General features: G+C 35.4%; 3 protein-coding genes across 3 annotated transcripts; all 3 read right to left on the bottom strand.

Annotated features, from left to right (window-relative positions):
- Positions 1-10409: 10409 nt before the first annotated feature.
- Positions 10410-17759, bottom strand: LOC129271055 (FYN-binding protein 1-like). The gene is made up of 7 exons (XM_054908405.2): positions 17676-17759; positions 15481-15692; positions 15006-15055; positions 14221-14428; positions 12704-12869; positions 11617-11691; positions 10410-10527 (listed from the first exon to the last, which is right to left on the bottom strand). Exons 1-7 carry the CDS (start codon positions 17746-17748, stop codon positions 10463-10465), a joined length of 849 nt encoding a protein of 282 aa, XP_054764380.2. The 5' UTR covers positions 17749-17759; the 3' UTR covers positions 10410-10462.
- Positions 17760-38910: 21151 nt separating this feature from the next.
- On the bottom strand, positions 38911-54852 carry LOC129271592 (uncharacterized). The gene is made up of 6 exons (XM_064107065.1): positions 54413-54852; positions 50303-50349; positions 48464-49331; positions 47144-47369; positions 46528-46549; positions 38911-39168 (listed from the first exon to the last, which is right to left on the bottom strand). The coding sequence occupies exons 2-6, from the start codon at positions 50303-50305 to the stop codon at positions 38911-38913; spliced, it is 1377 nt and encodes a 458-aa protein (XP_063963135.1). The 5' UTR covers positions 50306-50349; positions 54413-54852.
- An 8014-nt stretch (positions 54853-62866) lies between these two features.
- LOC129271053 (adenosine receptor A2b-like) lies at positions 62867-67279 on the bottom strand. Its single transcript, XM_054908401.2, has one exon. It carries the CDS (start codon positions 65724-65726, stop codon positions 64740-64742), a length of 987 nt encoding a protein of 328 aa, XP_054764376.2. The 5' UTR covers positions 65727-67279; the 3' UTR covers positions 62867-64739.
- Positions 67280-72089: the final 4810 nt, after the last annotated feature.

The following is a 72089-nucleotide window of genomic DNA, read 5'->3' as shown; positions in this document are numbered from 1 at the left end:
ATGATGGGCTGAAAGAGATGTACAGTTTAAATGCTTAAAGTATGCAAATATCATTGCAATTGACTGCAGCAAATAAAGCTGGACAAATAAATATGTTAAGAATTTTAAATAGGGGTTTGAATTTTGAAAATGGGCAATTATACATATTAGATACAAGAGTGTGCCCCTTGGATAATACATTTTTTCAACTGAATAGTCTTTGTTTGTTACTATTGTACATTTGCAACTAACTTTTTATCAGAAACTGAAAGTGTTATTCATCCACACATTAAAAGGGTGCATTTCATGAAGAAAAAAATAAGTGGAGGCTATAGGTGATTTGCCCTAAAATATGTAATAAAATGAAAGGTATGAAACCCCTGGGATTCATACATGAATCTTAGGGGGGGGGGGGGGGTTATAAGAAAAGGAATCAACTGTAGGATTTTCAATTCAAGAGATAGGAAAGAGAAATGTAACAATAATTTCAGAAAAAAAGAAAACTTGGACTTTAATCTAAATAGAATCAAGTGAAAATGATAAAGCTAGCAATATTGTGGAGAAAATTCCACTACTTGCACGTCACAGAAAAGGCACCTGTCTGCATGGTTCTATGATATTTGCTCTAATGACAATTGCTCCGCAATAAATGCCACACACTAAAATAGAATGACCAACTTCAACCCAGCATACAGTGCGTCCCAAAAAAAACTATACACTTTTGAAATGGCTGCCAAATAAAAAGTATATCACTTTGGGGGGTAAGACTTACATACATGGAAGCCTATAAAGTCAACTTTAAAATGACACCAAAAAGTTGGAAAACTTTTCATGCTTGAGCGAGCACTGACCACTAAAACAAAGGGTATGGAAATTAGGGTGGGCAGGAATTAGCCTTCCAATTTCATTCAGTTTTTGAGATGCGAGTCCCTTGGAACTTGCAAAGTTGAGGATGTTTTGATAAATCAATGATCAAGCATTATCAATTTAGGTTTTTAGAGCAAATTTTAAGAATTATTAAATTGAAATTTAATGTATGAGTGAACATGAAATACAATTTTTCACTTTTTAAGTGGATCTCAGCAATGTGTTCATGGAAGTCAGAATAGGGATAGGACTTAGGTGGGGGAAGTAGGTTGACGGGATATGGGTCAACAGAACATTTAACCCCCCCCCCCTCTCTCTCTACCCCTTTCACCCCTCCTGAGAGACTAGCCTTTGCTAGGGTGAGCAGGAATTAGCCTTAATTCCATTTTTTTTTGAGGTGAGTCCTTTGGAACTTGCAAAGTTAAGGGTGTTATGCTAAATTACTGATAAATGGAGATCCGTTTTGGTTTCTTCAGCAAATTTCACGAGTTACTAAATTGAAATGTAATGCATGAGTAAACAGGAATTGTAATTTTAGTGTAGCATTTTTCGTTTATTATGTGGATCTTAGCAAGTGTGCTTGTGAGAGTCAGAGTAATGTGATGGTACCTGTTACATGCAAGGGGATGAGATAGGGTAAGACTGGGTTAAAGGGGCATTCTTCTTTGTGTTCTCTTACAAATTACATGTCATGTACTCACCCCGCCCTCCACCCCTTTCTTTCTCTTGGTTGGTATTTAAAACTTAAAATGCCAAGTGACTGATGGTTGATGGGTCTTTCTTTTCCATTGAATGATTTATTAAGAACTTGACTAATTATGATAATTTATGAAATCATTTATTGAAAAAGCTGAATGTTTGATTGATAATGTATTGAAAAAGGTGAATATTTGATTGATGACATTGATTGAGTTTATTTACTAACAGATTGTTGATTGAATGATTGATAGATAAAAGTTGATGATCTAATTTTCAGAATTTATTATCAAATTGACAGTCCGCTTTGCACTTAATGCGTACATGTAATAGCAATCAGTCTCAATCTCAACAGGAGGGGGGAGGGACGGACCTGTTGGAGGGAGGCTAAACGTTCTGTTGACCCTTTTCCCATCAGCTTACTTCACACACTGAAGTCATTTCTTACCCCTATTCTCCTTACTCCAATTAACACACTGCTGAGACCCACATTGTAAGTTAAAATGCTTCACTAGAGACTGCAATTCATGCTCACTCATGCATGGAATTTCAATTTGATAAGTCATGAAATTTGCTCTAACAATTTAAATTGATAATGAATGACCATCAATTCATCAGAACACCCTCAAGTTTGCAAGTTCCAAGGGACTCGCCTCTCAAAAACTGAAAGAAACCGAAAGGCTAATTCCTGCCCACCCTAATTTTCATACCCTTTGTTTAAGCGGGTAGTGCTTACTCAAGCATGAATAGTTTTCCAACATTTTGGTGTCATTTGAAAGATGACTTTATCGGCTTTCCATATGTATAAGTCTTTCCCCCCAAAGTGATATACTTTTTATTTGGCAGCCATTTCAAAAGTGTATAGTTTTTTTTGGGACGCACTGTAGATTGAACACTCTACCCTACCCAAAACCTATCCTGGCATAAAACCTTATTGAAACCCCAAGCCAAAATAAAGCCCGGAGCAGGACCAAATGTTTTGTCACTGTCTGCACAACCACATCCCATTTTTATAGAGGGAATATACATACTTCTGGGCTGGGGCATCAGAAAATGTGGGCCCATTGTATGATTTGTATAAAATGAGGAAATCCCCCTAATGATAGGCAACATTTTCCCAAAGTTATAAGACAAACAAAATAACAGTAGTACTTGGATATGAAAAAAAAAAATATTGTTTTCATATTTTGAATACCTGTCAGATTCTATTAATAACTATATATGATTCTGTTATTTTCTCTCAGTCAGTATTTGTAATCAATACACTACCAGGGCATTTTTCCCCCATTCAATGCAATGTGATACTGAAGGTAAGATGCTCTTAAAGTTGAATGCTGCCCTCACAGGCCCAAAAGACTGATACTTTCATTTTCTACAAGTTTCGTAATTTAGGTTCTGAAGGCTGATCATGATGAGTGACCTTTTATTTTCCAACATTCATGGGAAGAAACACACCTTACAGAAAAGCTAACTTTATATTTCATCGCTTAATTTACTATTTATATTTTTCATTACTGTATTCTTTAATATTCTTTCGATTTTTACATTGTAATTTGAGTACTCTGCAAAGTGGATTTGGTGCATTATGAAACCATAATACAATCGAAATCTATCAAAGGCACACACATTCAAATAACACTTTTCATGTTTGGTGAGGAAAAGATTTATTTTTCTCTGTGTTATCCAACTGTGATGACTGGTTAAACTGGGGGAGGGGCACATATCTCCCCCTTTCCTCTACTCTTACTAAAATTACAAGTTTGCCAATTAAGCTCATTTAATACTTCCCTTTATGATGTAGCCTATATACAAATATCTATCCTTCTATTGATTTATAAATACAAGGATTAATAATTGAGCTCTTGTAATCCCCTTGTCAAAGTAGTGGCACCCCCCCCCCCCCCAATTTACACATATCTCCCCCTTTCCTCTACTCTTACTAAAATTACAAGTTTGCCAATTAAGCTCATTTAATACTTCCCTTTATGATGTAGCCTATATACAAATATCTATCCTTCTATTGATTTACAAATACAAGGATTAATAATTGAGCTCTTGTAATCCCCTTGTCAAAGTAGTGGCAACCCCCCCCCCCCCCCAATTTACAGACCAGCTTCCCTACCTTCCTTCTTCATTAGTAAAAGGAAGAGATTAATTAATTTTGAGATTAAAAATAGATGTCCGGTTTACTTTGATGGGTGACGAGTGTTTTCCTAATCGATAAGTGACTAATAGTAGGGGAAAACAGTGATCGGGGGGGGGGGGGGGTGTCGTAACATAATAAGGAATGCCTATGTTACTGTAAGCAAGGTTCTATAATTGAGCCTGAAGTAGTATTAACAGATATCATGGAATAAGTGAAAATTTATAAAGCAATAGCTTTGTTCCTTTTTCATACAATATTTGAGATTGTTTGCCCTTCTTAGACAATCTGAGCTATAGACCATTTGTTCTAGTAGTTTTTCTCGAAAAGCAACAGAGTATTAAATTGCAGATGTATTAATTGCACATGGTAAGTGTTCTTATCTGGACACAAAGAAAGCATAAATACTTGTAAAAGAGCAACCAAAGGACCAAAGACTTTTAAGGTCCTCTCTGAGGGACCTGGTAGTGAAGATAAATAATGCCTTACCAAAGGACACTAGCGCCCTAATAACATAATAGGAATCGAACCCAGGTCACAGCATTTCAAAAGCATTGCTCTACCGATTGAGCTGTAGTGCCTCCTGTGTATATTTATTGCTGATCAGGGCCCCATCTTACAAATAGTTACGATTGATCCGATCGACCTTAACTATGGACGGCCAGCAACGTCAACATCTAAAATACAAAAATTGTTCAAAACTTTTTCTAAATATGATGCATATTCGTACATTCATCGTTCTCTGGAAGATTCAGTGTGATTCTCTTTGTTTACACAGGAGATTGTGCAAACTTTCCTGTAGAAAAAAAAAAATGGTATGGATGGACTTCCATACAGTTCAGTTTGATTGGATCAATTGTAACTCTTTGTAAGAAGGGGCTCTGATTAAAGACTATAGTGACTGTATCTTATACCCCTTTCATAAACCCAATAAAACCTATCCTCCAATTAGCCGCCTAAGAGTAATGCGGATAATTCAATAAAAATTGCGTTCACAAACTCCGAAAATTATCCGCATTAGTTTTACGAGCGCCCGTCCTGAAAAAGGCGGATAATCATCATGACAACTGGACACGCCCCCTCCGATGCGGTTGTGTTGGAAAAGGGTGACCTTGTGACCGCACCATGGCAATTATCCGCATTATTTGGAAATACGTTCATAAACTCAAAATCTTGTCCCTATGCCGCTATTATGCGGATAATAGCAGCATCAGAATAATGCGGATAACTCTTGTCCTCCTCTGATTTTACGACCAAATTATGCTGCTATTAGCCGCATAATTGGGTTTTATTGGGTTTATGAAAGGGGTATCAGAATACAGGTCAAGACATGGTAAAGGTGATTTATCTCCAACAGATGATCTCATGTACAAGTTGATGATTGGCACATGGTGAACGAGGGAGCATTTCATGAAACAGATAACAAGCCATTTTCTCTGGCAAGCGTTATAAGCTACTAAAATCCTGCACCTGACTGGATCATGAACTGACCCAATCAGTTTTCTAAAATGCTTATGAATATTCATAAGAGGGATATGACAAATTCCTTTAATAAACAGATAAATATAGCTATGATAATTGCTTTTCTCTCTTTTCCAAAACTGGTTTTTCTCTTTAAACCTGATATAATAATTAGCGTGGGATAACAAAGCAATTTAGAAAGCTCCAAAGTCCTTGATGCTATGAGTTTCCCTGTGTAAACAACCACAGAGATTGAATGGCAAGTACATATATGTTGGTAAAGTTCAATTATCATGACCTGTATAGAATTGCCTTTTTTGTTATAAACTTCCTCTTTTGTAAGTGATAAAATGGGTAATTCACACATTCATTCAAATTTAGAGGAAAAAATGAAATAATTCCAGAATCTATGAGAGCATCCCCCCCCCCAATAAAAAAGCAGAACAAGAACTAATTCCAATACACAGCATATACCTCTCACCTTTTGATTAGTAGCTTTTGAAATTTGCCAATTGTCAAATCCTTTGTACCATGCATTTTACACAAATCATCCAAAGCAGATCCAGCAAAATAGAACTTACACATCATTTTTATGCTTGTCACCCGTCCACATATTATAATACAGAATTCACAACTGATATAGAGTTTCAATTGATATATACATATAGGAAGAAAGAAGGAAATAATTTTTAAATAGATGAAAAAAATGATGATGAAAATCCATATTTTATCATTTAAAATAGAAATCTGAAAAAAAAATACTTCAAAAATTAACTTCGCCCGGTAGCCACTAGAACCCCAAGCAGCATCTAGGAGCAGCTCCCAACTTTTTACGTCTTTTTGGTCTGACACGGCCCGGGGCTTGAACTCCTGACCTCCCGGGGGTGAGACGGACGCTCAACCAAAATGAGCCAACACACATTTCACCAGTAAAACGAAAATACTGAATGCCACTGTGAATGACATGGAGGGAACTTGAACAAAAATGTCTTATACAATAATTAACTATTGTTTGTCAATATCAAAGGGCTGATCATATTTAACGAGGGTCTTTCACATGTCACTGGAATTTCTCCTCCTACTTGCAATTAAAAGTCTTTGGGTGCATAAATTCTGAACCTTGAGATCATCAACCTCTAATCTTCTAGTCATGGTAGTCATGGGGGAATAGGCCTTCGCTCATTCAGGGCCGACCCTGTGGAATTCCCTTCAACAAAGTTTGAAAACCCAGATGTCAGTGACCACCATCACGAACATCTAAGGACATACCTGTATAAGAGTGCTTTTTGACATACATCCATTTATTCATTCATTGTTGAACTTTTGAACCGATTATGAGTTTTGTCTTCAATTCATTCTGAAGTGCTTTGCTTTGAGCATTCAATTAATAAGGAAAGTCCACTATAAAAGCTTATGTATCATTTTTATTGTTATTTTCTGAGTGGTCTCTTTTAAATTGATTGATTTCATGTCTGACCTAACAAATTTTTGTCATTACTTTATCAAAAGAGGGGAGGGGGCTGAGCCTATTAAAAAACAAAACATCATCAACTAAATCACTTTGAGTAAAATGAGAAGATTAATTTATTCTGGATTTCAATCAATCTCCATGAATTTGGAACTTGACTGTGCTAAAATCTGTACTGAGACGTACGAAACACATAATATGCTAAAACAAAAATGAGAAAGAACAGATGAGGTGCACTCCACGTCATTATGAAATGAATCTAGAAAAAGGAAGTCCTAAAAATAACCCAAGGTGTAATAAACTCTCACAAATGGTATTACATGCTCCGTTGACTGTCATAAGCTAGTAAACAGATGAATCACTGAGCCCAGTGAGGACGGAACTCCCAGTCGCCTTCATTATGTGAATTGATATGACTTGAACGATAGCCAACCGAAAGTTCAAAAGTTTTCCAACTTGCCACCACCCCCCCCCCCCTCTTTCAGGAGCTTGAATCTCAGAACATATCTATGTATATCCTTGATCATCCCCCCCCCCTCCCTCCCTGCTTTTCCTCACTTTCTTCCTCATTTTCAATTTTCTCACACTCACATGCTTTCTCTCCAGAATAAAATATGTCTGTGTGCATTAAATACCTTGTAAAGAGATGCCAGTCACTTTTAATAACAGGGCTTGAAAAGGAACTAGAACAAGTTAAAACCACATATGTATTGTGCAACATGAAGCATGAAATAGCCTGAAATGGGAAGCTGACATCGCCTGAAATGAGCCAAAAATACCTGAAGACTGGCACCTCTACTTGTATATACTCTCTTAAGTGGAAAGGTGTGAAAGCCTTCTGCCTATGGTGAAAGCTATTTAACATGACAAAAAGTATGTTTCATTTGAGTTCATGAATGTTTGCATTGCTTTTATTATGAATTCATAAACACAGTAGCCATGATTTTTTTTCAAAAGGGTGATAAAACCCCAAAATAAATGAGCTTTAACATGGACCCTTTCCTATGAGACTATCTTGAGTAATTGCAAGCACAGACTCTAATTTGACACTTGACACATATTATAGTGTGGATACTAGATCCAAACTCTCTGTCTGTATCGAATTGGTAGAAGCAGCCACAGTAGAACCTGGGAGTGTTTCACAAAGATTTAATTATGACTTAGTCGCACTTAAATGCCTAAATGGCTGCGATATAAAAGGCATGACCGCATTGGTCAGATTATACGAAGAGGACACGCACTATTGCGCATTAATCAATAAGAATGTGTGTTGTATATCATGTACTCGTCGGCATTTAAGTACGACTCTAAGTCATACTTAAATCTTTGTGAAACAACCCCCAGGGGCCCGTAACACAAGGCATAGCAATGATCGTAGAACCTTTTTCTACGATTGATTGCATTGACTACTCTGTACAATCGATCGTAAAAATCAATTAATCGCTAATCTTTGTGTTACGGGACCCAGGTCTCTTACTTCGGATTATACAGAAACCAAGGGTAAGAGGCTGCAGACTACTTGAGGATGGCTACTATACAGTGCGTCCCAGAAAAAACGAAACCGAGATTTAGCGATGATTTATCATAACTTAATCAAAAATAAAATAGACAAATGACCTATCAATATTAAGCTTAGAATCTCCTCTTTCATCTGATATTACTTAGATTATTCCTCATTCACGCATGAGTGAGCAAAAACAATTTGAAGGAAGGATACCAAAAACTCATTTTGCGGGGGGTATATGAATTTCAAAAAGAAAATCACATGTCTTAAAAGTTCAATATCAAAAGGAAAACCACATTTTTAAAAAGTTCAATATCTGCTCTTTAATTTGATACCTCAATTACAGAAAATGGTCAAGAAATAACAAAGTTCTGGTTATTTGAAATAAGGCTTGAATCTCCATAATTTCATTAAATAAACTGTTTTCACCGGTTTCCCACAGAAGCTATCGCATGGTTAACAAAAGACTTAATGCATGGCTGATCGTAAACAAAACGGAGTGTTGAGTGAGTTTGAACGCTATCCTGTAAAACCTCTTCATTTTATGAAATTATTGAAATTCAAGCCTTATTTCAAATAACCAGAACTTTGTTATTTCTTGACCATTTTCTGTAATTGAGGTATCAAATTAAAGAGCAGATATTGAACTTTTTAAAAATGTGGTTTTCCTTTTGAAAGCTAGATACAACCCGCCAAATGACTTTTTGGTATCGCCTCTTCAAATTGTTTTTGCTCACTCATGCGTGACGGAGAAATAATCTAATTAATATCAGATGAAAGAGGAGATTCTAAGCTTTACATTGGTAGGTCATTTGTCAATTTTATTTGTGATTTAGTTATGATAAATCATCGCTAAATCTCGGTTTCGTTTTTTCTGGGACGCACTGTATATGCAAAGCAAGATGATTATGAAGAAGACCTAGTGGCTTTCTCTCATCTTCATAAATAAGCCTTCGTTATAATGTGTACGACCCGGGCTAAGTATGACACATTAAGGAGATAATCTATTTTAGAGGCATTAGGAGCACAGATTACTTGAATTTGTTTTCGGTGAATTCATTTTTTACAAATTCTTTTACAAACGTCCAGAGGAAGAAGCTTTAACAACTTATTGCATAATATCAATGGACATCCTTGTTTTTTTAGATGGGGGGTCAATTTCCCAAATAAATTTAAGAAATTTAAGAAATAAATAGAGAAGGTTAATATTGTCAGCAATAAAACAAATACTGAAAGTATATCAGACAAGTCTTTCAAGAGGAATCAGGGAAACCATAACAAAAAAGGTCTTAAAAGATTCCTACTTCTCAATTCAGATTTTGGGGATTTTATTTCATTCCTTTACAACACTATCTTGTCCTTGTTTTAAGTACTTTGGGCCATTCTGAGAAGAGCTCAGCAGGGGCCGCGGAACGGTTTTCAAAGTGGGGGGGCTGAGCCAAAAGTGGGGGGGGCTGACCATTCAAAAAATCACAATCATATGGTCACTTTTACGTTTTTGTACACGGTTTTGGAAAAAAGTGGGGGGGGGGGCTGAAGCCCCCCCAGCCCCCCCCCCCCCCCCCCGCTTCCGCGGCCCCTGCTCAGTGCATGAATAACAATACAGAGAAATTTATAATATAGATGTATTTTATCCATTTGATTATTCTTCATGATAACAAAATAAAAATTACAACCATACACATAAGGATAATAACCATCACCAAATCCACCTTCACAATTTACAGTGTGCAACCCCCATATATTTGAGCTCAGAAAAAGGGTAAATAAAGGTTAAATATAAAAGAGAAAAATTGCAGACATCGAAGAACAGAAGACTCAACAGCAAGCGTTCTAGAAATGACAAGTTAAAGCACATTTTTGTAACAAATATTTGATGAGGCCATCATGAATATTTTTTCAAAATTTCTGCTGATATACGATGAAGACTGAAAGATAAATTTTAGTTCAGAAACACACCATAACACATAGAATTATTTAGTAAACCACAAGAAGATTTTTTTGAGAGAGAGATTTACAACATCAAGCCGATTATTAAAGAGTCAAGAAAGAAGAATTAACAGATAGACCCAAGAAAAAATTCAATAATATTTTCATTATTTTGTATGCTTTAGTGTGCAATATAGAGCCACATAATTCTTTAAATATAGGTATACAACAGAGGGAAATACCACAGAGAAAGAGAATACATCATTCACAGGGAATGAAAATACTTCATTTATATAACAAGGAGAAAACTCTGACTAGCTAATCAAGTGAGTATATATAGATTTCCCAGGAAAAGACAGATATTTGCATATGATGCAGGAATACAATGAAGTTCAGGAAAAAGCCATGGAATTCATTAGTTCAACTCAGCTGAATACTTACTTTCCAATGTTTCAATTGGTGTTTCTGATTTTTTTTCTTCTGGAATTTGAGAATATAATTTTACCAAAAACAAACAGATATGTAAGAAAATTCATGATACCCATCATATAATTCCCTCTCTGATGGGAAAGAAGAAAAATTTAAGACTATAATAATAACTTTATGTTGAAATAAATCATGTATAAATGGTAAATTACCAATTCGTCTGCTGCAAACATGTCCACTCACCAGATGGTCTACTATTATTTAGTCTAATGCCATTCCGTCCATCAACATTTCGTCTAACAACCATTTGGTCCAATCATCACTTTGTCTAATCACCATTTGGTCTATGACCATTTCATCTCATATCTAATATCCATTTCATTTTCATTCATTTTGCACTATTAACACATAATCCAATCAGACCAAATGGTATATGGACTAAATGGCTATTGGACCAACTGGTTATTAGACAAAATGGTAAATGGACGAATTGACAATTAAACCATGTGGATAGTGGACGAGCCGATGGTACACCAAATGATAGTAAACGATAGTATACATATTGGACGAATTGGCTTTGGACCCATTGGAAATAAACCTTAATAAATTACATTTGCTTAGTATCTTATAAAAAGTAAAATTGAAAATTAATTTTCCTACAAGTATCTACATAGCAGATTAATGAAATTCAGTTACTTCAATTACAGAGACAACATAATGTCACGGTCGCACCAACAAAACCAACCGAGACGGACATCTAGAATAGTGTAATAGCTTTGTTTGTGTTGGTGCTTCCTAACATTCCTTTATTTTTATATAAAGAGTTATTCCATTGTTATTCCTACCAAACTCATGATTGGGCAATTCCATAAAGTATGTACATCCGACCCCCAACATAGAACCTTCCAGGAATGAAATTTCTCTGTTGCAAGTTCATACCAGCAATGCTCTCATGCAATGATCTCAAATTATCGTGACTCGAGCATTTCATAAAGTGAAGTAAGAATGAAGTAAATGGGGTCAAAAGTACAAGAACATTATCATTTAATGACATTGCTGAATTGTTCTATTAAAGGGTATGTTCATCAAGACAAATACACCAGCACAGTTCCCTATTGAGGGACCAACCCCGTTCATACTCACCAGCCATGACATCATCATAGACCTCTCCGGCATCAAAACCTTCTAGTCTCACAAACTGATGATCCACGTAACCATCTACATAAAAAAAAAATCATAAAAATCATGAATAATGACAGAAGTGTTTTTATTCACAAGGATTACTCAAGTTGAGATGTACTTCAAGCCTCATTGCCTTTTAATAGTGAGACAAATTGCCTCACATCCACAGTTACCAACCTGTGGAAGAGTAAATTAGCATTTTGTATCTCAAAAAATTGGTTTTTCTAATAAAATTAACTATCAATTCAATCTTTTTTTTCAGTATAGTCAAGCCTATAGATGTATATGCACTCTAGTCACCTGTATAAAAGATCTCAAATTTGATTTCCCTTGAATAAAGTTCCCCTGGGGTGTACTTAGATTTGGTTTAGTTATCATCCAAAATTGGAGGAGAATATGGACCCATGTTTAAGGCCAGTATCTAAAAATTGGGGACATGGACCCATGTTTAAGGCCAGTATCTAAAAATTGGGGCTATGTTTAGGGATTTTCCAGCATAAAACCATACCCCTATGTTTAGGGATTTCTTCCAAAAGAGCGACCCATTCCAGTGGCACATCCCCGTATGCCTTATTTCGTGAGTACCCCCCCCCCCCCAAAAAAAAATAAAATAAATAAATAAAAATTCCCCACTGAAACATGTGTTACAGGAACGTGTCTACATAGACCACCGGCTTATATGGACCACTTTCTGGGCCCCGTCTTACAAAGAGTTACGATCGATCCAATCAATCAGAACTCTATGGAAATCTATCGGTGTAATAAGTTTTTCTACAGGAAATTTGCAAAATATCCTTTGTAAACAAAGGCGAACACACCAGATTTTCATGAAAACGACGAATGTATGAATATACATCATATCTAGAAAAAAATTTGGCACAGATATGCATTTTAGATGTTGATGTTGCTGGCTTTCCATAATTGCGATTGATTGGATCAATCGCAACTCTTTTGTAAGACGGGCCCCCAGGACTCCCTTATTAGGTGACCTTTATATAAGGTTTCACTGCACCAGAAAATCAACAGTTCTTAGAATTATATCACTTACAATGTCCGCCTGGGTTCCTAGCCAGCCACTTCCCAGGGGGATTTCCCTCTTTCCTGAGGATTTCAATCTTCTCTCCGATCTGACATTGCAGCCCGTACTTCTCATACTCCGCATCCATGGCCTCCAGGACGATGCCCTCATCGATGATGTTGATGTCTCCCTTGATCTAGGATAGAGAGAGATAGACAGAGATAGAGAGACAGATCGAGACAGAGAAAGACAGAGGAAGAGAGAGAGAGAAATAGGTAAGGTGTTGATTGCTTAAGTCACCTTACTTGAAAGATTTTCAACATGCTGCACCACAAAATGCCAAGCTTATTTTGCTGATTTCTCAGCAACTACAGTTTCTACCAGCTTCATTTGATACATACATATACATGGGTGGTCCTTTTCTTTAATTTGGTTCAAACTAATGTATAGATTGTCATCATGACTGGTAAGTACAATAATGCATGAAACATCATCTAAATATTCCCAATAATATTTTTTCTTAATGTTCCTCTTTCATTTCTAATCTCTAGATTGTTATCACAACTGGCAAATACAATATGTTTGAAATATCATCTACATATTCCCACTGATATATATTTTCTCTTAAAGAATGTTCCTCTTTCATGCTTCCTTATTCTCTAATCTGAAATAAATTACAATCTTCCTAGATTGCTTCAGATTATCGGATACATATCACTTTGTAAACTTCAATTTGTAAGACGAGTTGTTTTGATTATCAAGTACTCTTGAAGAGGATCAAAAGCATAAGAAGTTTCTTATTTCAATTTGTCAAAGATATCCACATACCTGTGGGTGTTCATTTCATATCACTTTTAAATATCATGTCTAAGCTTGTATTAAAAAAAACAGCCAAAAAACCAAAATCCATCAATTAATTACAAATGTGATACTAATTGCTGGCTTGGTTTGCTCGTTGCGACAGAAAGTAAAAATTATTTTTTTCCCAAATCAAAGTTTGATTTACAAATTTGCAATTAATCACAAATGAATTTTCATAAACACTTCCTTGTATGCAAACATGCTTGGTTATTTTCCATGAGGAATGGCCCGGTCCTCTCATCATTGCGATAAAAGATGAAATTGTAATTATTAGCACAAATTTTCTTCAAATGCTATAAGCATGACACCATAACTGTCCATCAAGAAATGAGGCGGATCTGTTTGTTGCGTCCATTTAAACAACGTTCTATCTCATGCCTACTAACAGAAATATAGAGCAGTGCCCCGTAATATAAAGCTTAGCGATAGATCACTGGGGGCTAGTTCTTTTGATTTACTACACTGATTATATCGTGTATGATCAATCATAGAATTAGCCCCACAAATAATATTCTGTATGTTACTGGCCCCAAAATTACCAATTTACTGAGGATTTTTTATAATTTCTCACTATCATATAATCAACAAGCCCTATTATTCAATGAGTGTCCATCTATATTTGTGGATCTGAGAATATGCATGAGAGATTGACACAAACAATCATTCATTAGAAACCTTATACTTACATTGAATCTTTTTCTCAAATCTCTCTCCTCTTTCTCCTTCTTCTTTTTTTCTTCCTTTTCCTTCTTTTTCCTCTTCTCTTCCTCCTTCTTCTGTTGTTTCTCTTGTTCTTTTCTCAGTCTTTCTTCCTCCTTTCTCCTCTTCTCTTCTTGTTTTCTTTGTTCTTCCTTCTGTTCTTCCTTCTGTTGGGCAAGAGCTGCCTCTTCTCTCCTATAAAAGAATATCAAGTTAAAGGTCACGTCCACAGCTGCAAGAATTGTTGACTTTGAAAACAAATTAGATTAATAATTATTCACCGTTCATATAAGTTCATTGACCCTAAATGGCCTTTGACCTTGATCATGTGACCTGAAACTTGTGCAAAATGGTCTGTGATACTTGATTACCCTTGGATTGAAGATACATAAAATATGAACAAAATATTCATTGTGTGATGATTATACAGTAAAGCAATATCAAAACATAACAATGAATGTCATACAAAATAGTATAGGGATAACCTATTTCAGATATGAATATCTTATAATCTACTCTTCTACATGTATGTCAAATTTTTATGCAATAGATCAATTTACTTTCGAGTCATACTACCATTTCAAAACTTCTTAACCTTGGTTAAGATGTCAATGTTGTATTTCAAAGTGATACAATAGTGAATGATGTTTCAACAAATCAAGCTTTCAGCTTATGTAGCAGCAGCATCTTTGTATTATGTACTTATTTACACTGCATTCATATTTATGACATTGTGAACATTAATAAATAAAATGAATACATAAATAAATACCTTTCTTCATCTACATCCAATGCTTCATATAATTCATCTTGCTCTCCGTCCTGCCATCAATGAAAAAAAATGGGAAAAAAAAAGAACAAGTATAGTAAAGATGTGAATGACAAGGGGAAAAATAAATTGAGACAATTAAAATACTGTATAAGCTATTATTTTCGCGGGAAGGGGGGTTATTATCGCGGATTTCGCGAATTGCCAAGCGGCTGCAAATTAAACGACCCGCAAATGTCTCCAAAAGCAACATTTTTATTTCAAACATCCTATGTAGCGACAAATTGAGATATGCACCTATATATGTACAAAAATAAGGTTGAGAAAGTAGTTAGTAATTCAAAAAGTTAGCTTGAATTTCACTTTTTTATTTTTTCGAACAAATCAGAGCCTAAATCATTTTCTAACATATTTTAATCAACATAGGTTAAAAGACAATTTAACATAACTCAGGAATTCTTGAGCCGAACATACTCACCGCCTCCACGTCATCGTAGATATCTGGCTCCTCTAACCCGGACCCACTATGCTCCGCAGACCTTGGAGGGAATGAGACATTGGATCCCCCACTGCCGTGGAGGGCAGGGATGCTGTGGATGGAGGGGAGGGGCGGTGCACTATTAGACCCTGCCCCTGTCACAGTCAATATAGGGGCGGGATGTGATGGTGGTGGTGGTATTGTTAGCGGAGCTATGGAGAGAATTAAAAAAAAATTAAAAACTCCTTTTGCTAGATTAGGAATTTAAGCACATGAAGTGAAACTATAGGGGCATTTCATCAGTACTTTCATCAGTGATTTTTGCCAACAGATGTTATAAGCTACTGAAGATCCTTGCTTCTGATTGGCTGTGAAAATGAGCCGGTATGAATCCGTACGTGGCATAATTTTTCATGAAATCCTAACCTGTAAGCAGTCTTTATGAGCAGGTGGTGTTTTGAGGACAGATTCCAAATATTTCTTCATATTCTGATCTGTATTAAAACAAAAGTAGAATGATCTACCCACTGAGCAATTCCATAAAATATGTACCGTCAGACCCCCTATATGTGGGACCTTTATGACATTTTATGTCTCTGATTTCAGTTCTTTTTTTAAGTCTGTAATGCTCTCAAAGGACCATGACTTGGTCAGTTTATGGAGTGAAGTAAATCTTGAGAAAAATGGGGTCAGATGTACAAAAAAGGTTGATAAATTTTATATGGAATTGCCCCCCTGTAAAGATAATATATTACTATTCAGATCCCATTCCATGCACTTCAAAATATTATTTCCGTCTCACTTTACATCAGATTTCAATTTTTAAAAGGAGACAGTTATCATCACTTGATTGTATTCTTAAAATTTTATTCCATTCAACAACCTTGAGGCTATTGTTTTTATATTTACTTATTTAATCAATTATTAATTGATTAATTTATTAATTAATTTATTTATCAATGTAATTATTTATTCATTTATTTATATATCTTTCTTTCTTTCTTTTTATTTATTTTTATTATTATTTTTTTTTTTTGGGGGGGGTTATGTTCATTTGGTCTTAAAGCAGTTAGTCTATTCAGAATACCACAACAATTCGTCCTAATCGCTGTTTGGTTGACACTATACATGTACTTGGTCCCATACCTATTCTCATTAATAGTCTAATGATCAGATTTTCACTTTGTCTATTTATTATTTTCTATTTTATCAAATGAGAAGTTGGTTCATTGTCAAGGACCGTTTGTTGAACCATATAGACCAAGTGGATATCAGATGAAATAGCCCTACTAGAAATGAGACAAAGTGATATATGGGATGAATGGCAATGGTACGTAGATGATCTGGTTGGAGACGACGTAGGATTAGACAACACGCAATGAGAACAAGTGGAAATAAGACAAAGCGGGCGAAGAACAATTAGCAATTTACAGATAATTCACCTTTAATAAATGTGGTGCATGCAGTTACCCAGTTACCTCTAATCTTTATTATATGAACTTCCTCATATAGAAAAACAAACAAACAAACACTGTTTTAGTAATGCATAAGGAACTAAAGATTGTTATTCATTCTTGCAAGATGTGTACAATCTATTAATATCTAGCTATAACAAAGATTTCCCCAAAATAGTTAGACATTTATTTCCTTGTACCAGAACTTTCTAATTTCCGTCACAAAACCAGGATATCTAAAGAAAAATCTTTCCTCTGTTTATCAAAATTTTCAATTTTTTTTTTCCACAAAAGATCAGGGCCTACATATCACCTGATATTTGTTCTATATGGCCGATGAAACTAGGTGATAACCTTACTTACTTGGTCTTAGGAGTACGGGTCCAAATAAGTCAAGATAGACCCAGTTTCAATAAGTTTGTCATCAATGATAACTATAATAATGTACAAGCAATTGAAATGCCGACTGAATGATAATAATGATTTTGGAATGTAAAGGCTTGCTGGGAAAGCTTACTGGGTGTAACTCAAAAAGAAGTTTGTACAAGAATGATTTCGTGTTAAACTTTTAATGTTGGAAATGATTTAATATTATACATTTGAATTTGAATACACTATTGATATCCTTAAATTTGATTGGCAGAAAGAAAAGTTGTCATTAAATGTCTATTATAGTAACCGATAAATTTTAAGAAACTGATGGCTTTAATATTGAAATGTCTTTTCTCTCTTTTTTTTTACCTGTTCCTGATTCAGCATCATCGTATATGTCATCAGCATCTTCGGGTATGTTTTCTTCTTCGTCAGAATCCATGGTCTCACTGGAAAGAAAAAGATCAGATTGATTTATTTTATTACGAAAATAATTTACGAAGGGGCAAAGCCATTAGAGAGCATGCTGGTTTTTCCTTCCAGCCCTAATAACGCAAAGAAATACAACATGTCCACAATTTCAAATATAAATGAAAATCTTGTTATTAACTAGTAAAAGTTAATGCCTGGCTGGCATATGGGCATTCAAATTAACACATACGCCATTTCCAATTCCTGTGCGACTAGCATAAAGGCGTTAACTCACACACACAGTGTATATTTCGCTTTCGCTAATGCCCTTATGTCAGCCACATAGGAATTGAAAATCATCGCACACATGCAATCTACAGCCCTTCTGCCAGGGAGAAGATGAAGGGAAAGAGGGGAAGGAAAATAGAGAGAGTGAAAATGGTAGTTTGAAAGAATGGTGGAGAAAGAAAAGGGAAAGGGGGATAGGAGAGAGTAAAGGAGGAAATTGAGATATAAACAAAAAAGGAGATATACATGGAAAGAAAGGAAAAGGAAAGATTATTAGACCAGGAAGGAAACAACAGAAAGGATCAGGGAATGGACAGACAGAAGACAGAAAGGAGTAAGGGAAAGGCAGTGGTGTTATGACCCAAAAATTTTGAAGGGGCTCAATCTGACATATTGTGTAAAAAAATTTAAGTTGCGAGCGAGCAAGCAAAATATTCGAAATTCTTGATACAAAAATTCCAAGTTTGTGATAGATTTTAACATAACATTCAGAAAATAATTTCTTATTTCATCCTTATCTCTTTCCATTTCTCTTTTTTTTTGGTCATGCCCCCCCCCCAATCTATATGCCAGTGGGGAAAGGAGAAGAGAGAGAGAGAGAGAGAGATGGAATGTGTAAATGATTTATAGGTAGAGAGGGGCTAAAAGGTCCCAAGCCAAGGAATGAGAAGGGAAACAATGGAAAGAATCAATAATCAAATCATTCAAATCAATAAAGTCAATAAATTGCAAAATGAATACACATGCTATTTATTTTTTGAATAATTACTAACTTAAAAAGAAAATCCAATGTCTGTAAACTGTCATTATGTACATGAATGTGATATCACTTTTAAAGCTATATTGAGTTGTATAAATAATCATAATTAATCTTTCCTCAGCCAAGGAAAAAGCTTTATATGTTTAGTTTTAAAAGGTAATTGAAAACAATAGAATAGAAACATTGGAGTGCAGTTTCTGAAAGAAAGGACATGGAATGAAAAATTGAACACTACAGATATATCAAATTAAAAAAACAATCGACTACATGCATAGATATTCTCATAAACACGTAACAAAACTACAATAAAATATTGAGCATCAGAGGCCTGAGGAATTTGCAATCACAATCCTCAAGGAACTGTCGAGATAAAAATATTCAAGGCTGTAAACTTAAGTATAATCTTGCAATAGAAATATTGATCTGAATAATACCCACTTTCTCAGTACATAACAACTTGTTTGAATTTCAACCTCATGGCAGCCTAAATTGCCCCTTTGCTTTGGGGCGACCGTCCTTTCTAGAGTCGCCCAAAGATCTGTCACAAACAACCTTCATGATTACCAAGAAAATCAATATTCAAACTATGACAGGATAATGATATTTCATTTCACTGCATAATTGGTGGTAAAAAGTAGCCATTAAAATGAAAGATCTTGTAATCGCCTCAATGTGGAAAAAAGAAAGCCCCTATTTTATTTTTATTTATTTTAGAATTTTATATTTTTAACAACACAAAATTACTTTTTGATATAATTAATTTGATTTCTTAAAATTTTGTGTCGTAATTCTTCAAGAATGGAATGTTTGATATAATCATGATAATTAAAGAAAATGGGATCAAATGAGGAAACAGTTTGTCATACATAATTCGGCATACGCTAGTGTGACAACCTCTTCATATATTGTAAGAATATGAAATATGGGACTAAAAGATGTCATCTAAAAATATAGTAGTGCCTCCTCAACACTGTTAGACTCATATACGAAGAGATAAACATCATTAGAAGGTACATTCACACCGACCCGATCAGGAAAAAAACACCAGAATAGTCAGAACACACCTGAATAGTCAGAACTTATTCAGGCTTCAAAATACCTGATGATATATTTTGTGTGTTGAACTGTGTTGACACCTACCTGAACCACAAAGTTTCAGTTATCAGCCTATGTCCAGAGAAGGGCATTTACCCTTCACACCTCACAGATGAAAAATAGTACATTACTGGAGTTCACAGTGTATACCCCAAAAGACTTGGAAAAAGGTCTACAAAAATTTGTAATTTCAAAAGTATGAAGTGATTTGCACTGTATTATGAGAGGGAAGCGGGGGGCGATATTGTATGTATTTTGCTTTCACTCTAGTAATATACTTAGTTTTTCTGATCAGTGTAGACTTCTCTATTAAAGATCAGAAAATACAATATATATTCCTTATTTTGGAAGTGTGAAAGCCCCAATAATGACTTGTGAAAACGAAGCTGAATCGCTTGCTTGCTTGCTTGCTTGCATGCCTAGTTTGTCAACAATACCATTGACCTTTATACAGCGCAGGACTTTCACTTTCCCTCTCTTGAGTTCAGGAGCCCTGTTTCATAAAACTTGTTACAATAAAAAATTTGCAATAACAGTTTCAAGCTACTGAAATCCATCAATTTGATTGGCTGATAATAAATTTGTTATAGAAATTGTGCACTTGCTATTAAAAAAAGTCTTCATGAAACAGGGGGGGGGGGGCTGTATTGATAACCATGAATCCACAACAGATACAACACATTTTTAAAATTATTGTGCCTTCTTTGATCAAATTACAAGTATGGATGTTTGATTTTATCTGTATAGGGCCTACATCTTTGCATCTACTTTCTTAATATCCTTTTGCATTATTCTCAGGAATATGAGGAATACGAGGAAGATCTAAAGTTCAAAGAATAATATTTCTACGCATCCCACTCAAGGCCATCCAATATTCCACGCAACGGGAAATTTAAGTTTACTTTTTATTCAGACTAGCAGACCATACACACTTTGTGATAAATTGCATCATGAAATATATCTTTTATCCCATATTTGAACTCGTATGAGAAAGACCCCTTCTTTCGTTTAGGCCTTCATACTCAGCGAACCATTCTTGCATAGCAAATTTCAAACACATTTAAGGTTTGCATAAAATGTTTGCATAGAACTAATAAAACCTCTATTCATTTTCATTCTGAGATTATGTGAAAGGAGCATATAAAACCATATTAAGGAACGTGCTACTGTTCCAATAAACAGCAAAGGAGATCAAGAAAAATAAATGAAGCTGCATGACATTTGCAAAAATTGAGGATCCCAGTGCTATTCTATGAATAGGTCTGAGCTACAGGCGAGCAAGATGGGGTCACATGACTTTACAAAGACCAACCCCCACAGGACACCAAGGCGGAAACACAACAAATTGGCGGATAATGGATGAAAATTAGTTTCAATCAAATGTTTATAGGATGTTATTCCTGCGTTTCCTACGGCTGAGACAAGGGGGTAATAAAAATTTGGATGAATTTTCTGATGAGGGCTGATCACCTGGGAGACCCTCCCCCAAGCTCAGGCAGACTATAAGCAGGCAAAAATGCCCTTCTCCAGACAGGATACAGAAACAAATAACTGTTGCCCTTTATTTACAAAAACAAAAAATATTAACTGTTAGAAAGGATAGGGGGCTAGACCTTGAATTTGAATGTGTTGCTTTTATTTTTCAACTATTTTTTTTCATCAATGACACAATAAAACAAAACTTTGAACCCCCCAAAAAAAAATTATATCATATTAAAATGTATTATTTTGGAAGACCCCAAAGAAAGAAAAAAAAGAGAGCAACAAAATGATTATTTAATCAATAATCATTTTTTATATAAAATTGGGTTCAATTAATTTTTTGTCAAATTGGTCAGATATTAAAGGAAATTCAATGGAATCATAATGTGCATTAACAAATCAAATAAATTTTCCCTTTTTTAATTCCCCCCCCCCCCCGCCCTCATTAAGCCATTGGCTTTCATTCTATCAATCCATCACATTACCATTATACATGTATGCACTCCTATAATTTATTTTTTTCTTAAGGAATTAAAAAAAAAAAAAAAAATTTAAATTCACGAAAACTATTAAATGTATAGTTCACTTTATAAAACAACAGGCCAAATATTCACTCTTAAAGGAGTGAAATTAGAGTGATATAAAGTGGAATTTAAATGACAATTGAACTGAGTGAAATTTGGTCTCAAACATTCAAAATCTTCACATTCATTTGTATGTGCTCATAAAAACTCAGCCCAACACCCATACCCAAATACCAACACCAAACTTAAAAACCACTGTATTTCTGTATTAAGGAGAGGCAAGCATTATGTCTAGTCTTTAATACTCTTAATGTTAGAAAGACTGACACAAGATTAAATATAATTGAAGTGGAGTTAGTCATAATTGGCTCATAAAAAATGCTAAATGATACTTCCATTGCAATTATGTATTTTAACCATGTTATACTAGTCAGTAATATGAACTCATTACCTACTATGCAAAAAATTAATATGCAACATATTTGATACTTTAATAAAAAATTAACTTTTAAAAAGCCCCATGGTTTCATTGGCTGTTCAGAATCAGATAAAACATTAGATTCATTCAATTTGATGATTTTTTTCTTTTATTAATTTTTTTATGTATTCTTTCTTTCATTCATTTATTCATTCACTCAATCATTTACTCATTCATTTATTTACTAATTTATTCATTTCATAAATATTATTTATCTATTTACTTATTTGTTTGGTTGTTTATTTATTGTTTTTCTATAAATTTATTGATTTATAAATTACTTTTGGTCTTTCTTTCATTTTTTCATTGATTCTTTCTTTCATTCTTTTGATCTTTCTTTATCTTTTTCTAACATTCTTTCTTGCTTTCTATTCTGTTCTTTCTGTCATTCTTTCTTTCTCTCGTTTGTTCTTTCTTTTGTTTGTTCTTTCTTTTTTGGGTCTTGCAAACATTCTTCCTTTCCTTTTTCTCCTTCATTCTTACTTCGTTCTTTCTTTATGTTCTTTCATGTTCCCCATTATCTCTATAAATGAGACTGTAATCTACTTTATCAGAGCAAGAAGGGGCTTTCAAAAACAAACTTACAAGAATGGTTGATTTTGTGGTTCACATTCTCATGTTATCAAACTGGTTTTGAAGGTTGATAAAATAAGAATAAGAGTGAAAATAATTTTCAAAATTAACATATGAAAATTAATGAAATGAAATGAAATGGAATAAGATAGAAAGTATTGAAATCAAATGAATCCATAGTACATAAACAAATAAATAAACAATCCATTTAACAGTCTTGCCTGCATTATGTGATTTAATATACATGTAGTGACAGTGCTGACTTTGAAAACGACTTCAGAATAATTATTCATTAAAAAAATCATTCACATGGTAATAACATAGGCCTACTATGTTCATTGACCCTAAATGACATTTGACCTTGATTGTGTGACCAAAGACTTGTAGAAGACGATCAGTGATTCTTGATTACCCTTTTATCCACATTTCATGAACTAGATCCATAAAATTTCAAAGTTATGATGGCATTTCAACAAATACCCCAATATGGCTAAGGTTCATTGACCTTGGTCATGTGACCTGAAACTCACGCAGGATGTACACTGATTATTGATTACTATTATTTCCATATTTCATTAACCAGATCCATATTCTTTCAAAGTTATGACATTTCAAAAGCTTAACCTTGGTTAAGATTTCGTTTTGATTCCCCCAACATAATCTAAGTTTGTTAACCCTAAATGACCTTTGACCTTGGTCATGTGACCTGAAAATCACAAAGGATGTTCAGTGATACTTGATTACTCTTATGTCCAAGTTTCATGAACCAGATCCATAAAATTTCAAAGTTATGATGGAAATCAACAAAAAACCCAATATGACCAAAGTTCATTGACCCTAAATGACCTTTGACCTTGGCCATATGACTCATGTGACCTGAAACTCACGCAGGATGTTCAGTAATACTTGATATGTCCAAGTTTTATGAAATAGGTCCATATACTTTCAAAGTTATGATAACATTTCAAAAACTTAACCTTTAGTTAAGATATTGATGTTGATTCCCCAACATGTTCATACAAGTTCATAGTCTTGCTCTGCTATGCAGGCGAGACAAAAAGTTAATAAACAAATATAAAATAATTAAACCATTGGATTAATACAAAATGGCTAAGTAAATGAAATAAAATTAATATGAACAAACGTTGAAAATAACTAATACAAGTCATAATATACAACACAAATTAAATGACACCCTTTAAAACATTAACTGCAAAATATTCTGTAAAATGCTGACTGTGCCAATGGAGCTTGAAGAAGTCCCTGATGGAATACATATGTATCCTATCAAGACATCCCAGGCTTAATTAGGTGATTAGTGACTCATGTTCTAAGACGTCTGCTCGTAGGAGATCAAGTTCAATCTCAAGCTCTTGGGGCACCCCCAACGTCTGGCTTGCATCAAATCTTACTTTCTGTCCGAGAAGGGGAAGGGTTCAAGACTTCCAAGAAGAACTTACTTGAGTTAAGTGTCTGGCAGAAGGAATTCGCGCGAGCATTTTACAATACATACATGAGCCAAATATGTTCATTTCCATGACAGGCCTACTGATTTTCCACTCACCCGTTGGTCTTTTAATTGTTTGTATGGAGGATTCTCCATTTTGTGTTCTAACTGCAGACTCTGTCCACTTTGATTTTTGTGAAAAATGACCTATTTGAAAGGCCGAACTATTGGAGTGACGTTACCCAACATCGTCAATGGTAGATGTCACTCGTACCATACTGTGCCTAAAGACAGCCTTTACATGTACATGTACATGATATGAATAGAGTCACAAGTGTCATGAAAAGTTTTTTAAAATGATATCATGACCATATTCATGTACCATTCAATAACAGTGCTTTGATGGTCCCTTGTTATTTTGCTGTTGTTGTTTTGCCGTTTGTTTTATCATTTCTCTTTTTTGCCAAAATGGGTGAATCTATGTATTTTTCTCATAATCACACATGAAAAATATATTATTCTGTCTGTTCTGTCATTCCCGAAAATATGTACAGTGCATGTATCTCTAAGATATGTTTTTCCACAAAATGAATGAAAAAAAAAATGAAGACTTGTTTCACGTTTGAAAATAAATTGTGTCTAGTAATAATGGACTTTGGTTTTCATTTTCATTATTATTTTCCATAAAAAGATTAAATCAAAATAATTCCTAATGATTAGATAAGTTACAGCAGATAAAGAAATCAACATGGCCACACTCATGATAGTCAATGAGAAAGTGAATGAATCAAACTTTGACATCTCAAAGTGATTCAGACGATTGTGTATCTATTTTGATTGATTGATTGATTTATTTATTTATTGATTGATTGATTAATTGATTTGATTGATTAATTGATTGACTGTTTCATCCATCCATTCATCAATTCATCTATCTATCTTTCGATATATCTATCTATCTATCTATCTATAGATTTTCACAGAGTACCAACTAGCAACATCAATTATAACACCAGCTTTCCAAAAACAACCATATCTACATACCAACACTGATAATTAATGCACAGTAAAATTCATATACATTGGATACATTGGAATAACCTAATAGAATGTTAAAATTATATCCATTCATTCATTTTTACATACAACATACTTGCACAAGTTGATATGCATTTGATTCATCATTAAACATAAAAAATATATTGTTTCATTTGGACTTTGCCTCTTATTACTGAACAATTACACACAATAATGAATGCTTAACAAAATGAATATATCAAGGACAACTTCCTTTTGAAAAAAAGCTCCATGAAACACCATGCATGCAGTCCATAGTCAGTATATCAAAAGTCAAACTTATTTTAATGTGTTACTCTATTTTCTAGTATTTCTTTTTACTGTACCAGATTCTTCTTTTCTTTTTTCTTTTAGCTTTTTCCTGTTTTTATATGCTTTACTATATACATGTATTATATTTTATTCTCCTCTTCTATATTGTATTCTATTGTATTGTATTATGATTGTATTTAACTGTGCGGAGCTCTCTTGTACATAACGCAATTTTATACTGAACAGATAACCCTGGGTAAATTAAACAGAATAAATAAACCTTTTCACCACATTTTATTTTCACCTTCCTATGGCACAGATGCAACTGGCATTAAGCTTCGGGAGTCATTGTGGGGCTGAGTTTTAATGATTGATCACAATCAATAATCAATGCAATCAATTATAGATATTTAGCCCCTATATGATAAAGCTCTAATTAACCTGGCCCCGAACAATTTGAACTCATTATAATGCAGAAATTATAAGGAGGAAATGTGAAACTAACAATATTTACACTTAATAGGATTTTTTCAATGTCATATGTTTATATGGTTTTGTGGTTCTATACATTGTTTGTGAATAACGTAAGTTTCACAGGAAGCACAGGAAGAGTCTGTTTACATTTTGTGTAGATAATAATTCATTTAAATTTACATGTATAGAGGCACACTTACATACTTGAAATTACCTGTTTTGTTCAAATTGAAATACAAAGTATGCATTTAGACATGATCCACAGACATGGGGGGTCGGGGGCAGCGCCCAGGATAGTGGCATATACACGTACATTGTATATTAAGTTAATATTATTTCCTATGAACATACATGTACATGCATTTACACAGTATAAACTATGATCCACTGCCACAACAGGTGGCTGCCATCTATAACGAGGTGTAAATTAACCCTAAATTAATTAGCTGGAGAAAGGTAAGAATGAAACATGCTACATCATTTCCCCATCCCCCCCCCCCAAGAAAAAAAATAGGCCCTGATGCAGTTTGCCGGGTATGTGGATGGCATTCATCAGTATGATTGTGACCATGGATCGGATCTACTAGCTGTATTAGAAAGAAAAAAAAACATGGTACTAAAAAGAGGGAAAAAAATGATACGGAAACTTGTATTCCATTCAATTGTGAAAGAAGTCAGATATATTTATTTTACTTACATCAGTGTAAGTATCCAAAAACAAAAATAATTTTTTGTTTTAATAAAAAAGTTATATCTTTCTATGTTTCTAAAAATAATTGTAAAAAAATCATAAAATTAAGCAGAATTTTTGCATGGAAAGAATAATGATGAACAATGGAAGGTACATAGTACATTTGTTTACATTGTTTAATTTAATACAGGATTTTATTAATATGCCATACAATGGATTACTCCAAATAAGTGACTGGTCATGTCCCTATATATGCGTTGCCAAGTTTTACTGCAACGAAAGTAAATATAAAGACCATGTCCTTCCATGGTTAGCCACATTAATTCCATGGTAGCTTTGCATTGTAGTACATGTATATAATTAATAGAATTAATTGCATATTGATTGCATTGACATAAATGGTCATACATGTACATGTATCTGCGTAACATATTTGATATTTGAAGAGTCCAAGAGGACACGATTGAGTGATGCCCAATGATTGAAACAGCCTTGTATATGATATTGTTTGTATTTATTTTTCCTTTTAACCCCCCCCCCCCCATTATTCTTATTCTTCTACAAATACATTTTTCTTCTTTCTTTCCTTCTTTTTTTTTCTTTTTCACATTCTGTACAAGTCATCATTATCAAGATCTCTAATTATTATTATTTCTAGTACTAGTTGCTCAGTCGGTAGGGTTTTGGATTCCGGTGACCTGGGTTCAATTCCCACTTGGTGCACTAGTGCCCTTTGGTAAGGCATTAATCCTCATTACCAGGTCCCTTGGAGAGGAGCTTAAGCCATCGGTCCTGTGGTTGCTTGCTTACAAGCATCCATGCTTTCTTAGCAATCGGGTAGAAAAAATTGACACCATCACCGCCCAAGTGTAAAGATTCTGCCAGTAAACATGCAAAATACAGGTCTATATAATTTGCACATACATGCAGATGTATAGTCTGCTGTGCAAACTCTTCACTCGAGTTAAGGGTCTGAATGTGCAGCCTATAATGCCTTGTGTACAAACAGCAAATTTTGTATACGTGCTAGTCTTTTTGTGGAGACCCACTCGTTGATCAAAGTTTCAAACAGCCAGGGTCTGTGCCTGCAGACTAGCAGATGTACACTGTAGATCCTAATGGAAATTAAGGCTTTCATTGGCATTTTTGTATTTTTATTCTGTTTAAGCTGCCTGCACACATTGATTCTCTAAATAACATGGATTTGAAATAAATCGAGGTTGCTTGAAATACAGACAAGCTGATTCAGAGCTAAACATATGATTTTGATTTACATTTGAATTTAAAGCTTCAAGATTTTACTTTAAAGTCCATGATTCAAAACTAAATCTCTCGGATCTAAATTAAATCCAGAATTTTGATGGTCAATACCCACAGCCAATCTAGATTGATATCAAATCCATTTTATTTAAATGCCTATTTGGTGGATTGGCAAATGGAATCAAGCAACTTCAATTAAGAAAAATAAATGCATTTCACACTATTATTCTAAGGTTTTAATTAAAATAAATCCAGATCAGCTGTGTATAGTGACCAGCTGAATACTAGATTTAGACTCCACCTTCAGGATTTAAACATAAAGCTATAAGAGTTGAATTTCAATCTTTTGGGACTTAAAAGTTAATCCCTAGGATGAAAAATAAATCCAACATTAGGCCGGTCATTCACAGCCAATCTGTATTTATTTAAAATCCTTGAAATTAGAGTGCATTTTAAGAGATGGATTATCATTGGATAAAAATATATCCAATTGATCTTCAAGTTGAAAATCATACAAGTATCTATGACCATTATCATGCAACTATTGTCAGACATTTCTCAAGAGAAGAAAGTTGATGTACTGAAGTTTATAATATTTGAAGACCTCAATCACAGAATTATAAACATAACTTCATGAGTGAGAACGCACGCAAAGTCACGGTCTTGAGTCATAGTTTTCCTCTCTGCCTTCAACTTTGTGACATGACTGATTCCAATCGCAAAGCAAAAGATTCAGCTATTTTTAGCAATTCTGTCTACGTGATTAGCATTAAAATGTTTTCACTTTGTGCTAGATTGAATATATGTACCACAGGAGATAGAAAAAAAACAAAATTAATAATTTTTTGAATTGATTATTAAATACAATATAAAGAATGATAGCAATAAGGTAAAAGGTACAACCCTATTTAAAACAGAGTCAAAATTGGAACGTATAATTATATGCATGCAGATCCACTGTAAAACTGGCATGATTAGAATGGTGTATGGCATTTTATAAAGAAGTAAAAATGACAGGAGTAAGATCTAATATCGGTGTAAAGTGTATATTGTGAACACCAGTGGTGTAGTCTATCAACATGAATTTTGCAATTCTCCAAAACAATTAGATGTTTCAAAATTGAAATTCTTCCTTACTTTAAAGAACTCAAAAGAAGTAGATTTAGAATTCCCTGCAAACCCCCCAAAAATGCAACTATTTTATACTCAGCAATACATGGATTATACACTGTTAAAGGGAAAGTTCACCCTGAAGAAAAATTTGTTGTAAAAATAGCAGAAAAAAATAATAAAAAATATTGGTGAAGGTTTGAGGAAAATTATTAGAATTTTAAGTTTTGGATCTGTGACATCATAAACGAGCAGATGCCCCAATTTTTAATGGTTCATAATGACTTATTTTTGTTTTCTCTTTAGGAACTGGTTCGAAATAGTTTGTCTATTGATATACTGAAAGTACACTAAATACCATTTTCAATTTTCTGAGAAAATGAAATTTCATTGAAATTATGCCATTCGATATGTAGGAAAGCTGCTCGCATATGACGTCACAAATCAAATGATTATAATTCAAACAACTTTTTTATTCTTTAATGGATTTTCCTCAAACCTTCGGCAATATATTTTTTCTGCTATTTTTACAATAAACTTTGTGTCAGGATGAACTTCCCTATTAAAGACCACAGTGGTGTTAAAAAATACCAGGGGGGTGCTTCACAAAGATTTAAATATGACTTAAGTTGCACTTAAAAGCTGACGCGTACACGATATGCAACGCGCAATCCTATTGATCAATATATATGCAGTAGTGCACGTCTTCTTCGATTGATCTGACCAATGGTGTAAATGCTTGGTGCCAGTCCTCTCACAATACTTACCGGTGTACATGTAGTTTTTCCACCACTATCAGTGATTGTAAGTTGGGACACTTTACATTGGAAATGATTTCATTATAGTACATGAAGCTCTATCTGCAGGTCTTCTTCCACTGTAGGCCCTGTTAACAATAATCATTGGGCTCATTTTTTTCTTACATTTGATCACACATGTACACAATGATCAATAATCAATCATAGGAATAAGCTACAAGATCAATCACTATTAGCTATATTATGGACAACACCAACACAACACTCTCAAGAGAGAATCATTTTATTAATAGAATTGGGGTGCAACCGGTATTTTTAGAAGCACTGAATTGCCCAATTTCAACCAAATCAGCTGACCTATTTCAGAGCAAGGAGCACAGTTATTGTCAATTGGTCTAATACCTGTTGGTCTAGCACCAGTTGGTCTAATTCCCACCTGACTAATCCCATTCTAAACTCTTGCTTACAGCCTGTCTAAAAATGGAAAAGGGTCAGTAATGTAAATTTTACTAGAGTGCAATCTTACACTAAATATTACAAAAGTGTAGTTTTAGCCATTTAATTTAAAAAATGTGATTTTTCATCCAATAGAATTCAAATTTTGCATCTAATGCCCACTCTCAGTAATGCTTTTATTTGTACTTAAAAATAGCAATTTAAGCACTTACTTTAAGATAATTAATCATTGGATTTTAGAAAGCTACTGGCAAAGATAATATCCTGAAATTTTCAGCCTATTCCATGCTTGAGAAGGGGTTTTATATAAAGAAGACAATAATATACACCTGATCAAAATAAAGTTTGATGTAAAATTTGTAAATTTGTCCAATTAAAAGACATTTCTCATTCTATATCCTTTCTTTCTTTCTTTTCTTGTGCGCCTCGGAATAGAATATTTCTAGATAGATGGCGCTATATAAATGCCTATTATTATTATTATTATCCTTCACGTGATAACTGTTTTGGGGCAAACACTTATGAATTTCAATAGTGATATATGCACTTCTAATATAGGGCAAGTCCACTTTGGTCTAAAATACCATTGGTCTAATTTTATTTAATCCAATCACAACTAAAATCCACTGAAGGGCGAATTTCATTTTGTATATTGATCAATGGGTTTATCAATGTGCAGAAAAAAATGGTACAATAATGTGGGATCTTGTTCCAACCGGAAATGAAGTTCGAAAATGCTGCTATGGTTACAGACAACATGGACTGCCCATTTGAAAAAAAGACAAACTTTTTCTTCAAACAATAGCAAAAATATGGTTAGCATTCAGTACCATCATTCATCATAAATCAAACATATTTCATGCATGAAATCTCCATACACCATCATAGTTTAAAACAATTTTAGAACTAACTTTATGAATGTGAAATGTACTTCAAATTGAGGAATAAGAATTTTAAAAATATATTACTAACTGGACATATTGACAAATGTCTGTGTGACATCATCTATGAAGAAGCTTATGAAAGGAGAAATGGGTGTGGGAATTAATTTGAGAAGAATACTCAAGTCCAATATAGAGAGGATTACGGAATTTAGATTTGAAGCAAAACTGACCACAGTAACTTAACACTACTTGCAGACAAAATGTCATCATTTTTGCTTATCAAATAATCTTTTATTTCAACATTGCTTGCTGCTGTAAAGATTTGGATACACATACAAATACACTCAGTCAATAGACATGCAAGGCTGGGAGAGATACACATCATAATAGTATAAAAGAGGTTTCGAATGGGATTAGTTCCCCCCCCCCCTAAGAAATAATAATAATAAAAAATAAAAAATAAATAAATAGATAGATATAAATATAGATAGATAAATAAATGAATAAATAAAAATAGGGAACAGAACAATAAAATTGAAAGAACTCATGTTAAAGGTTCTAAGACAAAAAGGCAATCTTATTCTAGATACATATCTATTGTTACATGTAGGTAGTTTTAATTGAAAAATACGAATTTGGCATCGGTTTCTGTGTACGACGAACCGGTGTTGAGTTATTCCATGGAAATGAACTTCAACGGGAACGCCCACTAAAATTTTTCGAAAAAGTTGGACGATCGACCTGTCAATCATTGTGACGTCATCGAAGGAAGGCTTTCAGTCAGACCGCAGGTCCCTATGCTAATGAGCAAAACGGCCAGATTCATCCAAATCATCTCGTGGCTGAATCCTCCTCCTTGCAAAATCTCGTGATTCGTGAGATTTTTTTTCTCTAAGAATTTACCTGTTTTAACCTCAAGTTAAATGAAATATTATTGCACCATCAGATAGAGTAAAAGTTACTCTTTCCTATTGGTCATTTATTTTGTATACAATATTTTGTTAAATAAGTAAATTTCTGGCCTGAAATTGTGCCTCAAAACTGAATTTTCTTCCTCTGTTTTCTTTTGCAAATTGTGCAAAACTTTTTATTTTGAGCCTCAATGATATCTATATCACCATAAAGCTGAACTTCTGTACTTTCTCACAATGCCACTCTTGATATGCGGCACCTTTTAATCGGGTCAAGATCACACTTTTCCCACCAAGGTACAAGACAAGATTTCTGAAATTTTGTACTTGCATGAAACCCAGAGTTCTGATTGGCTGGATAAGGTTCACAGAACAACAGGGGCGGGGTATTTGAGGAGATTACCACATGGGAAGTGTGACCTTCCCACGAACCCAGGCACTGGAACCGTTGGAATTTGCCATTGTGTGGTCTTTTTGACCAATCAGAGTGCAGTATACTTGTTTTCAAGCTGCTTTATGTACTTGGCAAATGAAAAGTGTGATCTTGACCCGATTAAACCAATTCTTATTTTGAAACCTATATCATTTCAAAGCATACATATTTAGCTTTATCATGATATAAAAATCATTTGGGCTCAAACAAAAATAAAGTGTGAAAATAGCAGCTTTTGTCAGGTGAAAATATTTATTTTGTAGCATATTTTAGATCAAAATTTTGACCTATATTACAAAATCTTTGAATAAATCCAAACACATGACCTGAAAGAATGATTCTTCTTCTTTACAATGGTACCAAATTCATGAAATTCGATGCATAATTAGAGCAGCAATGACCAAATGAAAAGAGGTGTTTTGGTCCGCATCAAGCTCATTAAATATGCAAAACATCTCAAGTCATGAATATCACTTGGATGAAAGAAGCCACTTTCTTGGGACCTGCAGTCTGACTGGCTTTCTCAGCTGTGCAGCCGGACCCCTAGTTATTGTACATGTTTCTCGTGTAGTTGCTGTTTTGACCAAGCTCATCCTTAACAGATTTTTTTAGATTTTTACGAGGTTTTGATCATGGCTGCAGCATCGTCATCGATCACAAAGATACAAATAAAAAAGAGCACACAATCTTATTTATTTACTTTGAATCCACATGTGCAACCACAATAGGCACTTCACGCTCCAAACGTCAACAACACTCAGCAGCTTCCTTCCCTGACGTCATAATGGTCACGTGATATACGAAACCAAATCGGGCTGAATTTTTGTGGGCGGGGTGAATTTGGCTCAATTTTCAATATAAAATTGCCTTTGAACCTGATGCGGAATGTTTTTCGGGTAAAATTTTGATGGAATCATAATTAGTAACCACTAAGCTAACGAATAAATCAGCATCTTTGCTGTATTTCATGGGACCTTTACTTAAAGATATTTTCAAAATCTGAATCTAGGAAGTATATCTGAATCTAGGTTCTCTTGGCATATCCCGAGCAACCTGTTTTTCCCCTCTTGGAAGGGTGCATGCAGGGGGGTGGTCATGGGGTGCTTTCTACATTGTCACCTTTCCCATGCACTGCATACTCATTAATGACAAAAAGGCCTACCGGTACCATTTTTCATGCAAGTTCCTTCATTATTCAAATGGTGCTCATTTGATTATTATTTGGTACAAGTGTTTCCTACAAATTTTAAACCAATCTCCTGCAAGAACCCCCAGCCCCTACAGAACACTTTGCACATTGGTAATTTTTCATTACATTTGATGTTCACTAGACCCCCCCCCCTCCTAAAAAAAAGGAAAGCCTGACTAATACCTTTGCCATGACATGCTACCCTCATTACTTCTATTGATAAATGCACATCCTCATGTACATGAGATACAGTAGAGGTCTACACTATCAGCCCTACTCCAATACAATTAATGTCTTTGCAAACTGCAAAAAAAAATCAGATATAATTATTATACATGCCCAATCCCTCCCCCCTTTACGATTTCTGGATACGCCATCAAAAACATTTCCCAATTGGTGTGTATATTACCACCTAAGGAGGATGTGTTGCAGAATCACATGATCAAGAAGACCAATTATCCCTTTCCAACTTTGAAAAAACAACCTTCCTCATAAAATCCCATGGGATTTTGCTAATAGTCATGAACTTCAGGTCCAAAACTTTGTGAAGTTTGAGATAATACTTGTAAATGATTTACATGTACATGTACATGTAAGACCTCCCCTTGTGATATGCAATGTACATGTGCATGCATCCATGCGCAAAATATGCTCAATATTGAGAATCTGACTCAGATGGGGGACCTAAGTTTATTTCAACTTTAATAGCAAAAATTATAAGTAGGCCCTTCAAACAACACAATTGAAAGTGGATTTGAATAAAAATTAGAAAGTCAAAATAAAACATTTATTGCATACTTTGGTCACGAAGTATGCACAACACAGTGATATACATATATGAGAGAGTCGATGCCATATAAACTCACTCACTATTTCTTTTGCAATTCATTCTCAGAAACACAGAAAGAACGTTAAATTTGCAGATTTGAAAATAAGGAAGCTTCCTGAATCGCAACAACAATGGTAATCCCACATTTTCATCGAATTCACATTATGAGGAAAACATTGAGACATTGGTTGTCTCATTTGCATACAAACAAAGAGTGCATATAAATGTTTTGTGAAATGGAACACTCAATTCAAAATGGCAATATAAGTTGTTTGTTGTTTTTATTATTTACATGTACATCCAATTCTGAAGATTCTTTTACTCAAATCAACTTTTTTGCTGGAGTGGACTTGCCCTTTTAACACTCTCCTTGAAAAAAAACCTTCAAGACAAATACACATCATCTATTCTCATTTAACATCTATTCTCATTTAAAGAGAAATTCCAGTAGTTGCAGTAAACACTGATTTCATGAGAAAGTCTGTAAAACCAGGCTTAATTGTCAGTATATCATCGAGGATCTAGATCTGGTACAGTTACATAAACTGAACTTTGTGAAATCTTGAAATCTACGCTGAATAATGTTCAGACTGAACTTCCCCAACACAGATAAGCGCACGTGGGACAGTGTATAATTATTGCTTTGAGCGTCGGGCCCGACGCTCTACCCGAATCCTGTTCTTATTTGCTGATTTCTCAGCAATTACACAATTTCTTCCAGAATCCTTTGGCACATGCGTTTTATTCATACAAACAGACACTTTGGTGGTCATTTCATTGGATTCTGTACGAACTCATTTTGATATCGTTACCAAAACTAGCATTTACCTTTAAACTACCAAATTTTACTTGGCTCTGAACACCAAAAAAAGCCATAAAACATGATGGGCCTCAGTCTTTAAAGTCATTCTTTCCTGATTTTAAAACATCAATCATCCAAAAGCAAAATTAAGGCTTGAGTTGTGTGTCATGTGATAAATATCAGACTTGTATATTCTGTGAAAAACTATCTTGGTTGAATCAGCAAGAATTCTGAATATAGCATGTAATATATGCAATTATACATGACTGAACTCAAATGACTTCTTTTTTTAAAATTGATTTTATCTTGTCGTAATATTAAAAAAATCAATTGACCCATTCTAGTTATACACGAAAACTGCAAACAGAATGCTGTATTACATTTAGGTCACGTTCAATGAGGAACGGGGACAACTAAAACAATTATATTCTAAAAGTAATGATTATACAAATTTCCTCTTGTCTGAATGGAAGCCATAGTGCAATTGTGTGACTGTTTGAAAATCTAGTGGGGTGAATGAGTGCAAACTGCCTAATAAAGCGAATAAAGGTACGTTTGTTTCATGTACATATTTCAGTCTTATCTATGATTGCAGGAAGGTAGTTCAAAGTCTACAATCACCTAAATACCATTGTTAAACACATCCTGGATTGAAGAAAAACAAAAAACAGTTTTGCTACTCCATCAGGAAGCATAAAGAAACATGCAAGTTTTATGGGGTGGGGGGTTGGGCCCGTTGGGGTGTAGGTCTTGGTGGTCACAAAATATTATGTGATCATTTAGAAACAAACACTTCATCATTGTTCTTGTTGTTTCTCGATAGATATAAAGACACAATGACAGGGAAAGCTATATTTCAAATGTACTGATATTTGTATACATGTCTTCAACAAAAGTTTGGGTTACTTTGTGACTGTAATCGATACCTTTCCAACTTGAGGAAAACTAGTGAAATAGATATTGGGGAGGACTTATTGTAATTATATCTTGCAGAAAATTAATACTGTAACAGAATTTGATCATTCTGACTTCTGAGGTGCGGTAAACAACATCAAAATAAATATTCTTCTAAATTTAGGGGGAATTAAAAGCCAAGTCCACCCTAAGTCTACCCTAACTCCAAGTTGATTTGGGCTTTACTTCACACAATCAGTGACCATATCAGACTGTAAATCCGACCTTCTTTGAAAAACAAAAGAAACTAAACATTAGGCATTCTTCAGGTATTGGCTTGCCATACGTATGTGGCATACCATAGCTAAATCATCCAGGGCCCATTGCATAAAAGTTACTATTATGGTGACTTTGCTATCCAATGGTAACTACCATGATAACGATGATCAACAGCCAATCAGAATCAATGATTCCATGCAAGTTACCATTGCATGGCAAAATCACCATAATGGTAACTTGTATGCAACATGGGCTTGTATAAGTGCTCCTTTATGCTGTGTGAGAGTTGGAGATTTAGGAGAAGAGGAAAATGCACCCAAAAAAAGGGAAAAAAATAATCTAATATTTCATGGATTTTATTAATCAATCCAGATCGGCTTTAAATAGTGACCAGCCGAACACTGGATTTAGATCGAATCTGTAAATATTTTAATCTAAAGCTTTAAGATTTTAAGAATTCAAATCCTTTGAGATTAGGATTCAGTTTAAATTCAATTCAATTCATTTTATCAAATCATTTAAAAATCAACATACAAATCACACATGAATGCACAATTATAGAAAATATTAGGGCCCCAAAAGCAGAAGCTTGATGAGTGGGGTACCCAATACATAATATATAAAAGTACGGTACATAAAAGTTTAAAAATTAACAATAATAGAAATAATAATTCAAAATTTGACAAGTATCTATTCACTGTTGATCAGGAGCTATTTCAAACCCATATTATGTACATATATTCTATGGTGTAGGAAGCAGAGGGAACATGGGAGAAATGTCAGCATTTGCTCTAAGAAATTTAAAAGTTGAAACTATGAAAGGTGAGAGGAACACGGAAACAAAAACAGTTTTATATTCATCAACTTTTGCCCACATGCACATATCTGCAGCGAAATCCCTGGAAAATCCCCAAATTTCACACTTTGACCTTTCAATGCAGTCAGGAAATCCTGTTCTGTTCATAAAAAAATAAGAAAGCCATTTGACTTATGAGCTACTCCACAAACCTTGAAATCACATTGACTGTGAGAAAAATATTCAGGAAGGCCTAATTTCATACAATGATCTCTAGTTCCTAATATGACAAAGTGGTATGAAACTAAAGAAATGCTAAAATATTGTAAAAGAAAAGGCTGAGGCTCAAGATACTTCCCAGGTTCATCACCAAACTGTGAGAGATCCTGTAAAAAAAATCTCATGAAACTGAAAAACTGTGAGAGATCCTGTAAAAAAAAATCTCATGAAGGCTTGTTTTGTACAGAAATCTCTACATTACACTGCTACATGTATGACCTACATTTAATAGCAAAATCAAATTTAATTTGTAGAAAACTAATGAATCATTGGATAGGCCCAATGATGTGAAAACAGCAGCAGAGCTTCCACATCTTCTCAGAAGGTCCTCATGAGTATTAAACCATCAAAAGGACAAAATTGGCACACTTTAGAATTGGGTCAAAGTGAAGGCATTTCAGACTATAATCATCTTCATATCATCACTCAAACCCCAAAATGTCAGTCAAATACGCACATGGGGCATAACAAGGTAATTAGGATAGCCAAAACATGTTTTTTAGAAATCTTTTTGATATTTACATAAATTTGATTCAATAGTTTAGTTGAGTTGTGTTTTGGATGATTGTGTGTGAACGGCAGTTAATAAATGTACGTGCTGAATTGTTATACAATCATTTTTCACTTCGTCTGAAAAGGGCATTCCACATTTACAGGTATGAAATAAGGTTGAACAATTGTGTGAACTGCTGTTTCTTAGTATTGACTGTATACATTACATTCTTTGATTTGTCTGAACAGGGTGTTATAGACTTGCACATATGCATATTAAAGATGACATCAATTATATGTGTACTGCTGTTTGTAAGTATTCGCTGAATCGTTATACATAACATTCATTACTTTGTGTGAACGGAGGGTTATACACTTGCAGGTATGGCATAGGATTACAGTGATTATAATGGGATCTCTTCAAGGGCACTTCAACTTGTTGATCAGGAGATGGCCATTTCCTACGCTTGAACTTCTTGAAATTAGTGATGATTTTACTCTCATCGTTTTCAACACTAATCTTTCAGGACTTTCAAACTGTATTTTGTATCTACTCTTTTTCTCCCCCTTTTCTCTGATTTGTTGATGTATGGGATGAGGGTCTCCGATATTGAGTTGAACTTCAAGAAATGAGAGATGACCCTTGACTTTCATATGTCATTCAACAATCTTACCTCTTTTCATAATTCTTTTATCATCCTTTTCTCTTTCTCCTTCTTCTTCTTCTTCTTCTTCTTCTTCTTCTTCTTCTTCTTCTTCTTCTTCTTCTTCTTCTTCTTCTTCTTCTTCTTCTTCTTCTTCTTCTTCTTCTTCTTCTTCTTCTTCTTCTTCTTCTTCTTCTTCTTCTTCTTCTTCTTCTTCTTCTTCTTCTTCTTCTTCTTCTTCTTCTTCTTCTTCTTCTTCTTCTTCTTCTTCTTCTTCTTCTTCTTCTTCTTCTTCTTCTTCTTCTTCTTCTTCTTCTTCTCCTTTTCTTCTTCTCCTTCTCCTTCTCCTTCTCCTTCTTCTTCTTCTTCTTCTTCTTCTTCTTTTCTTCTTCTCCTTTTCCTTTTCCTTTTCCTCCTCCTCCTTCTCCTTCTCCTCCTGCTTCTTTTTCTTCTTCTAGATACACACTAACTTCCATATTAGATACAGTATTTCCTATGCATTTTTATCATTGTTGTATCAGTTACTAAATTAATTTCACAATGCAATAGGGTTGAAAATTGAGTCTCATTCAGCCCGGTTGGTTTACAACTTTTTATTTCAGATAAATAATTTGTACCATTTTGGCTTTCTGTGGGTAATTACAAGTTAACAATGCTGATTTATGTTGAAATTTGTAATCAAGGTAGGATCACAAAGCTGTATTTAACTTTCAAACAGGATTTCTGAGCTGCCTTTGAACTTTAAGGCCCCTGTTACATCTGAAAGTTTCCTACCCGAGACCCGACCGAGTCCACTTGCAACCTTGACTGGATTATTGGTGGATTAGCTTCGCGAACGGACCGAGTCCGAAATGTGGTCTGTTTACATCACAGCGTTCATTCCCTCCCCTATCGGTACGGTTTCGAGCGGTATCCGATTGCTGACACCAAAGGGCACTCTCGATCTAGGCTCTGAATAATTTGCGCGCGCTAATTGAAGTTGTTTACATTTCGTTATTCTGGAAGCATGCTGATGATCCCAGCAGTCGTTGAAGATATGATCGATTTGAAAAGAATACGTTTAAAGTGCTTCCTTCTTTCCACTAAAATCAAAGACTTTATCAATCACAATTCACATGTCAAAAGCCGCAAAACATTCGAAGAACGACGGGGCTGGGGAGGGGATAGCGCGCGCTATGACGTAATTTGACAGCTGGCGAACGGACCGAGATAGGTTTGAAAGCTTGTGTGCGTTTACATCTACGAATCGGTGGACCGGGGCCGGCCCGATACCTACCCGAGACTACCTCTTGATGTGGTCTCGGGTAGGTTCGCTAAAAGGTGGCCCGAGGTAGGTTTGGGATGTTTACATCTGATTTCTTTCCGACCCGAGGTAGGCCCCGGGCCGGCCCGAGGTAGGGAATCTCTCAGATGTAACAGGGGTCTAAGCCTCGTTTCAGACAGGTCCCTCATTACTGCTTGCTCCTTGCCAAACTAAATGTTGTTACTGGCTCTTAAACCAGGAAAATTTAATTTTCTGAACATAATTTCCCCTTTGTAGCAGTTTAGCGATAACATATTCCCTAAACAGATGTGTGATTTGATTGCCTATATATATAACCTTGAACATGTTTGAAAGTCACAAGTTTTTGTGGAATTTCCTCCTGTAATACTGTTTATACAGAGCATCCCACAAAAAGGAAACCTGTTTTCAGAGACAGATTTCACAATCATAAATCATGTGTTTACTACAAATTTGATACATAAGAGTAGTTAATCTTGTCTGTAATTTGAGACCAAAAGCTTAGCAAATCATTAATGCATGGCAGATTACAAACAATATATTGAGGCATATCAGAAATGATTTGCGCGGAAACTCATGTGTGAATCTGAATCCAGTGATTCCAGTCTCATTTCAGGGATCAGTGACTAAGAAATGCTAATGAGGCAATCACGGAATAAGCATGGTCATCGTATCCCGAACCAATCTTGTCCAATATTTCTGCGCAACCAGATTTTGACATTAAAATTTCAAACTCATCGTGCTCATTAATGCATAAGCGTTTGTCTCATATTGGTATCAAAATATAGAAGAATAATTGAATTGTATTTTGATGCAAATGAAATATCACAATTCATTTGCCTTTGAAGAAATGTTACCTGGAAATCCTGGTTTCCTTTTTTTTCTGGAACACACTGTATAATGATCTAACCTTTACATGTGGGCCTTCATGTAGGACTATACAGACAATAGGTTATCATACTATTTTTCATTTCTAAACAAGCCTATTTCCTTCTTTCACAACACAATCTTCTCGATCATTTCCATAGATTTTTTGTGATCCATATGCACATTATTCACTTTAGATATTCAGCTCAAAGAATTAGTTCTTGCAATAAAAAGTAATCAAAATTAACTATTGGAGTCTGGCCAACAACAAAATAAAAGATCATTGAAAATTATAGGTTTACTGTAGTGTGGTGTATTCAATTGTATGGTAAATTGCATTAAAGGAAACCAAAACCCAAGAAGAGAAGCAATCTTATTGCCAAGAGTAAAATGAGAGGAACAAATTTTAAAGTTTCATCAAAATCGGTTATGAAATAAGCAAGTTATGGACGTTTAAAAAGTCTTGTTGTACTTTTTATGGGGATCCTCAAATTGGCAAACATGCTTCAGAATGGCTGATTTTGTGGACAACTCTCCATTAGTTTTGTACACAAATTTTCAGATTTTCCCCTTTATTTTACATATTTCACTGTATCTCCTCCTGACCTTGCCATATGTGGTGTGAATTATATTTTCCCATGACATATGTTGTGCTCAGGAGGCAAGATGCAATTTGAAAGATAATGAGGAAAATCAGAAAAATTGTGTACAAAACAAATGGAGAGTTGTCCACAAAATCAGCCATTTTGAAGCACGTTTGCCAATTTGAGGATCCCCATAGAAAGTCCATCAAGAGTTTTCAAACTCCCATAACTTGCTTATTTCATAACCGATTTTGTTGAAACTTTTTTTTAAATTGCTCCTCTCATTTTACTCTTTGCAATAAGATTGCTTCTCGTCTTGGGTTTTGGTTTCCTTTAATATGACAAAACTGATATTATACAAAAGGAAGTGGAACCAAATTTGTTCAGATAATTGCATGTGAAATTGTGATTGAGGTATACGACCATGAATATGAGCCAAAGCATGTAGGCTCCTAATGTTTAATAAATTTGAATAGAATAGCAGGATATAAATTTTGTGAAAAAATCTGAATTATGTCCTGCCTTACGTTAACCCATGACATGATATTACGCTATGAAACTGTATCTTCATAATTACTAATACTTCAGTATGTGTAATCTCAAGCTAGCGAGATACATTACACACTATAATAGGAAAAGTGAGGTCGATGAAGAATTTTTGTGAGTGTGGGCTGTCATCAGAATTTTAATACTGAATAAAGTATGTAAGAAGTTCTTTCCTTCCCATAGCACTTACTGTAATTTATGTAATGAGATTTGAAGTACTTAATAAGTATTTTTTAATCTAAAGGGGAAGTAAATTAATACTGGGTGATGTTTCATCTTTTTCCTTTTTTCAGATAATGAGTACTATTATAGAGAAGTCTGTGTAATTATCATTTTAATTTTACTTATTAGGTGATCTGTCAATCGACAGATCAACTCTTAATTTCGTACGAATTTTCTTTTTTATTTATTTATTTATTTTTATTATTTATTTTTCTTTTTCCACCCTTTTCTTGTTCCACCAAAATCAGAAAAAGTGCTCGATCAATTTTCATCAAAATATTATCAATTATGCACAGTTATCATGCGATGTGTACGAAACAAGTTCAACCTCAAATAGTCATCGTGACGTCATCTACGTGCCATTTTGTAAAATCACATTATCAACAATATCTTCATCATCAATCATAAAAAATGAACAATATCAACATAAAATTAACTTCAGATCATGGGTCAACTGTCCATGTCATCAAAGGTCATGAACAGGTCACGACGCGCATGTACGCGCGCGTCAAAATTTCAAAATGCTAAAAATCACTTTTTGATCAAAGTAGAGTACGAATCAGGTAATTTGAAGCATTTCAAGAATTTGCGCGCTCACACGTTTTCGCGCGCGTTCACGCGCGTAGCGTCGTTACGCAATGTAGAATCTCACTTTCTTTTACGTCAATGCATTTGTTATTAAATTTCTAATAATTTGATACCTTGATCAACCTTCTACGACCAGTAGTAAAGGAATTAGCTTCCATCAAAGTTTGAATCACGCGCGCACGCGCGCGTTCACAATAGACCAAATATGTGCAAAAACATGCCTTTACAAAATTCCATATAACTCTTCAGATAGTCCGTTGGCCCCTACATTTTCTTTTATATTCGGATAGAGTATGAATTATAGATGTGATTTTATGTCACATTTGACCCTAAATTTTATCATGACGTCATCAAAATGGCGTCGGAACTAAAATTTTCCATTTTTGTTTTATGACGTTTGAATAATTTTGCAAATATGACTATAACTCCGTAATTCTTGATCATTTTTCGCCCAGATTTCGACATATTGTAGCTGGACTTATACTCTTAATAAATATTGCATAACATTTTCACTTATATTAATTATTCATCCTCAAAACTGAGAATTTATAGAGGCATATCACAATACCAATTTTCACTGTCATAAGTCAATTTAAGAGAATATTCCTTCTTTGAACAATGAGAGTATGGGACGCTGTGTAGTCTAATGGATAGCACACCTGCCTTGCAATGCAAAGGTCCTTGGTTCAAAACTCACTTGACAATGTTTTTTTTTTTGCTCATGTATTTGTGTGTAACGTCTATTAAATACTGATTTTTCTCAAAATTTGATTCTACATTCATGGATTTCGGCAACATTATTTTAACTATTTCGTGTAGTCACTTGCGAAAGTGCATTGGCACTCTCTAATACAACAAGATCGTTTACACAACGTAATATTTTGTCTTTCAGCTGCTGTATTTAATATGTTCTTTTGTTAATAAAAGTCTGTTTTTAATGATGATGATTATATTGATCTGCATTGCCATGGTTATAATGATCAAATATTAGATCGTGATCATGAGAATGACAGACAGATCACCTAATTCGTCCTCAAGACGAATTAAAATTCTAGTTTATTTATTTATTCATATTCATTTATTTATTTCAGTATAACATATGTCCTGTATGTAAATGTACACATTTCACTGATCTGTGGTTTAGATTAAATGCAGTTTTCCAATGATGCCTATTTTTTTTCTGGAATAAGAAAATTGCCAACAATAAACTAACATTCTAAAGAAAAAATAAATTAATAACAAGCATGCCCATTGAAATACATTCAATAAGCCTGTTCACGGTTGTAAACTGCGCACGAGCAGAAAAGGGTCATTGGAGACAACCATGAAGGTGGCTTTCAAATTCACTGACATAGGCATTTGTGATTTGATGATTATTCATGTTTCCTTTCAAAATATTTATCACATCCAAGCTGAAGAGTAATAAATAGAGCTTTCATAATCACTGGTATTTGACAGTAGCCTAAACAATAGTCAAATGTGCCAAAGGCAGACAATAAAACAGATTTCCAAACTTTATCCCTGATGTACTATTCTAGTCACCTGGTCTATACAATGCCTTTTGTTCTTAGAATTTGAATACTCTACCGGTAAAGCTTACGCAACATCTACATTTGAAATTGATAGTGCATCCTAATGAAAAATCACAAATGTCATTGGAGAAAAGTTGATCATGAGCTAACCGTGAACTGGCTTATTCACATACTGTATGCACATACAAATGTATACACATGTAAGCACAGAATAGACTTCCGGAGAGAAATTAAACTCTAGATCACTTTGCCACGGAACTTAAATTATGCAACAATAACTGAACCACAATCCAATGGGCCAATGTTGGATCAAGTCTTAATTTGATTTCATCACGCATAGGATCAGTCATACTACACAAGCTGCAATGCAAAGTTGCGAGCAATGTTCACACGAGATGTTCATAAGATTTAAAAAAAATTAAAAATAAAGTAGATTTTGTTTTTTACTTAGCCAAATTAAAACTAAAATCCAATAGTAAAATTGAGTCAGATTAGTTTGTTTAAAACTTAAATGTTTATATATCTACCAGGTATATGTTTTTTTTTTAAATAAAACACCACTGAAAAGGCTAAAATAACAAAAGAAAAACACTATTAAAATCACAGTCTGTACACAAAAACCACATTTGGAAGTAAAATGATGTACAAAGGAGGTTTCAAGTAAACACTACCTCATTGGCTTAAAACTAGTTTCTCACCTATTAAAGATATAGGTGAAACTCTATGATCCTGTGTGAACTCTTCAGTGAATAGCCTGGCATATCTAGAGACACATATGGTTAGCTCTGTAATGACAGATGCCCATATGTCTGACTGCTGACTAATATCACGACTAATTTGTTGCTTCCCCACTCTGGTTGTCAAAGACATTAGATTACGGACCGACTGACAATAGGTGTGTTCAATCTCATCGTTGCCAAGGTGATAAGTTGGTTTTAGGACTTGTCAACGTATTGTCCATTCATACAGTATGCAGATGTGCTAAACATCAACCAGTATTGCTTCTATCCCACGTTGGTTTGTATTTATGTGGTGCTTATTAGTTTCAGTGAACCCCATTTAAGGAAATGAGCATATTTAAAGTGTTCAAGTTCTGCCATGTTTTAATTGTGAGGTCAGGTGATAAAATATTACATTCAATAAAGTTTGTTTCTCTGGGCTCGCCAAACATTGTAGTATTGTTGGCTTCAGTCAAGACTGAGCTGATGGAGTGCATTTTGTGGCGAGGTTCACAAACTTTTGAGCACCACTGCATGTATGTATATAATTACAAATTTTAAGTATTTGCAATGAAACCAACAGTTTTGTTCAACATTACCAATACCCAAATGTCCCAAAATGCAGAATCATGCACATTATTTATTTTATATAACATTTGGCAATGTGAGTAAGCTGTATGGAAAGGATTCAAGAGCTCTCCAAACTTTCTATCAATCACATCTGTGTTCTATTATGACATCAAAGGCATAGCCAAAAATATCAGGCATGGACTCTTGCTTTCACTTTATAATGAATGAACACGCTATATGAACAGCAATGTATCCAAAATATGAGCTACATACATGTATGTACATCTACATCCTGAAATGTATATTTGGAGGGGTACATAAAATGAAAGAATTTATCTTGCATTTGTATTGGATACATCACTTTAAAAAGCACAAAAATGACTATTGCTTTAAAGCTCATGCAGTTAAAGTTTATCTTTAATAATGTCATTAGTAATGATTATATTTTGTGTCACACAGAATGTAAAAGGCATTTGGTATTGCACATCAAAAACTCCAGTGTTGATTTAACACAAGCCCGGAATCTATATATGTCCACACCAGAGAAGTATTGAAACAACACCAGTTTGGAACCAAACCGATGCTGTTTTAATACTAATTGGTGTTGTATAAACACCTTTCTGGTGTTAGACCAAATGAAACTGGTGTTGTTAAACCCTTCTCTGGTGTGGACATATATAGGATCACTATTTCTTCAAATGGGTCAAAAGCAGTTCAGGGAAATTCTCTTCTCTTTTCTTTACAACTGCCCAAGCAGTGTACCCCCTTTGACAAAAAGGGATAATACCTACAAGGATCAGAACTATATCAGGGAAACTCCCTAAAAACTAAACAATGCAATATACAACAAAGCACAGAGCAGTTGACTGAGCTGTCCTCCTGTATTGGCACCATGTGACATTATAAACAATCCCACATATAATGTTTCAGATTTGGTGCACTGGTTGAGGGGTGGAAAAGAGACAAGTGACAATGCCCTCAACAAAAAAGTGGATGGATGGATGGATAAATGAATAAGTACATAAATAGATTGATTAATTATTCAATAATTAATCAATTAATGAAAAAAGTATTTTTTAATCATGTAACATCCTACTTCTATCAAATTTATTAGTATATCTGGCTGAATTTTCTTTTCATACAATGCAAACCTATTGACTATCATAGTCCACATTGTTAATTTTTGGTGCTCACTTATTTCCGCCATTCACAATTTAAAAAAAAACATGCTGTGTCCAAGACTTAACCCCTCAAGTAGGGGATTTGTGAAAAATGTGGTGATAGATTACTTTTAGGTAAAAACCATAATCTGAAAATAATCCCTAATAGAAGAGAGATAGAGGTTAAAAATGTACTTACATGAGAGAGAACGGCCTGCTTTTGCGTGGAACAACAGAAGAGGGTTCACCCTCAACATCATCATAGATATCCCCAGCATCTTCTGGTATCTGTTCCTCTGGTACTGGCTGTGGGGGTGGGGGCCTGGTCTTCGATAGCCCACCACCACCGGGCCTGGCAGGTAGAGAGGGAGGGGTGGACGGGGTAGATCCAGGCTTCGGTGGTCTGACGGGAGGGGGAAGGGAGTCTAAATAAAGAGATGGAATAGTGATAGATTGACAAGTTTAACAGCATCAACAATAAAATAAACAGAATAATTTCACTTCTAATCACAATAACACATTATAAGTAAATGTTATTTCAAATTTTAATATACTTCACTTTATTGTCTTTATTAATAATATGCAACAGATCCTATCTATGAAGAACACAACTGAGCATGAGATTAATCTCTATATTGACCACAAAATCCTTATCAGCCAAACAGGCAGAAGTGGTAGCAAGCCAGTCTGAGAAGCAATTTGTCATTTTATACCCTTTTTACACAGGATTTTCTTAACCCCGGACTATCGCTAACCCCGTACTATCCTTAACCCCGTACTATTTTTTTTCCTTTTCACACATGCCAAATTGTTATCGCTAACCCCGGATAAGGAATGCTTGCTTTTCACACACGAAACTCGCTAACCCCGGACTAGTGGTTTTTGTCGATCATTCGTAGTACAAGTACTTCACTCGTACCTTTCTACACACGCTAAAATTTCCTTAACCCCGTACTATATAGTACGGGGTTAAGCTTAGCCCACTTTCGTTTTACACTAGCGATCTTAACCCCGTACTATCGCTCTTAGCACCGCAATTGCTGGGATAACCCTGCTTTTTTGCAGGGCCAAATAATCCCGTACTAAAGGTGGGGTTAGCCCACTTTGCAAAAATGCTGTGTAAAAAGAAAGTGGGCTAAGCTTAACCCCGTACTATAGGTGGGGCTAAATTGCCATTTAGCCCCACCTATAGTACGGGGTTAAGGAAATTTTAGCCTGTGTAAAAAGGGTATTACAGAAGTCAGATTGATTCTTCAGAGAAAATATGTTTAACCAGACAGCTCTACATGTAGGCCTGTATAAATTTGATTAACAGTTTCAGTTATGTACATAAAAGTTAAACTCTCAACAATGTTCTGTAAAGTCCCTTGTAAAAAATATGATTCATAAAATAATTTTTGTGTAGCATAATTTCAAAATTGTGGAGCAAATGGAGAAACGACACCAGTATTAAAACTTATTCCATCCATGATGATTTCTTGAAAAAACAATAACTGATTAAAAATACAGATGTCCTCACCTGACGAAGAAGATAAATATTTTGCTAAAGACACATTGGGTGGTTTGGCTGGCTTCCGAGGGGCATTCCCGATGACTGAGAGGGGTGGGAGGGGTTCAAGAACTGGCTTTCGGTTTCCCTGTTTCAAGTTCTTGCTGACAGTGTGAAGGAATGATGTTCTCCTCAAAGGAGTCTCCGTTATCGAAGATGCTGAGGAATTTTCTGAGTCTGAAATTGGTGGAGCGGGTTCATCCGCCCCAATCCCATTCTTCCAATTACATGTATTCTCTTTGTCTTCCTCTTCAGGGGAAACTGATGGTGGGCTCGGTTTCCGAGGTACACTACATATCTTTGTTAAACTGTCTTTTCTAGAAGGTGCCGGAGGCTTTGGTTTCTTAGCAAGAGCTGCAGGTTTGGAGCTGACATGAAGGGAGGACTCGTTCCGAAAAGGGCTACTGCTCTCGGGAGATGGAGACTTGGGTTGGAGATGGGCGGCACCGAACGGAGAGGACGTTTCTTGCCTTGGAGGTGCTGCTGGCTTGGGCTTGGGTTTGGGTTGCAGTTTAAAACTTGGGACTTGGTTCTCGGTCTGTCTGGCTTCTGGAGGAGGTTTGGGCAAGGGTGGCTTCTTAAGCTTCACCTTGGTGATGTCCTCAATGTTCACACCTCCTACTGGTGGGAACCCAACCCTTGACACAGGTGACTTTACACCATTAGGGGATGGCCTAACTCCATTTGATGACTGACTACTGACGGGCAAGTTATTAGGTTTGCTGACCTTGGGCGGTTTGCTCTGGACCGAGGGCTTCTGAGCCAGGGGCGGCCCACCAAATTGTGGACCATTTCCTTGGCTGAACTTTGCGAGAATATCCTTTACAGAATTTTCAGACTAAAAAGGAGAAATAGAAAGTGACAATAACAAGAAACATTTTTCAGCTACATAAAAGTCTGCATGTTGAAATAAAACTGAACCATCACTGAATACTGTATACACAAGCTCAATTTTGCAGAACTATGAATACACCAATCTGTATTAACAACATTCCTTGCTAAAAGGTAGCCACATCATCATGTAACCTTGAGAGTTGGAAGTGATCAATCATCTTCAGTCAAAAAGCATGTCAATTAAACATTATAATATTTCATTGTCTTTTAACATTTAACCAAAGAAATATGCTCAAAATAAACCTCAAAGTTATGTTATTATTCAACATGTAGCAAATAAAGTTATGGACACCATCTCAGTTAGCGTGAAGTACTGTGGATATCAGTTACAACACTTGCTCAATGGTGTAATTATGAGGTCTTTTAATTACAAACTTGTCTTATAGTTTATTTACAAACTTCTAAACCTTTTCTTTGAAAATAATTAATTTAGCTAAAAAAACTAGAATGCATAAATCCCAATAGTCATAGGTGTGGTATAATATCAATGAAAATTAGTATAAGTTTGAATGGTCAAAATTCAGACTCCTTTATATCCAAATTCAGAATGGTCTGGGAAACCTTTACCCCTTTCAGTAACTCGCTGGTCAGCACCAGGCCTGCACCAGGCGCCAACCAAAGAGTTTATGAATGATAGCAGCACCAGGCCCCAGCCAAAGTTTCTCGCACGGACAAAGGTAACAATACGGAGCACTTCCGCTCTGTATATATGGCGTGTTCAGTTACCATGAAAGTCATCCCTTATGTGCCAGAGTTTTTGAATGGCTGATCACTGATCGAAAAAGGAGCGCGACTTTGCTATAGTTATTGAACACAATTTTCATTCTGTGGTGCAGACTATTTTTGTGCGGGCCTGGTGCGAACCAAAAAATCATGAGTTAGTGAAAGCAGCATTTGGGGTCTATTCACACTTACCATGTTTCATGACACTGTAGCACTCATCTGAAGGCAAGAGTTGATACCTGGGATAAAGACAGAGATTGAAAGTTTAAAAATTCTCAATTCACTTAACGTCACCTTCCGCACAATGGCCGTTAGCGCGCACTGCGCGTCGCCTTTCTGCACAAAGGATGTTAGCGCACACTGCACGTCGCCTTCCCGCAAAAGGGCCATTCTCGTGTAGTTAACAGTATGCGCTAACGGTTTTTGTGCGGGAAGGCGACGATAAGTTGCAAATTGTTTTCAAATTGACAATACTTCAAAATGGTACTTATGATATGTACCACACTTCAAATTTTCTCAGTAATTTATCTCTGAGGATGCTGCAAGTTGTCTTTTCGCGAACTACTATAAATTATGTTCAAATTTATTATGACAAAATTACCAATAAGCACTGGCGCATTACAGTGTATGACATTTTTTATTCATTTTATTGTGCTGCGAATCAAAGAAAAACTACTTATAAAACGTCCAACAAAGCACAGTTTTACTATATTAAATAACAATTCTGCACAGCTCTAAGTAAGTAAATTTCCTACAAGTACATGTAGTATATCTGCCTCTTTCTACTCGAAGATCCAAAGTAAGATTCAGGGCAGCACAATTACACTATTATTAAAAGGGGAAATGAACTAAGGAATCAAGAAACAAAAGAAACACCAATGGCTGCCTTTGTGATACAAGTACACGTTTCCCTAATTTGGCTTTTCAAAAATGGTACACAGTGGCATAATGTGCAAAATAGTTTGAGGGGGGAAGATATGGTGTATTGGGCAAAATTTGTCAAAAGCAAGCGAGAAGCAAAAATTTCAACATTTTTACTACAAAACTCCCGTTTTGTGACCTAGATTTTGACATTCAGAAAATAATGTCAAATTTCAACTTTCTCTCTTTCCATTACATCTCTTTTTTTTTCATCATGAAAAAAAATTGGGGGTGGGGTCCATGCCCCCCCCCCCCCTCCCCCCATCTGTACACCAGTGATGGCACAATAGTTGGCAAACCGAATCTCAGCTGACAAAATATATTACAAATGACATGTACATTAGGAGTCGGTTCTGTTGGTGTGGCTGCAGCACCAGCAAGGAATCAAGAAAATCTTATTATCTGATAAGAGCTCATAATAGAAGTCAGAACCATGTACAATTCAGAACAATATCTACTACAAATCAATATAAAAGTGAGCAAGAAATCTTGAAAATAGTATCTGATTAAGTTTGTTTTCACATACTGTAGTATTTTCTAAGTCAAAACAAAGTGTAATATTTTCTCTACTTTTGGCAAAATGGGTCATACATTTAGATATACATCACTGGCCCTCGCCTGGTTTCCTTCTCTTATTGTGTTAGAATAAGTGTCACATACATGTACATATGTATCTTTGCCAAAACAAGAAGAGCCAATAAACAAACTTTGTATTAAGCTGGAAACAAAGATATTAACAATTTACAGCCGCTCTAAAGAAAGGCTCAATCAATTCCCCAGTCAATTGCTTTGCTCTCTCAACTTGCCCCTCCCCCTTGTCGAAAGTTCAAGACTTTACCCGGGGGGGGGGGGTCTCACCCTTTATTGACCCCGTTCCTACGCCCCTTTTTTTCAGGTGTTAGTTCTCAAGGACACCAATATCATGTTAAATTCCAGTTCTCAACCACCCCCCCCCCCCATTTTCAGAGGGCCATCAGATTCAGGCTCCTCACTTCTGTTTGGAACTTTGGGGCCACACACCCCTATCTCCTCAAATTCCTTGCTCATAAAGGAGAAATCTGTTATCACTGTAGTGTAAAATGTAAATCATTAAAATTCTGACTCTCATACATGTACATGTATGTAGATATAATTAAACTGAATAACTTGATGTAGATGTAATTATTCCATAATTGTTGATTCACTCTATATGTATATAATCTATTCCGTTATTACTTGATCATATGTTACATACATCGAATTGCTATGATGTTGAGTTTATTTGTTAAACTGCATTGCGCCTTTGGAAAACATTTTTTTTGCATAAAAACTGAACAGGTCTACCCTGCAGTATAAAATAAATAAAATGAATAAATAGATAAATAAATAAATAAAATAAATAGATATATTAATAAATAAATAAATAAATAAATGCTTGACTTGACTTGCCCAATGCTTATGAAACCTAGACGAATACATATTTTTTGCCTTATGACTACTACTACACGTGTACTTTTCAATTCATTGCTCATTTACTCAGATATTAGTTATCACTGGAGTATTGAAGATAAATTGCCATTGCGTCTATTGCCAAATCGTCCACTCATCACATGGTCTTCCTTAATTTTTCTGATGCCATTCCATCCATCAACATTTTGTCTAGATCCATTTGGTCCAATAATCACTTTGTACCGCCAGTTCGTCTCTTAACCAGTTGGTCAAATGCCCATTTTCTTTTCATTAATTTCGTCCAATTAACACTTAATCCAATTAGACCAAATGGAATTAGGGACTTATAGCTCTTGAACCAACTGGTGATTGAACAAAATGGCAATTAGACCCTGTGGATAGTGGACAAACTAATGGTAGACCAGATGATAGTGGACGAGTTGGTAATTGGATGAATTAGCATTACACCAATTGAAATTAAGCCGTATTCATAGACTTGCCTACCATATCATTTATTGAGACTGAGATGAATTTCTGCCCTATGACTAAGTACTACTACTAACTTGTAGTACTACACGGCCCAGGTGTCCCAATAAATATTGATGATGATGTTGATGATCATGATGATCACAATAATGTTGATCATGATGATCATGATGATCATGATAAAATGATGATCATGATAATGATGATCATCATGATAATGTTGATGATCATGATTATCACGATAATGTTGATGATGACAATGATCATGATAAACATGATGATCATGATAATGATGATCATCATAATGTTGATGATCATGATAATCGAGATAATGTTGATGATGATGAGGATCATGATTAACATGATCATGTAAATGATGGTGGTGGTGGTAATGAAGATGATGTTGATTGATGATTGATGATGACAGTGATGGGCATGGTGATGATGATGATGATGGTAATGATGCTGATGATAATGATAATTTATGATGATGATGATGATGATGATAATTTTGATAAAATAATGGTTATATCGTTATGATAACAATGACCATGATAATGACCAATATTATGATTATTATCATGGTAATGATGATGATCGTTTGTAATGATGATGATGAAAATGGTGTTGATGATGATCATCATCATGATCATGATGATGATGATGCTAATGATGAAGATGTTGATGGTTAACTTATGATAATGATGATAATGGTGATGATTATGATGATGATGAAGATAGATACATCATACATGTATATTGATGATGATGATGATAATGGTGTTGATGACAATGATGATGATAAAAAGGGAATCATAATGATTAAAATAGTCGTCAATCATCACCATCATCATTGTATCATGTTGGTTATGATGATGATGATGATGATAAAGAAGAAATGACTACAATAAACGTCAATCATCACCATAATCATTGTATTATAATCAAGGCCAATACTAATTAATCAAGATCATCATTTATAATTCATGATCATTTATCCTACATAGTACATGTGCATAAATATCATCCTCCCCATCATAACCTTGCATCCATGGACAGAATCATGATCATTAACTCGACCCCTAACCATACATCAACACAGCCCCAAGCCCCCCCCCACCCCCTGCATGCCAGGTTCTAGACGGGCTACCAGAGTTGACCCTCTCATACACCAAATTCTACCACCAGCATGCATCCATTAACTTTTAATATGCTGCTTATCGTTTTAAGTTGGCAGCACTAATTTACGCCTTAATAACCTCGCATTTCAAAAAACGAGCAAGTGGTATAAACAAGTCAAAGGGCTGAACTCTACTCCCACCCACCCACCCCCCCCCCCCCCCCCACCCCAACACTACCACCACCACCACTACCCCCTGTAAGAAGTACAGTAGCAAGAACACGTTCGTGTCCCTTGCCCATTTTACCGCAGGGCTACCGGCGATCGTGTCTCGCTCATATACGTACCGTACACCTTTCAACAGGCACGACACTGCACTGCGCAAAATCGCTCCTCCAGCTCGATCCACTGGCAACTTTAAGTAACTTCAACAAGCAGAATAGACATGAACTGAAGAAATAATGGTATATGAAGAATTATTGTTGATCACACGACACATTACCGAGACAGCAACATTTTGAGTATATTTCCACTTAAAATCCGGAGACATAACTTGCCTGCTAGCGCACTGCTACACTGCAATAGTGCTGAAAAAGTTTTGTGCATATATATCATTGGTGCAATAAAGTTCGCGAACTTCCGGGTTTTGCATGAAGTAGTGTCGGGGAACTGACTGCACTTCCTTGCAATGATTTCTTGCACAACTTCCTCGTAGGCTATATCTGAAAAGTGCAAACTGGTATGGTGTTAGGGAAAAGTCCGAAAATCTATATGGACTGGTGGGTGGGGCTGTAGAAATAGGTTCTTCCACTTTTTCATTTGGGATTTCCCTGCTGATTTTCATCTTTTTCGTATTTTGCTCAATAATACGTAAAATCGCGCATCATAATTATGATTATATTATATGAGTTTGATTCTTCAAAAATGGCCTAATATTGGGCCTAGATACCCTTTTAAATATTTTTCCTATAGGCTTAGCTTACTTTGTCTATTTCTTATAGTCTGATTTTCATTAGTAATAACGTTGCTGATTTTCATGGCGGTCAAACTTTCGGCCTACCCTGGCTAACGTTTGGCTAAACTTTCCCACGAAGCTCATTCTATACTATATACAGTTATGTGCATCTCTTCTTCTCCTACTTCTATTTTATTTTCCTTACTCCTCCTAATTTATTGCTTCCTTGGCTTTCCTTAATTCTTATTGTTTTATTACTGTGAATAAATACACAGTAAAAAAAAATTATACAACGCTGTTTACTATATGAACCTTACAGTAATTGTTTAAACAGTTTAAACAGGTGTATAAATCTTAAGCAACAAAGTTTAATTTTCAATATCTAATCTTCAATAAATCAAACATGATTGTTTAAACGGTTAAACAAATACTGTAAGGTTCATATAGTAAACAGCGTTGTATAAAATCTTAAACAGCGTTTTTACTGTGTATTAATACTTTTCAACAATGTGCACATAGGTGTATGCGGGTGCATGAGTCATTTCAGAATGTTATAAAATAAATTGACATATATTTCACATTCGCATAATGTATGCAAGCCAGTATACTACATTAGCCAATGTGAAATACCTGTAGACCATTGAATAGAAATGTTAAAGATGTACATTCTACGTGACTTGTTATCTTCTTCTTCCACTTTTTCTATTTCCATATTCTCCTTCTCCATCTCATTTACTTTGTTTTATTTCCATAACATGGTAAAAGGTCAGCCGTTTATATAAGGGTATTTTCCCTTTCATGGCTGCTTCCTGCCAAGCAACATTTTACATTTTACCAATGAAAATAGTAACATGTTAAACATGCTCATAAGAAATGGTTTCATACCAAAATAAAATAATAATTGATTTAATTCTAGTTGGCATCCCGACCCCGTAATTGACCACCAAAATGAACTGTCCCCTGAATTGTCAAGTAAATCGAATACGTTCACTGTACTGCCCACTATATAAAGATCGCTATAATAAACAATCAACTGAAAATCACAATCTCACACATTTTTTGTTTCCTAAAGCTGTTTGTAAGTTATCACGTTATAAATGGCTTCACGCACGACTGCTTGTGCTATATGTGATTATATCAAGGAGATTGACTTTAACACGTATATAAAAACATGTTCCAGTCGTGTTTAAAATTATAAACAGCCTTATAAAACAATCACCCGGGGAGCGCTTCATAATAATAATAATATGAACATTTGTAATGCGCCGGTATCCATCATAAAAAGATGCTCATGGCGCATGTAAAGAAAAGAAAAGAAAAGAAAAGGAAAAAGAAAAAGAAAGGAAGGAAGAAAGAAAGAAAACCTACTAAAAAGAGGGGTAGAATAACAATTACCTAAAGGCTTGCGTGAATAACCAGGTTTTAAGAGAACTTTTGAAAGTGGTGAGACAAGAAATATTGCGGATTTCTATTGGCAGTTTATTCCATAGGAAAGGCCCAGCATGTTGAAATGATCGATCCCCCCATGAATTATGAGATTGTGATACAGCGAGTAAGAATGAACTAGAAGACCTAAGGTTGCGAGAGGGATTGTATGGAGTAATCAAGGAAGAGTTGTATTGAGGTGCAGTTCATCGACAATTTCGTCCGACAAGTTGTCAAATCTAATATTTTTCCTTGATATCAGTTTATTTATTTATTTATTTATTTCGTTTTGTTTACCCAGGGTAACCCCATCAGTGGACTAAGCACTGTTTTTCTTGGGGGCCCTGCATACAAGTAACAAATACATGTACATACATATAATAAATACAAACAATGAGAAACAAGGAAGAAAATATGTTCAAAGAGACAAGCAACCTGCAGGACATACAGACAGACTGAAATACATGTGTGTATAAGTAGAACAAAAGTCAACATATTGTGCATATGCAAATCCATATAACTATATATTCCCTATGATCATATGATTATTGATTAATTTTGTGTTTAAATATTTGTTTGCTTGTCCCTGGAACCAGCCAAATAGGGGTAGTTATTTTAATTCAGTAGTTTCTCGCTCTCCAATAAGATGTAGCGAAGGATTGCCTCGAGACTGCACTACGGGTACCACTATCCAGCTGGTTCCAGAGAATGGCAGCACTATAAGAAAAGGCCTTTTTTCCAGCCTGTGTGCGTACAAGCGTACAAGTTGGCTGAGAAGTACTGCTCCTATGGTAACTGTCGGATAAAACAGAAATTGTCGGATAAAACGTCCGACAACCCCTTTCATGAAATGCTCCCCATATCTTATAAACTAATTTCTGGTTCCACCTTGGTCATATATTAATATTGTGTGAGAGAAAACAAAATGGCGAAAGTTTAAAAGAAGTCGGACATGCAAGTAGTAAGAAAGTTATATAGCTGTTTTAGAATTGAGATCCCTGATTAAGACTATCTCAATTTCAACTTGGCAAAGTGAATAATGACAAATAAGGACCACTTTTCTTAAGCCATTTTCTTAATTATCAGGATTCGTGGTTTTCTCCTCAGTATCCCATACATGGCCCAGTAATCAAAATGTAACAAAAGCAGCATATTGTTTATGTCCTCACGAAAGAAAGATAATCTGAATTAAAACTTTTGAAGAAAAAATGTTCTTTTATCAATTTCATGTCTTGGAGCCTTACATCACAATGTGGATAATTTCAAGTCCCCATGGGTATAAGATGAATACCAATTTTTCCATCTTTACAAAAATCATAACTTTCTTAAAGGTCAAGTCCACCCCAGAAAATTGTTGATTAGATTCGATAGAGAAAAATCAAACAAACGCTACAAATTTCATCGAAATCGGATGTAAAATAAGAAAGTTATGACATTTTAAAGTTTCGCTTATTTTTCACAAAACAGTTGAATGCACAACTCAGCGATATGCAAATGAGAGAGTCGATGATGTCCATCACTCACTATTTCTTTTGTTTTTTATTGTTTGAATAATACAATATTTCAATTTTTACAGATTTGACAATGAGGACCAACTTAACTTAACCATAATCTGTTAGAATAATGGTAATTCCACATGTTCAGGGAGAAATAAAAATTTGTTTCACTTGACAAGTAGGAGAAAATTAGAATATTTCATATTTCATATCATAAAATACAAAAGAAATAGTGAGTGGGTGATGTCATCAGTCTGCCAATTTGCATACCGACCAGGGGGCGTTTCATGAAAGGACTTGTCGGACGTTTTATCCGACAAGTCCCATTTTATCCGACAGTTACCATAGGAACAGTGCCTCTCAGCCAATCAAAATCATGGAAAGATGTCAGATCTGACAACTTGTCGGATGAAAATATTGATGAAACGCTCCCCTGGATGTGCATATAACTGTTTTTTTTTAATTAAGCGAAACTTTAAAATGTCATAACTTTCTTATTTTACATCCGATTTTGATGAAATTTTCAGTGTTTTGCTAGTTGGATTTTTCTCCTTTTTTTTAAATCAACTTTTTGTTGGGGTGGACTTGTCCTTTAATGTTTGCCCGAAAATGTTCAAACTTTCACGCCGCTTTCACGTATATACTTGTCTGATTTTTCTCTTCCCTCTAAATTTTTTTTAAATTTGGGTTGGATTACCCTTTTTTTTTGTTCCGTCGACACTTGCTCCACATTTGGATTGGCCCCTCGATGCTCATCACAACCTAAAAGATATGTAAATGGACACAGACCATCCATTGCAATTTGTGGGAATTAATCATTATTGTCCTTAATTGTATTATAGCGCCCTCAATTGGCATCATCATTGACATGAGAACAGTGAAATTACAGTCATGTACTTTGTACTATTAAGATTTATATATCTCCAGAGATTTGAGCGCAGAAATATCCTGGGTACCGTCTTACAAAGAGCTGCGATTGATTCCGATCAATCTCAACTATGGAAAGCCAGCAACGCCCACATTGTGTTTGTTTAAAATGTTTTCTAGATGATTGTATATTACATGAATTCATTGTTTTCTTGACAAATTGGTGTGTTCGCCTTTGTTTACAAAGGACATAGAAAAAATATGACACCGATGGATCACAATTGATAAGATTAATCGCAACCCTTCCAGGTATAAGAAAAAAAAACAAAAAGCTTCATTGGGGGGTCTTTTTTATATTGAATTTAGACGGCGCCCAGGTATTAGAAAAAAAAGCTTCATTTTAGGGGTTCCTTTTTTATATTGAATTTAGACGGGGCCCAGGTATAAGGAAAAACAACCAAAACTTCATTTTGGGGGTTATTTTTTTTAATTTGAATTTAGACGGGGCCCAGGTATAAGAAAAAACAACAAAAAGCTTCATTTTGGGGTTTGCTTTTTTAAATATTGAATTTAGACGGGGCACAGGTATAAGAAAAAAAAAACTTCATTTTGGTGGGTTATCTTTTTTTTTTAATTGAATTTAGACGGGGCGTCCCAGTTATAAAAAAAAACAAAAAAAAATCATTTTGGTGGGTTATCTTTTTTTTTTTATTGAATTTAGACGGGCCGGCCCAGTTAGAAGAAAAGAAGCTTCATTTTGGGGGTTCCTTTTTTAATATTGAATTTAGGCGGGGACCAGGTATAAGAAAAAAAAATCTTCATTTTGGGGGGTTCCTATTTTATATTGAATTTAGACGGGGCCCATGTATAAGAAGAAAAAAAAAACTTCATTTTGGGGGTTCCTTTTTTATATTGAAATTAGACGGGGCCCCGGTATATGAAAAAACTACAAAACACTTAAATTGGGGGGGGGGTTCTTTTCTTTTAATATTGAATTTAGGCGGGGACCAGGTATAAGAAAAAAAAAGCTTCATTTTGGGGGGTTCTTTTTAATATTGAAATTAGACGGGGCCCAGGTATAAGAAAAAACAACAAAAAGCTTCGTTTTGGGGGTTCTTTTTTTAATACTTTTTAGTTCTGCGGCGTGGATCCAGCATAGGGCAGTTCACTGGTCGGAATTACGAAACCACTTGAAAGAAACGTCACTATCTTTACTGTTGACCCCTATAAAACGGTTTCACATTATTCAAGAATAATAAATGCATATCTATCTTTTGAAAAGTATATTTCAATTATGGTACAACAGTTAAAATGACCAACACTGTAAAAAAATAGAGGGTAAAAATTTTACCACCACGTGGGTAATTATGTGTCCAACCAATTTGGGGCAGTACTTTACCCAATGCGCGAAGCATATTGTCTTGTAAGGTTAAAAAAATAAGCAGCAATTACTTTAGAATGGGCAAAATTTTCATCACACTGGAATAATATGAATGTCCAAAAGAAATCCGCCCAATTTTGGTTTTACACATAATTACCCTCATGCAGCACTTTTACCCAATATTTTTTAGAGCGAAGAATGGTCAATCCGAGTGTATTGTTTTTTTCATATTAAAAAATAAAGGGTTAAGGATAAAGGTGGACGATATTTAACTTTTTTTCTGTTTTAAAATCTCATGGGCCCATATTCTGATAGCAGGTTTAACTTAAACTCAGGTTTAAAGTTGTGGTTTAAGTATGGAAAGCCATAAGTATCAAAATTTTTATTAAGTTGTATGTTTCTTATATTTAGTGTGCTCTTTCCTGATTCATCGATGGTGAAGACAATCATCTATTTATACTTCCTAGACAATTATGAATGATTTGAGAGCCAAATGAGCTGAAGTATGATATCTCTACTGTTAGTGATTTGTGTAACAATTGGCTATCCATACTTAAACCACAACTTTAAACCTGAGTTTAAGATAAACCTGCTATCAGAATACGGGCCATGGAATTTAAGTGATGACAGGATGTAATGTGTACATGCCAAGGTTTGATGAACGTAATCTCTTTTTTTATTTCTACCATTGCCTCCTCTTTTTCTCTTCTCTCTTTTCCATCTTCTCCGATTACAGCTTATATTAAACCTATGATGGCTTCAATTTATATTCGTCTATTGTCTTTTTTTCTTTTCATTGTCTTACTACCACTGACATTCATTTTTTTTTCTCCATTGGCTCTATCACATATTTTTTGTATCATTATAATGGTGAATATCATTTTCCACAAGAAAGGATCACCATTAAGTTAAAGTTTCATAACTATGTACCAGAGAGAGAGAACCCCAAGCCTGTACAGTCATGACAGTAGACTGCATGCGCATGTTTTCTTCTTTTTACAAGTGTAAACCGAATGCGAACTAAACCCCTCAAAAAAAGTTTGGAAATCTGAGTTTGGCCATTGATTTCTCCCAACTCCAAATTTTAAACATTCAATACTTGATATTATTCAAAAGATCATTTAATTCTCTTTAAAATGATACCATGTGTGTTATGATCATGCCATCAAGAAAAGAAAAGGATTCAAAAGTGATGGATGAGGTCTGAATTGAAAAGCTGCAAAACGAGCAGAAATAGTCATGGAGGGTCAATACAGAACATGATTCTTATGTCTGTGTCAATAGAGATGAAAATCCATTCAAATCAAGCCCCTGCTTCTTCATTTTTTATGTTTTGTTGTGGTTTATGTAGTGATGGTTTGTTTGTTTGTTATGTGTTTGCTTGTGCAGAAGTTGGTTTGATTCCATGTTAATGTTGATGTTATGGTGCATGAAAACAATTAAAAGAAACCGCTGAGAAACTCAGTCATCACCACGGAAAAAAGAACAGTGACTTTCAATATTGTGTCATTTTGCAACTTTTGAATTTCGACCTTGCCCCACATTTCAAGGCACTGCACCTCCATGTAAACCATAATCATATCATGTAGGTATCATTTTAAAGAGAATTAAATGATCTATTCATTGATATTAATATCCCATTGATATTTACTAAAACCGAGGAGGAATTATCGATCAAAGTCAAAAGAAACCGCTGAGAAACTCACTCATCACTACGGAAAAAAGAACAGTGACTCTTAATATTGTGTCATTTTGCAACTTTTGAATTTCGACCTTGCCCCACATTTCAAGGCACTGCACCTCCATGTAAACCATAATCATATCATGTAGGGTATCATTTTAAAGAGATTTAAAGGATCTGTTCATTGATATTAATATCCCATTGATATTTACTAAAACCGAGGAGGGATTATTGATCACAGTCAGATTTCCAAACTTTTTTTGAGGAGTTTATATAAGGAATAGTTTGACTCCATGTCTAAGCATGCTAAGGAAAAGATGTTACATGAGAGACGTGGTATTTTGCACTGCCACACCTTTGCTGCTGCATGTTCTCATCAGCGTGACGTTTCTATTGTTCAAACCACTAGTAATTGCTTTCTAAAAGCAATTAAATGGTTTAAGCACAAGCAAATAGTTATGCATACGAAATATAGCTATTGCTGAAGCATGATCTTTGGCTGGACTAGCAATTGCTTGTACTTGAACTTCTTGAAGCTGATTTTCAATGAGCACTTCATGCGGTCCAACCCTGAAGTGCAGTCTCTCTATACGAGTTCTTAAAAGTACTGATATAGCCAACTTTTGAGGCCTTATGCATGTTATGTAGGGTGTACCAAGGCCTCGCAATACCGGTACTTGATTTTAAGGTTATATCAACGTGGTTTTACAAACATGGTTGTAAAACATGTAATATAATTTCATTTGTAATTTATGCCGATTGGATGACACATTCAATTAATTTATTAGTCCATCAATTAATTCCATCAATCCATATATTGATCAATACAAAATATTTGCTTATTTGAAAGCTTCATTTAAGGTAGTCATTCAAGTTGCAGAAATAAATAAATATTACTGAAAACAAAGATGTTACAGAAAGAACGCATGGAGGAATCTTCAGGGAAAATAATATTATCATGTTGAATTAGACTACGACGCGGGATCTGAAAAACAAAACAAACCCTAGAATTATGACAGGACAAGGTTGTTTCAATTTACATGATCTCACAGAGATAAAGTTTTAATGAATTCATTCATTTATTTTATTTATTAATTAATTTATTTATCAAAATATCTTTACACAGGATAACAAGCTCAGATTGACGGTTTTTCAGCGTGGTACTGTTAACATGAAATAACAATATATACATAAAAGATAAAAGTGTAACTTAGGTTCTATACAAGTTATGAATGAATTCAACAACATTAAAATCAGAATTATCACTAATATAAAAATTGATCAAAGATAACATATTCAATTTTTGAGGAGTCGATGAAATGAGAATAGTTATCCTGTAGACAACACAATAACAGTAAATTACAAACTAAGGTGTATGATATCATTGAAATAGTAAATAATTCATCAAAATTTATGAAGAAATTATGAATCTAATTATCATTGAGCATACCATACTAGACTTAAGTAGAAAATTTACAAAATAAATATCGCCAAGCAGAGTATCGGAGGCTTGTTTGCTAAGAGTACGAATTATTAATATAATTAGTTATAACATATTGGATATCCCGAATCATTACACAATCAAGAAGAGAAAATAAAATGGAACTTTAATGAGTACAACCAAGGGCTAAATATGAAAAAAAGTGTAAATGCCAAAGAAGAACTGTCGAGGCTCAATCAGCTACCTTGAAATAAATATAGAACGAATGTGGTTACTGGCGATGATCATCAAGATATTTTTTTAATCTCAACTTATTTTATGTCAAATTTTTTAAAGGTTTAATGATAAATCCAGCAATCGGCTGCATACTGACAAATATCATCCGATCTGGTCTTTCCCCTTCTAAATCCAAGACATTTGCATTAGATACGTTGAGTATACATTCACACATAACGTAACGTAACGACGTAACATTTCAACGAACAAAAAAACTCTCAAAATAATTTGACACTAGTGTTTCCACATTTATTACCTACAATACGTCAAAAAGAAAGAATGAATTTGTTAAGTCATATGCATAAAATAATGATTGAAAACAAATCAGTATGTGATTAAAGTTGTCACCTTTCAAAAGTCACAAGTTATTTTCAGAATATTGCACGTATCCGTCCGAATTCACAAACTAGATTTTTTTTAACGCAAATTAATGTTAAACTTAAAATATATAAAAAGATTGTTGAATGCATATGCATATTCATATATCATGCATTATGGGTGCATACAGTGACGTGATGAGTCAAACCAGGCCAGGCATGGAATTGTTTAGAGCCAAAAAATTATAGCTACGAGCGAACAAAAATCCGACGTTTTTCAATGTATCATATTTTACAATTTTTCATTTTTCTTTTCTTTCTTTATTTCTTTTTTTTTTCTGGTGGTGAAACTTTGGCATGTTTGGGGTCACCTACCTCCCCCCCCCCCCCCCACGATCTGTTCGCCAGGAGTTCAACAGCAATATACATGACAGACTGTTAAGCGCAATCTTATCAAATGGAGGATATGAACTTAAAAATTGAGATGAAAACATGAAGAAAAATAACATTAAATTTCATGATAAGAATAGCAGAAAATAATGCCTACATAATTTGATAAAAACGAGTATCGATGTATGCGTTGTGAAGCTTTATACGAACAACGGACAGGAACCCAATTATCTCTTATATTCATTGCACAATATTGTCTCATTAAAAATCACATTTCACATAGACCCTATATACATTTTATATCGTTCAATCAAAATGAAAAAAAAAGAAAGGTTTAGGGTGCCTCTCTCGTTTGTCATGGCAAAATTGAACGTAGGCCAACAAGAAGAATGCGTTATTGTGTAGGTATGAAGGTGATACGGGACTGGTATCTCCACGAGTACCGTTACAAAGGGCGACGACACACCACCTTCTTCGCTGCATCACGAAACCTCTTGTTAAATATGCTGAAAATAAAGGCGTTCATCCAGCTATTGGAGAACATCAAGATGGTCGACACGAACCTTGCCAGAGGCTTCGTTACGGCTGTTCTCCTGTTGAAATGTGAGGCAGAGATGATGAACCACGGTGACAATGAGACGAAAAATGTAACGGTGGTTGCAATAAGTACAAGGAGACCTTTCCTGTGGTGTTGGCGTTGCCTGATAACATTGATATTTACAACGTCGTTTTTGGTACAACGGGGAGTAGTGACATTCATACGGCTGGCTTGACCCGAAGAAACACACATAACCTTGATATTGGTAACGGTGGTCACGATGAGAGATGTACTGGTTATGAGAAGACTAGGGACAAGGCAGGGTCTAAAGGCGAGTTCTTCTGAGGAAAAGTCTGAAAGGCAGAGATTGGTGCCAGCAAAACCACCACGGATGGTGCTAAGTGCAGCGTTCGCAATGACGATGAGGCTGGTAACAGCGAGTGTGATCCTGATGCGCTTCATGGTGACCAAAGAACAGTATCGCAGAGGGTAGACGACAGCGATGAACCGGTCAATGCACGCGCATGTGATGAGGAGAGCGGAAAGTCCGGTCAACCCCGTACAGGCAGCCCATCCTACGGCGCACATCACATGCGACAACGTCTTCTCCATCCTGAAGATCATCCCCGTCATTGTCAACCCGCAACAGAAGAGACCTGTGAGTAGGTCGGTGAAGGCCAGTGACTTGAACATCAACTGTTGTACATTTTCAAAGCAGTCCTCAACCTTGTGAAGAATGGTTATAATGAACGTGCTAGTGATGACAATTAACAGCAAGCAGATCCCAAGGATTGTGACCTCAAATATATCCAAGGTTGACAAGAACACGCTGTCATCGTCTTGGACCAGGGGCCATTGCAAAGTTTCATTTGAGGAGCTTTCGTTTTGGGTCATACTGGTGCAACCATCTCAACACTGTTGACTCTGCAAATGTAGTTTCTGGAGGCTCTCCTAAGACAGTGTAAGAGCTTGCGCAGATTAAAGAAGGGCAGCGATCGCATCAGTCACTGCATGGTGATAATCTCATATCCTGTAGAGTCTTCAAGATTGATAAGCTGGGTTTATAAAGCGATAGAATACAAAAGCAAGTCACAGTGTAATTTATTTTGTCTGCATACTTCTCTTGTTGCTTGTGTAGCATGTCCCATATTGAACACCGGGATTGAACAATCAAATCCCGCAAATGTTTAAGTCCAGACTTAAATAATCAGTTCCAAACTATTCCAATGTTCAAACCAAAATCAATCCACCAATTCAGCTTAGATTGAACAATTCAACATTTTGCGAGCGAAATTCGTTGAAAGATATTTATTTTGCTGCAGAAGGAGGAGATGCACCTAACTTTCCAAGTCGCCTCCCGGTCACAAAAGGAAAATCGGAGTAAAACTGAACAATCCTCATCTGCTCACATAATTTAATGCTCCGAAACGATCGAAGATTATAGTATCAACCTCACTTCTATTATGAATAATAAAGTGAAGGTGTATGTAAATTCGAAAGCAAGGCTAAATGATGATTTCCATCAAGATATCCAACTTTTGGAAGAGGGCTTCTTGGTTTTCTGGTTGATAGTGACCTTGATACTTGATGCAGTAATCCCTTTGGCAGCTCATACATAGGCTATACTGGGACGATCTGCACTGGCTATTATGGTTTTGGATTGTATATAATTATTGTTGTTGACGTTCGCGCGAAGAGTGACAGATTAGTCAAGGGAAGAAAAAACAAATTGACCGTACTTTTTAACAAGTCTTATGGGAACTAATTTGAGCTTTTTGTTGTGGATGGTTCCAAGTCGATAAACATTGCATAATCCTTTATAATCCTATTCCTACGAGGTTTTCTGTTGGATAACAATATGTGTTCGTCCATCGATGCGACGATGACCATCTAACCACCTAACCATCGAGAAACAAGGAAAAACCGAGCTAATATAATGTCATTTTTATGTAAAGCACGGAATATCAAAGAAGAAAAAAAATTTGATATAATTCAGTTTGATTTATTGTTTTCTTCTGCATTCATATCATTCGTATAATACATTTGTCGTTGTATTACAAAAAATTATAATGTTTTTGGCATGAAAGAGAAAGTGTACTAAAAATATAATTCCAAACAAAAAGATGTATTATAACATTCACAATTTGCATGAGCAGATTTCTTGAAAAAAAAGGACAATCGTAGAAGATTACACTCATTGAATATTATAAATGTATCGTTTAAATTGAATTAAATGAATGGAAACATTAAAGTAATATATGGCTCTGATTTGCTTCGATTTGCATACACTTGGAAAAACACAGAGACTCATTCTGGCCTCGTTTAAGTTAGTTTGAAAAGTAAGATTCATTAGATTTCGTATTCATATTTCGTGTAAACGAGCGTATCTCATTCACTTTATTTGGTTTGTTTCAAAGAATAATAGAAGTAAAATGAAAAATAAAATGCATTCATAAAACACGTTAAAAGAATATTCAGAACTGCTTGTACTTTTTTTCGTATAATCTTAGATTTGTCTCGAAGTAGTTAACTTCTGGGGGAAAATATAAGAGAAGTAAAGAGGCAAGAATGCCTGGTGGACTTGTATTAAAACTCAGGTAAACCTCTCATTGCACTGTAGGAACAAATTTAGGATTACTCTTGGAAGTACAGTGAGTATGCTTGTTTTCGTAGAAAAATACTCGAATAAGAGCAGATCTCCGATTATCCCTTTATTTGAAATTGCTCTGGTGTGTCGTTGACGGTAGCTGTAGACAATCGCTATAAAGCTCTTCGACATATTCAACGACGTTTTAAGATCGAACATTATGCAATTTGCTTTGCTCTTTCAACTAACCCGCTCTGTAGTCTGGTAGGGAGATAGGGTTCCCATGCACCCAGTAGCGTACCGTGAACCGCAGGAGACAAAGCACTGGGGGGGCACTGCATTGTCTGTGAACAATGCTTTGCCCCCCCAATGCTTTGTCTCCTCCGAGTCACGGTACGCTACTGCATGCACCCCATTGATATATTTTTAATCTACATTTTTGTAATCCTTAAGATGTCTAGTGAATGAATTTTGATGTACCCAAAACGAAATATTGTCCCATGGGGTTCAAATCCAAGATGGCGTCCAAAATGGCCGCCATGTTCATGGAATTCGGATTTTCATACATAGATTCCGACACAAACATTTATTTGCCACAAAATTAGTGTCATATGAAAGATAAATAAATTTTCTACAAGTTGATACTATTCATCGGTGATGAAAAGATAATTCGACTGAGATTTTAATAAGAAAAGTGCAATTTTTAGATTTTTTTCCATAAATTGAAAATTTGCGAAATACATGATTGACCATAAATCTTATGAAAATAAAGGAATTGCCTTGAAAATTTCTAAAAAACTTTCCCAATATACAAATATTAAGTGGACGAAATTCAAAATTGATATCATTTTTCTTTAAAAACTTATAATGTCTCAAACTTGAAAATTAAATTTTCAGAAATTTGACTTTTTTACTGCATATCGCAGACTTGGATATACAAATGTATATTGTCACATTTTCAACCCAGAAAATGGAAATATGCCTTAGTAAAATGCAAAGTTATCTATTATTTTGTTGGTAGAATTTACTACAATCCCTTTATTCTTCAATTTAAAGTCGGTTAATATAGTTTTTGAAAGAAGTAAGACTTTTGGCCAAAATGTGTATGTTTTTGGTAAAAAAATTACACATGCACTGTTTGATCAGATTTATTATGAATAGCAGTAATGAATGCACAATCTCAACATTCGATATGAAAGAGGATGTATCAACGAGAATATTGGCAGGCTTCATGCCACCATAAGTATCTTCATTTGCTTCAGATAGAAGGAAAATATGCTGAATGTATTAACCGATTTTGCGCTAAAGTGAGGCCAAAAAGCAACCTCCGTGTGGCAGTGAGCAGTCACACCAATGAAAACGATTGCAAAGTGATTAATGGTATGTCATACAATAGCTTTGATCAGCCTCTCGCATCGATTGTGTTGGTATGACTAACACACCGTAATGTACAGTATATAATGTGCATGGTAATAGAAATGTATGATTCAGTAGGATGTAAAGACAAAAAAGGCATTTCTGTTACATCATAAAGAAATTTATTTAAAAGAAGTTTCTTGTAAACAGTTATAATATACACTAGCATTGCAGTGCAGGTAATAGAGATGAAGTTCTGACACATCAATACACAACTGAAAGGAACATGTCAAAGCTACCCCCCCCCCTCCACCTTATCTGTATTTTGAATCCATGGCCTGTATTCCAAAATCAGGTTTATTTTCGAACACGGTCTAACTCTTTTCTAAATTTATGAAGAGCCAAAATTTAAAAATTCTGTTTATATTTTATATCTGTTATGTTTACTACTCTGTTCCCTTTTCTTTCATGATGAAGGAAAAAACTCAATTATCATTATCAGACAATTATGAACAATTTGGGGGTCAATATTAATGGAATTGGCTCTCCACAGTGAAAGGTCATTGTGCGAAATTCTGTCGGAAATCAAAAAGTGATCATAGTCGAAAACCATATCATAGTTCAGATGACCGAAGATCTGACATGGTATCTGATGATCGTTAACCAAAACATAAGAAATCACGATCAAAATCAAAAGGTCGAAAGAACTAACCGATCAGCGAAATGGACACAGCACACGATACTATCACAGATCATGATAATTATCAGTCTAAAGGCAGTCCATCCAACACGCAAATGGGCCAAACACAGTTGTAAATTCAAAAGGTACAGTAGCATTTGCTAACATTGACATAATATGCACACAGAGTCGGTCAACATAAGCTCTACCTAAGAGTTGACTCAAGTGCAAGTGCTAACACTGTCACAGTACGTGCCGCCAAGGCAATATAAAGTTCAAAGTGGGAATCATTAGTGAAACAAACACCAGTAAAACGTAGCTTATGGTGAGATTCAAATTAAATGTTAAGGTACACTAGACATAAAATGTTACAGTCCAAAATGGTCAACACAGACATTATATGTAGCAGATGTCAAGGTTTCAGCTATCCTAGGGTTGCTGGGTTGCACTGACAATGGAATTATCACAATGCACTCAATGCACAATTATGACACACCTACATCTAACCCTAAATCAAACAAACACCTATCACAAGTGATAAGGATCTCAAACAAGTATTTCCAGAGCAATTCGATGCTATTGGTAGTTTCAAAGGGAAAGCGATGCTTCATTTCAAGGACATCGCTAAACCTACCACAGACGCACCACGCAAGTGCAGCACACTTGAAGGACAAGATCAAGGCTGAACTGGACAAGATGGAGCAGCAAGGAGTCACCAGGAAAATCGAGTACCACACCGATTGGTGTATGACCACTGTTGTGAAGAAGGACGGTTCTATCAGAATTTGTCTTGACCCAAGGAGGATAAACAACGCCTTGAAGAGATGCCCACACAAGGTTTCAACCTTAGAGGAGGTCCAACCTATATTTGAAGGACCCCAGTACTTCTCCAAGTTAGACGAAACTTCGGGATGGTGCAGACGGCCCTTTTAGGGCCGTCTGCACCATCCCGAAGTTTCAAATTAGCGCGCTATTTCTGATCCGGCAAATTATCCCGATCTGAAAAATCTCGAGATAGTTGGCGGTGCAGACGCAATTATCGCGCTAGTTCGTAGGATTAATCTCGAGATTGCAATCCCAAGTCAACTCGGGTTTATTTGCAAAATAGCGCGCTATTTTACGAATTATCCCGCTAATTCGTCGGTGCAGACGCACTCGAGATTGGACTCGGGGTAATTTATTCATGACGTCAGTCCATAATGCAATTCGCGTTCCACTTCCGCCTTGGTCAAAACATAAACACGTGCGAAAGTCAACTTTATACATGCGAATAGCGTTCATAAGCAACGATGGTGTCCCCACCAGTGAATGGATTTTGGGAGAGACCCCGGGAGAGACCAGACCGAAGGGGGAGGCGCTCAGCATCGCATCGACGATGGTCATATTCAATAACAACACTGACAGCAGTGTTGTCTTATTCCTTCGCAAAATGTGAGCAAATATATAGCATTTCTTTCCTCCTTCTCCCCCTCTCTCTCTCTCTCTGTCGTTGCCTCCTACTCCGCCATCATATTTCACGAAGAATACATCACTTCTTCACTCGCTGAGCTGAAAGGATTGTTGCATAACACCGGTTGAATTCGGCGAAAGTACTAGTGAAAGGAGTTCATTGCTTGCATATCGCGGGAAGTTATTCAAAAGCGCGGGCCGTTGAAACTCCAAGATCCGAAAGTGCGCATGCCCGGAATATCGGGCTTGTTGCCTCGCTCGAGCAGATATAGCTCCTCGTGGGATGGTGCAGACGGGGTTTCTTGAATCTCGAGATTAATCGCGAAGAGGGCTGATCGGGCTAAAATCTCGAGATTGAGCAAACTCGGGATGGTGCAGCACCGCCTAAAGGCTGGTTACTGGTCAGTTCACTTGACTGAGGAATGCCAAGACCTCACCACATTCCGAACACCATCTGGAAGGTCCTGCTTCCATAGATTACCATTTGGTCTATGCAATAGCCAAGACATCTTCCAGCAGCACATGGATAGGATTGTCCAGAATGTGCCAGGCTGCATATGCATTGCAGATGACAGCTATTGTAGGGAGAACGGAGGAGGAGCACGACAAGAATCTGTACTTATTCATGGAGACAGCAAAGCAAGAAGGCTTAGTGTTCAACAGCCCCAAGTGCACAATCAAGAAAGAAGCTATCAACTTCTTTGGCTCCAAGTGCACTAGATCAGATATCTACCCAGATCCTAGCAAGGTAGAAGCCAACACATTACCCAAGTACTATTACCCAAGGACAAAGAGGATGTTCAGAAATGCCAAATATTGTTCAAATATTTAGCAGCATACATTCCTAATTTCTCGGCGAAGTCAGCACCACTTCGAAAACTTCTTATCAAGGAAGTACCGTTCATCTGGGACGATGATCATGAACATTCCTTGAACAGCCTGCAATGTGCAGTATCATCAGATGCATGTCTACAATTCTATGACCCAGAGAAAGAGACAACTGTCGAGGTAGATGTATCAATGAAAGATCTAGGAGCATGCCTGCTTCAGGAAGGTAACCTATTACCGACCTGGAAAAGACATGATTCTTTCCGATACGTTGAGTCGACTTCCTAATCCCAAGGAAGCATGCGACGTACCGCTAGATGTCAGAGTTAAATCCATCTGCTCTGAGGCTGAAGATTCG

The sequence above is a fragment of the Lytechinus pictus genome, chromosome 11, assembly GCF_037042905.1.
Source record: "Lytechinus pictus isolate F3 Inbred chromosome 11, Lp3.0, whole genome shotgun sequence".
Classification (NCBI taxonomy): Eukaryota; Metazoa; Echinodermata; class Echinoidea; order Temnopleuroida; family Toxopneustidae; genus Lytechinus; species Lytechinus pictus.
Note: the sequence above shows the minus strand (reverse complement) of the source record. Positions and strands in the feature narration are given on the sequence as shown.

Coding starts and splice junctions, on each gene's coding strand:
- LOC129271053 (XM_054908401.2), bottom strand. CDS start 65,726: ATGACCCAAAACGAAAGCTCCTCAAATGAAACTTTGCAATGGCCCCTG.
- LOC129271055 (XM_054908405.2), bottom strand. CDS start 17,748: ATGGATTCTGACGAAGAAGAAAACATACCCGAAGATGCTGATGACATA. Junction 15,693..17,675: donor TGATGCTGAATCAGGAACAG/GTAAAAAAAAAG, acceptor TTCTCTCCATAG/CTCCGCTAACAATACCACCA. Junction 12,870..14,220: donor ATTTGAGAAAAAGATTCAAT/GTAAGTATAAGG, acceptor TCTCTATCCTAG/ATCAAGGGAGACATCAACAT.
- LOC129271592 (XM_064107065.1), bottom strand. Junction 46,550..47,143: donor AGCAGGCCGTTCTCTCTCAT/GTAAGTACATTT, acceptor TTTTTGTCAAAG/GGGGTACACTGCTTGGGCAG. Junction 39,169..46,527: donor GGTACACTGCTTGGGCAGTT/GTAAAGAAAAGA, acceptor AAGAAGAAGAAG/AAGAAGAAGAAGAAGAAGAA.